At 39.5% G+C, this 72,089-nt stretch overlaps 1 protein-coding gene across 1 annotated transcript; it reads right to left on the bottom strand.

The window, feature by feature from the left end:
• Window positions 1-16,330: 16,330 nt before the first annotated feature.
• Window positions 16,331-67,454, bottom strand: EIF4E (eukaryotic translation initiation factor 4E). Its single transcript, XM_047798645.1, has 7 exons — window positions 66,093-67,454; window positions 35,878-35,984; window positions 26,828-26,923; window positions 22,618-22,681; window positions 21,837-21,950; window positions 20,039-20,178; window positions 16,331-17,425 (listed from the first exon to the last, which is right to left on the bottom strand). Exons 1-7 carry the CDS (start codon window positions 66,108-66,110, stop codon window positions 17,311-17,313), a joined length of 654 nt encoding a protein of 217 aa, XP_047654601.1. The 5' UTR covers window positions 66,111-67,454; the 3' UTR covers window positions 16,331-17,310.
• Between the last annotated feature and the right edge of the window lie 4,635 nt (window positions 67,455-72,089).

Here is a 72,089-nt window from a genome sequence, read left to right as displayed (position 1 = left end):
TTGCAGAGGAAGAAAACTAGAAACAAGAATGAATGCTCATCAATATGGATATGATGGATAAAACACAGTACACACACAGCATGGATTACATAGGCTTTAAAATAATTGGAGTTCCTGTCGTGGCTCAGTGGTTAACGAATCCAACTAGGAACCATGAGGTTGCGGGTTCAGTTCCTGCCCTTGCTCAGTGGGTTAAGGATCCAGCGTTGCCGTGAGCTGTGGTGTGGGTCGCAGATGCGGCTCGGATCCCATGTTGCTGTGGCTCTGGCATAGGCCGGTGGCTACAGCTCCGATTCGACCCCTAGCCTGGAACCTCCATATGCTGCAGGAAGCAGCCCTAGAAAAGGCAAAAAGACAAAAAATAAAAAATAAAAAAATAAAATAACTGAAATTAAATTGTGCCTACAGACTTAGGAGGATTTGAACTAAACATTAAGCAAGAAAGGCAAGATTTATTATTATTATTTTTTTTTTTGTCTTTTTAGGGTCACACACGCGGCATATGGAGGTTCCCAGGCTAGTGATCTAATCGGACATGTAGTCTCCAGCCTACACCACAGCCACAGTAAGGCCCAATACGAGGTGCATCTGTGACCTATACCACAGCTCAGGGCAACACCGGATCCTCAACCCACTGAGTGAGGCCAGGATCCAACCTGTAACCTCATGGTTCCTAGTTGGATTCATTTCCACTGCGCCAAGATGGGAACTCCGAGAAAAGCAAGATTTAGATGAATGTATATAATGTGAGTCCATTTTATAAAACAATGACTAAACCTCCACTCTAAATGTGTGTAAGGAGTTCCCATGGTGGCGCAGTGGAAACGAATCCGACTAGGAACCATGAGGTTGCGGGGTCGATCCCTGGCCTCACTTCATGGGTTAAGGATTTGGTGTTGCCGTGAGCTATGGTGTAGGTCACAGACGTGGCTTGGATTCCACGTTGCTACGGCTCTGGCATAGGCCAGCGGCCACAGCTCCAATTAGACCCCTAGCCTGGGACCCTCCATATGCCTCGGGTGTGGCCCTAGAAAAGACAAATAAATAAATAAGTGCGTGTGAATAGATAAGCATGGTGAAGGGTGAAGTAACAGATCTTTAATAATGATTATGTGGGGTTTGGCTATGGTAAGGAAAACAAGAATTCTCTTTTGAAAAATGCCCATACCAAAATAAACAAGACATGGCCACCTTATGTGCAATTAGAAATGTGACGGATACTGTTGACTGTCTATCCAACAGCTATTCCCTATCGTTCTTTCTTGCTATCAGTCTCTCAATATGGAAGCAGAAAATGCCAGAAGCACTTTTCCAGCTTCATTTGTAGTTGAGACTTGACCATATAATCTGACCAGTGGAAAGTAAAAATCTGCTAGGGTCTCCTAGGAAAGATTTTTGTTGTTGTTGAAAAAAGAGACATAGAAGCAGCAGCTTATTTCCTTATTTCCTGCTTTTGAATATAGTTATCTGAGGAAGTTATGGTCGAAGCTGTGAGAGCCATCTTGTGACTATGAGAGGAAAGCCAAGAAAATCAAAGGAAGCCAAACCAAAGTCTTAACTTTGTGAAACTGCTAAAAATCCTATAACTGTCAATATCTAGCCTTCATTTTACTTATGTTACATATTTAATTAATAAACCTCTATTGTTGATATTACTTTTAGTCAAATATTCGGGTCAATTACAGCCCCAAATCTTAATTAGCCCTATGTTTATGTGGGTATCATGAATGCATGAAAATTTGACCATCAAAACATTAACAGTAGTTCTCATACTTTTATAAATTGTTTGTTTGGTTTTTGTTTGTTTGTTTGGCTTTTTAGGGCTGCATCTGCGGGTATATGGAAGTTCCCAGGTGAGGGGTGAACTGGAGCTCCAGCTGCCAGCCTACACCACAGCTACAGCAATGCCAGATCCAAGCCACATCTGCAACCTACACCAGAGCTCACAGCAATGCCAGATGCTCAACACACTGAGTGAGGCCAGGGATCAAACCCCAGTCCTCATGAATACTCGCTGGGTTCATGACTGCTGAGGCACAAAAGGAACTTCCTTAAGCATTTTCTTAAATAAGAAGGGCTAAAAATATTACGTGTCATAGAATGGTTAACACTGACACTGACAAAGAACACAAGTTTAAAAATGCTTTAGGAGGAGTTCCCGTTGTGGCGCAGTGGTTAACGAATCCGACAAGGAACCATGAGGTTGCGGGTTCAATCCCTGCCCTTGCTCAGTGGGTTAAGGATCCGGTGTTGCCAGGAGCTGTGATGTAGGTTGCAGACACGGCTTGGATCCCACGTTGCTATGGCTCTGGCGTAGGCCAGCAGCTACAGCTCCAATTCGACCCCAAGCCTGGGAACCTCCATATGCCGCAAGAGCGGCCCAAGAAATGGCAAAAAGACCAAAAAAATAAAAAATAAAAATAAAAATGCTTTAAAAACTTAAAATATTCACTACAAGAATAAAATAAAGTAAAATAAAATACACATTTTAGAAAGAGAAAAGTAAAGAAAGTGGTTTAAAGCAAAACACTGAAAAATGTAGCAGCAATCAAGCATTTAAAAAACTAAAAGAATGACCACCACCGAAGATATAAATTATAATGTTAATTAATCTTCTGTATCAAAGACAGATTATTTTAGGATTAAAAATGACCAAAATCTGGTTTCAAATTGAAAATAACAGATTGAAGATAAACTTACCTCCCTTCCTTTCCAAAATCATAATGAAATAACAATGAAGAGGAATAATGACTTTAGATGGGAAATAGAGAAGCAAATCAACATTTTTCCCTTTCTTCTCTTGGAAACTGGACAAAAACAATAAGAATTCAGGGAGGAGGGGAACTTTGTGACCTTCCTCAGTGAAACATGGGAAAAATATAATCCACAGACACCAAAACATAGAGGAGTACTGCCAAAAGCACCTAAGATTGTACTGAAGTGAACAGAGATGGCACAGTAGAGGCAGATCTCAGAGAGCCCAGGAAATACACAATTTCACCCTAAAATGCATGCCCTTCTCTAGAACCAATGTCATCACAGGCAAAGGGAATGGAAAGCTTAGATGGTATCAAGAAGGCCTAGCAATAGAAAATGTGAGAAATGCCGGAAGAGTACAGTGAAATTGAAATTCATTCATTTTCTTAAAAGGGCACATCAAAAGTGCTACCAGAAATAAGGTGGAAAAAAAAAAAATAACTGACCAGCAGATGAAGAGTACCCCTCCAGAGAATATGAAAAATTATAATAAAAAAGAATAAAATGGTTAGTTTCTTTAGGCTATGCTGGTAGCAAGTGAAATCCAACTAAAGTTAAAAGGGTATGGGTGTGCATACTTATTCTGCCACAGAATGCAGAAAATTTCAAATAAGAAGTAGAAACTTGAATAGAGAAAAATAGGTGCGCCTCAGTAACGACTGGAACCATGACCACCAAAACGCTGGTTCTCACCATTCTCCTTACAGACTCTGGGGCACGCACACAGACACACCCACAAATCTTGGGAAAGGACTACAAATGTGGCCTAATGGGAGAAGTTTTATAAGAACAGAGTAATAATTTTCCGTCCTGGCTGCTCAGGTACTTAATTACCTGAGGAGTTGCCCAAAATACCAGAATGGAAAAACTTGGTAATAAATGGGTACAAGATATGTAGTTTTTAAACACACACACACAGCCTGTAAAATATATTCAACATCACTCAAAATAAAAGAACATTAAAACTATACCAAAATACTGGAGTTCCTGTTGTGGCTCAGCGAGTCAAGGACTTGATGTTGTCTCTGTGAGGATGAGGGTTCAATCCTTTGCCTGACTCAGTGGATTAAGGATCCAGCATTGCCACAAGCTGCATCATAGGTCAGAGGAGTGGCTTGTATCTGGTGCTGTGGTTGCTGTGGCTGTGGCATAGGTTGCAGTTTCAGCTCTGCTTCAACCCCTAGCCTGGGAACTTCCATATGCTGCAAGTGAGGCCATAAAAAACAAACAAACAAAACAAAACAACCCCCCCCCCCAAAAAAACACACACACAAGAAAACCTATACTATTTCTCATGTTTCTACCAGCAGATCTTAAAGTATTAACAACATAGTCTGTTGGTGGGGCCGTGGGGAAATAGGCACTCATACACTGCAGGTGGAAATGCACACCAGCGCAAACCTTAAGGAACTAACAAAACTACACATACACCAGGGCACAGTCTTTAAGGCTGTGGCCCCCTTTGCCTGGCAAAGCAATACAGCTATCTTTTTCTCCTTTAAAACAAACAAACAAAAACTACATATACACTTACCTATTAACCAAACAACCCCATTTCCAGAAGTTTAATCTGAAGAAACATGAAAATTTAACTACAAGATTATTCACTGCAGCATTGTTTGTTAATTGCATATATTGAAACGCATAGAGTCATACCTAGTAGAGTGGTTGAATAAACTATAGGACAGATGGAGTTCCTGCTGTGGCGTAGCTGAAATGAATCTGACTAGCATCCATGAGGAGGCAGGTTTGATCCCTTGCCTCACTCAGTGGGTCAGGGATCTGTCACTGCTGTGGCTGTGGTGTAGGCTGGCAGCTGCAGCTCTGATCTGACTCTTAGCCTGGGAACCTCCATATGCCGCAGTTGCGGCCCTAAAAAAACAAAACAAACAAAAAACTATGGGACAGACAATGGAGTACACTGTTGGTATAAATAAGATCTATGTGGATTGACATGGAACAATTTCCAGCATACATTCTCAGGTGAAACAAGTAAAGTGCAAAAGATATCTGCAATGTGTTACTTTTTACATAAGAAAAAGGAAATTTTTTTAAAAAATTACATGTATCTACGCCCTTGTGCAAAAGAAATAAAGGAAAGATAAACCAGAGATGCATGAATTTGGTTACCTACAGGAGGAAGGCTGGAATGGGGAAGAAAGGACAGAATGAGTTGGGGGGGGTGAGGAGAGGATATAATTTTTCTGAGTATAATTTTATAAACCATTCTGACTTTTGGAATCACGTTAATGTTTTATACATGCAAGGAAGAAGGATAAGGGGAGGGGGGAGAAAAGGGAGGAGGAGTAAAGGAACGGAGGAGACAAGAAGGGTAAGGAAAAAGGAAAGGAGGGAAGGGAAAAGAAAAAAGAGGAAAGGAAAGGAAAAAGAAAGAGGAGAGAAGAAAGAAGTAAGAAATGACAGAGGCAGGCTGTCCTAAAATGGAATCCAAACAGAAATCAGTGAACAAAATGATATTTCAAATGGTAACATAGCAACATCAAATGAAGGGATAGGTGGGAGGGAGAAGTGAAGTTTTGAAAGGAGGTTTTGAACTGAATGCTCTAAATCTAAAGATAAAAATGAACTCTAAACATATCTTGAAATGCTAGGCTTCCTTTTGGCAAAGGCATAGGCTAACTATGAAAGCATTTTCTGTTTATTCTAGGATTGCACAAATAAGTCATTATATTGAGGCTGACACCCTGCTTCCTCATTGTACAGAGAAAAGAATTAAATAGAGAATCAGACTCCTGTGATGTTGGACTGGAATAAGAGCTATCAGTGTGAACTCATGGATTTGAGGTATATGTGCATGTGCGTGTGTGTGTGTCTTTGTGTGTGTGTACATTTATATATGCAGCCATAAAAAGAAAGAAAAAAATGATACTAAAAGATTATCAACTAAATAAAACAAAAACCTTGAGTCTGCACTGAAATTAATTGGGAGTTCCCTGGTGGCCTAGAGGGTTAAGGATCTGGTGTTGTCACTGCTGTGGCTTGAGTCACTGCTGTGGTGCAGTTTGATCCCTGGTCCAGGAAATTCTGCATGCAACAGGTGTGGCCAAAAAAGAAAAGAGAGAGAGAGAGAGAGAGATTCATTAGACTCTTTCTTATAATAGGAATCCAACTAATAAATAGAGAAAGATGATGGAAGTAGAAAATTCACAATTTGCTAATCATAACTGAAGGCAAGACCATCAATGGGTATTAAAACTTTGTGGGTTATATCTGTCTTCCAAATAGGAAGTTCTGCTGCTGCTACAAGATACTTGACTGCTACAAAAGAAAAATTAGTAAGATCATAATGGAGACACCACAGACATCACCTTAATCAAATGATCAAAGTTAACATTACCAGCAATGGAACGGATTGGTATCATGTGCTCCCTAGTATGATGCCATGAGAAAGACACATGATTTGTTGTATACTTGCCAAACTTCATAACCTGACTGTAATCATAAGGAAAGCTATACAAACTCAGGTTGACAAATATTCTCCAAAATAACTGGCACATACTCTTCAAAAATGTTAATATCCTTAAATACAAAGGGCTGAGGAATTGTTCCAAATTAGAGACTAAAGGGATATGACAACTGAATGCAATGTATAAATGGAGGCTTTCATGTGCTATCAAGGAAAACATCAGGTAAAATAATGGTAAAATCTGAAAAAAATCTATACATTGTATTATTGTATTAATGCCAGTTTCCTGATTTGATCATTGTATTATGGTTATACAAGAGAATGTCCTTGCTTTTAGAAAATACACACTTGGAGTTTCCGTTGTGGCTCAGCAGTAAGAAATCCAACTAGTATCCATGACGATGTGGGTTCAATCCCTGGCCTTGTTCAGTGGGTTAAGGATCCAGGGTTGCTGTGAGCCATGGTGTAGGCTGGCAGCTGCAGCTCCGATTTGACCCCTAGCCTGGGAACTTCCATCTGCTGCAGGTGCAGCCCTAAAAGGCAAAAAACCCCAAAAAACAAAATAGAAAATATACACTAAAGTTTTTAGGAAACATACTGAAGCATTTAGAGCAAAGGAGGAGGTAGTAGTTTAGAATACAACTTTAAAGTAAATGGGATAGCAGTCCCATCGTGGCTCCGCAGAAACAAATCTGACTAGTATTCACAAGGACGTGGGTTCAATCCCTGGCCTCATTCAGTGGGTTAAGAATCTGGTGTTGCCATGAGCTGTGGTGTAGGTGAGTTGTGGCTTGGATCTGGTGTTGCTGTGGCTGTGGTGTGAGCTTTCAGCTACAGCTCCAATTCAACACCTAGTCTGGGAACCTCCTTATGCCTTGGGTGTGGCCCTAAAAAGACACACACACACACAAACAGTAAATGTGATAAAATGCTAACATTTGGTGAATCTGTATGAAAGGTATATGGAAATTCTTTGTATTATTCTTACAGTTTTTCTGTAACTTTAATTTGTCACAATTAAAAGTTTAAAAATGCTTATCTGGAGTTCACACACAGGTAAATCTTACTGGTCTTAAGTGAAACCTATCCATTTCAGTCAGGACTAAAGCCATATGGACCTCAGGGGATAGGGAGAAGCAACAGTTCCTAAAAAGAAGGGGTTCAGAGCAGGTTAATATCAGTGATGTCTATAGCAGTGGAAAATTAGCCATTTCTCAGTATGATAAAGCATACAATTGACAATGAAAACTGTTATCTTCTAGCATCAAATAATAGTGTTGAAGTGTATAAAGCAAAAGCTGTTACAAATACATGGGAGAAAATGAACATATCTGCAAACCTATTACAGAAAAAGCTTTTATTAGGTGAGAGAATTTTGTTCTGCTTTATTAATATAAAACTAGCCTGGCCTATAGTAGCCATTAAGAAATGTATTCTTACACATTTATTTACATTATATAAACTAACAGATTATAATTATCATCAGGGTGGAACCATGTCTATTACATTTTCCTCTGCCTACTCAACACTTAGCAATGGCTAGCACATAATAGGTGCTCAAATGAACAGCTTGTTGCAATGGCTATCACATAATAGCTCAATGAACAGCTTGTAACAATGGCTAGCACATAATAGGTGCTTGTTGAACAGCTAAATACTGAGTCTACACTTTAATACTTGTGGGATATTAAGTAATAAGAAACATCTTTAATAGACTAGAATTCCAGTAAGGTAATATTCCCTCCACCTTCTTTCTAATTTGCAACTTAGGAAGTGACACCACACTTGGGTAAGATGAATACAGGCTCTTTAGCTATACAAAGATATTCATATTATTGCAGACGATTGGCTTATTTTCATGAATTGTGTGAACTTAAATAGGTAATTAGTTTTGCAGTGTAATTATTGCTCCCCTACTGCCTGCTCCCCTCCCCCGACCAAAAAAGTCCTGTATTTCATAGAGTACCTATCAAAAACAAAACCAGCATTACCACTTTGGGCAATGTCTTAATTATTTAACTGATTAAGAATTAAGAATGTGGAGTTCCTGTCGTGGCGCAGTGGTTAACGAATCCGACTAGGAACCATGAGGTTGCGGGTTCGGTCCCTGCCCTTGCTCAGTGGGTTAACGATCTGGCGTTGCCGTGAGCTGTGGTGTAGGTTGCAGACGCGGCTCGGATCCCGCGTTGCTGTGGCTCTGGCGTAGGCCGGTGGCTGCAGCTCCGATTAGACCCCTAGCCTGGGAACCTCCATATGCCTCGGGAGCGGCCCAAGAAATAGCAGCAGCAGCAACAACAACAACAAAGACAAAAAAAAAAAAGAATTAAGAATGCCATGTGGCAAGATAACTCATTCATTAACTAAGGATATACTCTGTATTTATGTTGAGTCTAAATTTAAAGGGCTTTTATTACTAGGGATACTTTTTTTTTTTGGCCTTTTTTTTAGGGCCACACCCACGGCATATGGAGGTTCCCAGGCTAGGGGTCAAATCGGAGCTACAGCTGCCGGCTTACACCACAGCCACAGCAACGCAGGATCTGAGCTGCATCTGCGATCTACACCAGACCTCACCGCAACGCTGGATCCTTAACTCATTGAATGAAAACAGTATGGAGGTACCTTAGAAAACTATATATACAACTACCATATGACCCAGCAATCCCACTCTTGGGCATATGTTATGTGAAATATCTTGGGCAAAAATTATGTGAAACTCTGCTTCTAAAGCATATGATTGAGCACATAAGGTTTTGCAGATACCTGTCCAAAAGGAAAACTCACTGCCATTGGAAGCTTATTAAAAGCTCACTTGAGAGACTATTTATACAGCACAGCTGTCTACTAGAATTCTCTGCAATGACAGAATGTCCAATATTTGAGCTACCATTTGGACAATGCAGATATGGATCATTATGCCTTAAAGTGTGGTCCCTAGGTCACAATAATCATCCTAAGATGACAAGAATCACATAGGAGTTTCTTGCAAATACAGAATCACAGGCCTGACTCCAAACACAATCAATCTGACTAACCGCTGATTCATGCGCACAATGAAATTTGGTAATTTTTTTTTTCTTTTTTGGCCACCCCAAGGCATATGGAGTTTCCAGATCAGAGATCAGATGTGAGCCACAGTTACAACCTACTGCACAACTGTGGCGATGCCAGATCCTTAACCCACAGTGCTGGGCCAATGCTGCCAATCCTGTCGTGTCAGAGCAGGAGCTCTGCACAATGAAATTTAAAAAGGACTGGTTCTCCAGGGACACAGTACCACTACTACTATAACCAGTAGAAATGTATGGGACACTTGGATTATAATAATTACAGGTGACGCTGCATCCACCCATATTAGGAATGAGTAATACACATCTAAGAGCTAGTACCCCAAGTGACAAATATTCTGCCAGACATTCATGTAAATTCTTTAAAAATCTACTTCTAATATTGACATTTTTTAATCTGTATTACTTAACATCATCCAACACCAAATTAAAATTTTTGCACAATTTTCAAATACTTTGCATTTCCCAGAAATACCTTACCTAAGTTGAAACAAGATATAATTATTGTCCAGAACCCACTATTAAGTATTATGCACCGCCTAACTATGGCACTAAAAAAAATCTTTATTTGCTTACTAGAATGGGCTTTATAAAATGCATTTTGCATTCTAACCTCACTTTTTTCTTTTCCTTTTTAGGGCCACGCTTGTAGTATATGGAAGTTCCCAGGCTAGGGGTCAAATCGAAAGCTGTAGCTGCCAGCCTTCGTCACAGCCACAGCCACAGCAATGAGGGATCTGAGCTGAGACGGTAACCTATACCACAGCTTGCAGCAACACCAGATCCTTAACCCACTGAGCAAGGGCAGGGATCAAAACCACAGCCTCATTGGTACTAGCTGGGTTCTTAACCCTCTGAGCCACAAATGGGAACTCCCAACCTCACTTCTGACTTAACCTTCTCTCATATTTTTCCTCTATCTTCATTTTTTTACTTCTTGTAATAATGCAAGAAACGAATAGAAGCATATCACATACTACTTTAGGTAACAGAGAAAATATATTAAGACAGTCCTCCAGTGGCGTATAAGCTTTGCAATCATTTTCATAGTTAAAAACACCAATTATTACTTTGAGACTAAGTACATAACCTCCAGCATTTTCTAGTTTGAGAACTCTGGTTAGCTTGGCTGCTTTATAAATAATAGAAGTCTTAACACGCAGATGAAAAATGAGCATTTGAGGACATGGACGAAAAGCAGGGAAGTCAGGACGTCTCTTAGCCTAAGAACCCAGACAGTACCAGGGATGACCAGAAGAAACTGAAATGGACTCAAGGACATTGTCTAAGTAGAGGGGAGAGGAAGTAATTAGTGATGTAAATCACAGCTGATTAATGATAAAGCCATTAGGTAGGAATGAGGTTAAGGGCTTGCTGGCAGTGAAAAGGAAATGAAAACAGGTATTTGGTTTTTGCTGACACTATTACTACAGAACATTTAGAGTAAGGGTCTACAAACTTCCTCTACTAAGGTACAGAGAATAATAAATATCTTTGCTTTGCAGGCCAGTCTCAGTCACAAGTCAACTTGGCCATTGTAGCCCCAAAACAATTTTGGACATATGAACGAATGGGTAAGTCTATGCTTTAATAAAACTTTATTTATATAAGAGAATGCAGGTCAAATATGACCTATGAGCTGTACTTTGCTGACGCCCATCAGAGAGGTCCAATAGGCAGGGAGAAACATGGATCTGAAGCACAAGAGGAAGCTCATGGCTAAGGAAAGAGATTTGGAAGTCACTGCACAAACTGACTACAGGGATAACCTAAGAATCGAAGGACTCTTATAAATTGTTAACACTTAAAAAGCATGGAGAGGAGATAAATAATGAATGGTTTCCTGAAAGAATAACTGTGAAATAAGAACTCATGATTCTCTTAAATATCATCCTGGCTCAATACAAATCCCATATGCTTGGAGAAGTGCAACACTACAATATTTAGCTGCAGTTATTATCTAGAATGCACTGCTCAAACAGAAAAAGCCCAAATGTGTATGTAATACACCAAATTGACACTTTGACATAATAAGATAATGCAAAGCAGGGTCAAGATGGAAAAATTCTTATGCCTCACATACCTTATAAATTACCCTACACCAAAAACAAAATGTCAGACATCATGTATAAACCATTTACCCAAAATTGAATCAAAGGTTGAAGACAGAAATAAAGCCAAAAACAAAAATAAACCAACAAAAAAAAACCCTTAATAACAAATGCCAAGGGAAACTTGTTATAACATAAAGATATGTTTGGGAAATGCTCTCAGTTCAAAAAATTGTGAAGTTAAATTCATTGCAAGGCTGGGAAACAAAACTAGGTCCTGTATCAGTGTTATGTGTTTCAAGCTTTAATATTTACAGGGTCTAAAATAAGATTACTAGCTTAATGATTTTATTTTGGAACAAGCACAATCTAACAAACTACTTGTATTTAAAACAATGTTGGCTCATTCAAAGAAAACAAAACAATTAAAAAATCAATCAGATATTTTATTCTGAGGATCAAAATTGCAAAACTTGCAAAGTAGCGTTCTGTAGAATACAATTACAAAACTGATGATGACCTTTGTATGTGGGTTAGAAAGGGCTGGGTGTGGAAAGGATAGAGAATAAGGGTCGTCTGGTACTGCTAAAGAAAAGCAAATGGGGAGTTCCTGTTGTGGCTCCGCTGGTTAAGGACTTGACATTGGTTAGTGTCAAAACTAACCATCATAGTTAGAGAACCACCATAGTTAGAGAATAAAAAGATAAAAATAACCATCATAAACACACATACTGTAATGGAAACAATTTAACAAATATAGTTGCCCTAAACTGTACAAAAGAGTATTTTAACTTCTGAATATTTCCCAATTTTCCAGTTACATACTAGATTACACGTAATCAAGACATCTTAGAATTTCCCTTGTGGCTGAGCAGGTTAAGAACCCAATGTAGTCTCTATAAGGCTGTGAGTTCAATCCCTGGTCTTCCTCAGTGGGTTAAAGATCAAGCACTGCTGAGAGCTGCAGCAAAGGTCACAGATGTGGACTGGATCCAGTGTTGCCATGGCTGTGGTGTAGGCCAGCAGATAGTTATGACTCGACCCCTGGCCAGAGAATTTCCATATGCTGCAGGTGCAGCCGTAAAAAGAAAAAAAAATTTTAAAAAGAACAAATTGTTTTCTTTACATATACCGAAAAACCACACCATACAAAGATAAGACTACAACTTACACTGGGAGACTGGAAAGGCAAAAAATATAAGAAGGAAGACAGGCAGTCAGTCCTCCAAAAAGACATACATGCATATAATGGATCACAAAACAATTACAAAAACAAACATGTTTTCATGTATTATGACGTAAAACCATCCAAGATTACTAAATAAGAAAACAGTGCTAAATTAGCAAAATGATTTGTGTCCAAAGAAAAGATTACACCACACAAGCACGCACACACATATATCTGGTATAACACAGAAAATTTTATGGACATTCATAAGAAATTTGAGTGGTACCTTGAAAAAGAGTGGGATTGAAGGAGGCAGGAAATTGTTACCTTCTACCTTTCTGTATGTAAAACAGGCATGCGTTGGTCAAATATTAAAGAAAAAAAGCATGATGAGTATTTTGAGAAGGTAAACAGAGAAAACTGCTATCTATAAAACCACAACAATGTAGACACAATCACATTTTAAATGCTTCAACAAATTAAAAAAAAAGTTAAATGGTGAAATTTTTAAAAATTGCAAATTTCATAACCAAAAAAGGGCCATAGCCCAAAACTTCTTGGAAAATCAAGATTTTAGTAATATAAACTAGAAATTAAGTCTTGCAAAAAAGCTATAATTTCCATGTAAGGGTTTGGTAGAGTCTCCTATAGTGTGATCTATTTAGACTCAATGTTAGAGTTGGAAGGGTCTTCAGAGCAAAACCTCACTTTATATTTACCTCTAGACTACTAATCCCCAGTAACAGAAACCTAGGAATTTTATCTCAGTAACACAAACTATTTGTCGAAACTTGCGGAAAGATTTATTCTGAATAGATAGCTGGTTTTTCTTTTTAAGATGTCTGTTTTTAAGTTTAGAGTAGGGACCAGTCTGTTTTGTTTTCTGCTGTACAGTCAGCACCTAGAGCACAGTAAATAGAGGTACTTGAGACATACTGTTTGGAGGAAAGGTAGGGGCATAATTTCTCTGCGTAACTATGAGGTATTTACAAATTCTAAAGTTAAAAAAAAATGTGCAAGATTAAAATGTGAAAATTGGTTCTTCTGAATTAGAAAAGACATACATATAGCACATGTGATCTCATGCCCACAATTTCATTTTTTTGCTCCGAGCAATGAATAATCCCAACAATATTAAAGTCTAAAACTATCCAAAGTACTAGGAAGGCTACCTAATGTCTACTTTGAAATGCACAGTAAGCGAGATACCAAAAGGTATTATTGAAAGGTGCTACAGATAAGGGCTGAAACTCTGACACCAAGTCCATCAGTTGTGAGGAGATGAGTGGAAAGTGTTGTTTTAGGCACTGATGGGCAAATGACTGGCCTTGGGTACTGAGGAAAACAATCTAAGAGTTCTCTCAAACTATATCCAATGAAGGACCAGTTTCAAACACCAAATTATACTTTTGACACAAATATATTTTTAAAAATTAAGTTACTAGAGAAATGATCACATACTTTAATGTCGCAGCAACATGAAATTCCTGTAGAAGTTTCTAGATGGTCTCTATTTCTATACTGGTCCACAGAAACACTGGATAGCACTGACCTAGGGTTTTGTTATTTAATGTCAATCTGACCTGAAATCTTGCCATTTGCCCAGAGGGTCTGAGAAAATTCAGCTGTTTTTTCCATCTATTCAATAATGAAAACAATCCGTAACAGTTACAGATAAAAAGTAGCACAGAGACTTGTCATTAATGTGTTTTAATTTTAAAATGTAAAACATCACATTATCACACTGCCTTAGTAAATTAAAATTATCCTTTTGAATGCAAATGTCAGCATTTAAGAATCTCAATTCCTATCAGCTTGAAAACTTTGATTTCACTTTATCTTAGAAGATAACAGGATATAGACACTTAAAACTGTATATGAAAATATTCACTTAATCTATGCACCTCTAAACTCCTGTACCTTTGTCTCCATGTCCTCGAAAACCCCAAATAATTGTGAAGAGTAGCCTGGGGGACTCTCAATCTATTATATGTTTCATTACCAAAGGAAGCAAAATAAAAAATGTCCTGACCTATAAATTGACTATAATCTGGTACAATTTACTATATAGCCCATCAGGTAGGCTCTATACTATTGAGATTGTATAATGTGCTTTGTAGGATCTCTGGAACCACATTTCCAGGACTCAAATCCACACTAAATGACTTAAATTTTCACTGCTTCTGTTTCTTCATCTGTTAAGGGGGGATAACAGCACCTAGATTAAAGTATCATTGTGCAGGTTAAAGTGCATGTGAAGTGCTTAGAATACTGCCTGGCATATAATAAGTACTATGTAAGGATTTTAATTATTTGGTTCTTACATAGTATGCCTCAAGTCCTTCTGTAGAACTGGAATTATTAACAATTACATTGGTTAAATGAAATATGGCACATCCCTACAGTGAACTACTATTCATCCATTAAAGATTATTTTAATTCTCTATTATGAAAATATATTTATTTACAATATCCTATTGGACAGAGGAAAAAGTAACTTAGAAAATCATGTAGAATCTAATCTTATATTTAGAAAAGATACTAATCAAGTTAGAAAATTGGCAGGTCATTGTGATACTTAATTGGCATTTGCCAAAACTGACTCAGAATCATTCTTCCCACCCATATGAGGGGAAAAAAACTTAAAACTGATTGTGATTCTAAGATGGTAGTGATAAGGATAATAAAATGCTATAAATCTGGGTTTCTAAAAATTTAGAACTGTGTACATTTAATGGTTTATTCCTCCTCTACCCCCCAACGCTGGCACTTTTTAATTCTAGAGTTAAGGAAATAAAGCAGTAATTTCTAATAGATATATTCCTCCAATGCCACCCTTTGCCCACACCCCACCACCACTTTTAAGGAAGCTCCTGAAGTGCTCACGTCTACATATATCAACAAAGACAATAAATCACATTAACCAATCACCCAAGCTTAAACAACAGCTATTATTAGGTACAGTATATTGAGCTTATCAACACAAAAGATTCAGTATTTCTAGAATACTGAACAAGGGGTGTTTGTCGTATTGATAGTACTCAGATGGTAGCTTGTGGTACCCTTTAAACTGTTGAATTCTTCAATAAAATCAATACTATTAATTTCATGTTTATTTAATACAGGGTTTTTGTCAAGCTTATCAGTTTTAAAATGATTAATTCATAATCACCATCTAAAGACAAAATTTCCTCTCAACTAATGGTTTTTATTCTACCTATAGTTCAGCTTATCCTTTTGTCTACTATATAGCTATATTTCATTTTATAGGATCTAGAATATACAATTATGTATTATGGACAACTGTTTTCAAATGATGCCTACAAAGAGATCAAGTTTTCAAGTTTACATAAAACCATACTACACCAATTAATCATTATAAGTACAAGTCTTTATAACCTGTTTATTCCAATTCTATTTAGACAGCAATACTAACAAAATTCTTAATGCATACGCCCCCACCACCTATAATTCTTTCCCTATGCTATCATTTTGACACAAAAAAAATCTTAATTCAGCAACCAAGTTTTACAACTACTATTTTTACCAATCAAATGGTGATACACCAAGGTTGCAATTCTCATGAGTTTTAACATATTGAGTACATTATTTACCTAAGACTGAAGGATTGCGCCTTACTTTATAAAAAACAAAGATAGCCACATCCATTTAATTCCATATATATGATGCTACCTATTCAATTTATTAAAAATTGAAATAACATAATCAAACTAATGCTCCAAACTTATGCTGTTCACGTGGAAGACACTACAAGAGAAGATATAATAGAGACTGCCTTGCAATAAGGAGTACAAATTCCTTCTAGAGATGGAGAAATAAAAGGACAAATCTAGTTGTCTAAAAGACAATTCACTGTACACATTTTATTTACAGTTTTGTACACTGTCTTAATGTGAATGGGACCGCTTCTCTACTTGAGCCATTTTTTAACCAAAGCAAAATAACCTAAGTAATACAAAGTGTTAAAATACAGCATAAAGATACAAAAACAGACATACTAATTCTAATTAGGAATGTAATTATGATGTTACATTTTTTTATAATCCACAATTATGTTTAGGAAATCACACAAACATAGATCACTGATTTGAATGAAATGCATAAATTTGTAGCAAAGCTTTGTAGTTACGAAAAACCAAAAATATTACCAAAGAATGCATAAAATTAATGTTTATTCCACCTTTGTGTCATATTCCTGGATCCTTCACCAATGTTACATTAGGCAAAAAAAAACAAAAGCAAAACAAATGAAAAACTGAAATCAGAATCACTAATGTTATCAAGTAGGGAAACAAATAAATTAAAATCTAGCAGCCATCAGCAAGAGTACAGCACAGACAATGCTGTAAAAAGAAACAAAGAAAATTGCTAGAAAACTGTATGCATCATACTCTTTCAAACCAGCAAAATATGCTCCTGCATACAATGGAACATGAAAAGAATCTATCTCCTAGAAGGTATAGAAATGCAAATTCTTTTTTTAAATACTGTGAATGGGTCAAATGTGTCTGTAATGGTTAATTCTACTAAGCTAATACAGAGTGGGCCAGGAATACACTTACGGATTCTGGGGGCGATGTGTACTGTAATTCTTTGATTGGGACAGTGGACACTCTAGCCAAAATTAAAAAAAAAAAAAAAAAAAAAACACAGAAGTACAAGACAAAGGCGAATGAGACTTCTCTTATATCTTAGCAACATTTAGATGGAAATCAAATTTAAATGCAGTCCACTCTGCTTTTGAAGAGGCTTTGGTTCAGCTCCCAAATCTCGATTGCTTTACGCAGTCTCCTATGAGAATACTCAGAAGGTGTCTTCTTAAACAACAAACCTATTTTTAGTGGTGGAGCCGCTCTTAGTAGCTGTGTCTGCATGGGACTGATAACCAATCACTATCTTTGGAGGAAGTCCTAACCTTTCTTTGTATACCCTCCTAGAAGAAAAAGAAAAGAAAGCAGCCATTAATTTTTATTCACACACCCCAAATTCAGTATTATTACTCTTTCTATATGTTGAAAAAAATACCCAGACTAGACAGTGAAACATGAAACTGCACTCTTTTCCTTTTAGCAAGATTTACTCTCCATTTTCACAACAATCTTGGTTAATCACCAATACTTGAGAGTCTACTATGTATCAGGTACTGTGATTAGTAAATTAATAATAAGCAAAGCAAGGATAGCCCTGGGCTTATGGTGATTATAGTTTAGAGTACCTGATTATTATTATTATTATTTTTGTCTTTTTGCCATTTCTTGGGCTGCTCCCGAAGCATATGGAGGTTCCCAGGCTAGGTGTAGAATTGGAGCTGTAGCCCGCCGGCCTACGCCAGAGCCACAGCAACGAGGGATCCAAGCCTCAGCTGCAACCTACACCACAGCTCACAGCAACACCGGATCCTTAACCCACTGAGCAAGGCCAGGGATCGAACCTGCAACCTCATGGTTCTTAGTCGAATTCATTAACCACTGCATCACAAAGGGAACTCCTAGAGTACCTGATTATTTACAAACAACTGATCACAAACACATATGGTGAAGCCATATTACATGCATAATTAACTAGGATGCTAATTAATTAGTATGATTCCAAGACATTTTATTCATACTCTACCCTCCAGAAGATTTCACTACATTCCCTTGAATAAAGTATCTAAAAATAATTTTACGATAACTAAAACCACAACTATTACCAAATTTATATTAGGATATAACATATTACCTTCAATTACATTTAATCATTAGAAATGTCAAAAAGCAAGAACACTGAGCCATGCAACTTAGAAGGGTGAAAAAAATGTTTCCTTGAAATAAACTGAAGTCAAATGTTTTATAAAGATTTCAAAAACTTTTAGGAGTTCCCATCGTGGCACAGTGGTTAACGAATCCGACTAGGAACGATGAGGCTGCGGATTCGATCCCTGGCCGTGCTCAGTGGGTTAAGGATCGGCATTGCCGTGAGCTGTGGTGTATAGATCGCAGACGTGGCTCGGATCCCACGTTGCTGTGGCTCTGGCGTAGGCCGTCAGCTACAGCTCAGATTAGACCCCTAGCCTGGGAACCTCCATGTGCCGCGGGAACGGCCTAAGAAATGGCAAAAAGACAAAAAAAAAAAAAAGATTTCAAAAACTTTTAATATTGACACAAATGCAAAACTTTCAGAGTAAAGAAATTCATACTTAATTACTTTAACCCCTTTTTCTTTTTCTTTTCTTTTTTTTTGTCTTTGCTATTCCTTGGGCCGCTCCCGCGGCATATGGAGGTTCCCAGGCTAGGGGTTGAATCGGAGCTGTAGCCACCGGCCTACGCCAGAGCCACAGCAACCGCGGGATCCGAGCCGCATCTGCGACCCACACCACAGCTCACGGCAACGCCGGATCGTTAACCCACTGAGCAAGGCCAGGGACCGAACCCGCAACCTCATGGTTCCTAGTCGGATTCGTTAACCACTGCGCCACGACGGGAACTCCCACTTTAACACATTTTCAAAAAAACAGGATACCACCACAATTAACAAGTTTTGATGCTGACAGGAAGATTAGGAACATAATGACAACAATAATCACCTTCCTCTTATATACAGAAACCCTCTGGAGATTGAAACCTGGAAAATCCCTACACCTTTTAATTCAGAAAGGAATTACGTTCATAGGACAATTCGTAATGTTTGAAAAATTAATATACACAGGGGCAAATTAAACATAGTGTGACCTATGGCTGGTACTTAATTTTAACACAAAATTTAAAGTCCAATTTTACTAATTTAAATGTCGTAAAAAGAAAATCCTAGTTAACAATGACTGACATTTTGGGGGGGGAAATGCAATTTTTACAAACAGTAATATTTGCCAAAAAAGTTTAAAAATTACACGTGGGTTTTACATATGGACAAAATCAAGAGACCATGAGTTAAATTTCAATTAAAATTTTATGTACAGTGTACACAAAAGCATAAAATACACATACAGTATGTGCCAATACTCACCAAATTATTGTGTATTATACAGTTAACACTATGATTTTAAAGTAGGAAAAAAAGAAATATTCTCATTTGATAAATAAATAAAATGCCACACCCAAAACAGATTGTTCTGGTGATTATACACTTCATTGGTAGGAAAAAAATTTTTAGGGAGTTCCCGTCATGATTCAGTGGAAACGAAATCTGACTAGCATCCATGAGGATACAGTTTGAGCCCTAGCCTCACTGAGTGGGTTAAGGATCCGGCACTGCGGTGAGCTGTGGTGTAGGCTCGGATTTGGCGTGGCTGTGGCGTAGGTCAGCGGCTACAGCTCCAATTGGACCCCTACCCCTGGAAATTTCCATACACTGAGGGTGTGGCCCTAAAAAAACAAAAAAAAAGAAAGAAATTTAGAGAAGTGAAAAAATTATGAACAAGACACTGAATTCCAATAGAGGACTCAAGATTATAAAAGTGTTCATAAAAACAAGGAAAGTAATGATCTAATAAGTTACACACTATTTAAAAAGTACTTGTTTTAAGTTATCTATTTTAAAAGAAGCACACAAAAACAGCAAAACTTACCCTATATGTGTAACAGCATCTCTGTTTTCACATTCAGTAGTCCATATTGCTATTTTATCACCCTTAGCTCTAACATTAACAACAGCTCCACATACATCATCACTGTAGTCATCAAAAGATTCTCCAATAAGGCACAGCAGCTTAAAAGAAAAGGCCCAATCCCAAATTAGGTTCAACAGATTTTAAACAGTTTACTAAGCTGCAACTGTCTCATATATTTGTATATATACGAAACTGAAAAAGTTTTTAAATCAACAGCTGTCCTTTTGAATATCAAAATTATATTTATGTACATAGTTCTTAGTCCTGGCTCTTGAAAAATTCGTCAATTTGTCTAATACCAAGAACATTAATAGTTATGTTAATTTTTTCAAAGCAAACCAGGCAACTGATGTCAGGGCACATAAAAGGTGAATTATTTTATTAATATTTATTTGCTCTACTGTTGCTTATACTTGCCAGCAAAAAAATATTAATGGAGTAACTGAAATAGCTGGCCATGGATTAAGTGAATTTTATTCTTGTTGTTTTTCTTGAACATTTCCTAATTTTGTAAAAAACCATGGTAAGTATATAACATAAAATTTACTATTTTAACCATGTTTTTTTGGCCCCACTGGTGGCATATGGAAGTTCCTGGGCCAGGGATCAAACCCACACTACAGCAGTAACCAGAGCCACAGCAGTGACAATGCCACATCGTTAATCTGCTGCGCCTCCAGGGAATTCCTTAACCATGTTAAGTGGCCGGTTCTGTGGCATTAAGTATATTCATACTATACCACCATCCATCTCCAGAAATTTTGTCATCTTGCAAACCGAAATGACTTTTAACATAGAATTCTAACATGATATGTTTATTGATAATCTCTCCCCAAAGCAAAATTAAGTTTCTTCTCTTAAAAAAAAAAAAAAGAAAGAAAGACGGAAAAAAGAATGCCATTCATTCAAATACTTCTTATTACTTGACTTAGTAAATGCTAACTACAGGGGTTCCCATGTGGTTCAGCGGGTTAAGAACCCAACTAGTATCCATGAAGATGCACGTTCTATCCTTTGCCTCCCTCATTGGGTTAAGGATCCAGTGTTGCTGCAAGATGTAGCATAAGTAGCAGACATGGTTTGCATCTGGCATTACTATGGCCATGGCGTAGGCCAGCAGTTGCAGCTCTGATATGACCCCTAGCCTGTGAACTTTCATATGCCACAGGTGCGGCCATTAAAAAAAAAGAAAGTGCTAACTATAAGCCAGACACTTTCAAGTGCTAGGGATATAAGAGAGTATAATCCATACTCCTAAAAGCTTGGGGTTTGAAATTTCTCACTAGAGAAAATGCCTGTAAGTTCCTATTTAATAAATGTAGTATGAAGCCAAAAGTTCCAAGTTACATCACAACATATAAGCTCAATGATATCAAGCTATAATTTAACTATTTCCTTCATTGATCTAAAAAGTTTAGTATACAAAGCAATACTCTAAGGATTGTAAAAACTGACATCATATAAAATGTGAGAGGTTCTCTAATTTTGAAGTTAATAAAATGATGAGGATGAGCTTTTATTGTGGAAGTTAAGTCAACTCCCAATCACTTTCTGGATTTGTAAATGTGGCAGGGGGTTTCACTGTACTAGTATGTAAAAAGTATACAAGATTCACATGACAAAACTAAACTAAGTGTGTGCCTATTAGATTTTAAGAGTGGGCATCCTTATACTCTTGATTTAAGTAACCAACATAAAATGCAACATAAATTAAGTCTCAGCATTCCAAAACAGCTTTACAATTTTAAAACCTTACTGTCTCTAGCCAAAAGCGATCGAGGTCACTTCGTCTCTGCTGTTTGTTCAACGTAATTAGCCATCGTCCTCCTCGTTTGTTTTTCTCATCTTCCCACATAGGCTCAATACCATCCTACAAAGTTAGGGAGACAACGATATAAGAGACTATTGTTAATTTAATTTAAGAGATCATCACTAGAAACAGCAAGCAACGATCCTGCTAACTTTTTACTTTACTTCCATGTAACTATTACTGATATAACGGGGAAAAAATACACAAGACTTAAAGCCAGAGGCCTGGATTGCAGAATAATAGAGTCCTGACTTACAAGCTATCAAACTTTGAGTTTCACTTAATTTGGAGGTTCTAAAACATTCTGAGGAACAAACACCTTCGAGAAGCTATACTCAGAAAATACACACAAAAAACTGCAATTTCAGAGTGCTAATGAATGCACCTGCTACATCATCTGACAAAACTCAAATATCTCAAGGACCCACACACAGGTTAAGAATTCCTGACAAACTCCAGAGCTGATCTATTCAAATAAATAAAGAAGAGACTGGATTGGATGATTAAAGTTCTCTTCAAAATCACTCACAGTATGTGCCCATACAGTAAGATTCTCATCTAATTGCAAATATTTATATTAAAATAGGGCAAAATATATTTTTGCTAAAACCTGGTAAAGATAATTTATTCTGGAGCGTTAACTATTCTTAAGTTTACAGCAAGTTTTTTAATGAATAACTGAATGAGCCAGTCTTACAATAAACATGAAATCACCAATCAAGCATACCTTAAAAAGTGAGTAGTCACAGCCAGGCATTAAATTACTAGACAACTGGATATGGTTGTAGAGACTAGGTAAAAGAAAAGGACAATTATAAACATGGAATATGTAATGCACAGTTTAGGTACTTACACATACATTCAGAGAGTATGACTAAAATAACAAGACAGAAGCTCATATTTACTTTTCTTTCTGAGTCAGCTTCTGAAATGGACCAAACAGATCTTAATAATGGTCACCTTTAAGAATCAGCAATTGATAATTTTCAAGAAAGTACTGCTAAAGATTTTATTCTGACAAAAAGTATATTTTGATGTATTAGTTAACTTAATATACACATATGTATATACAAGAAACTGAGAATAGAGGTATGGGGTGGCTTTAAGTAGATGAAAGAATTCACGAGGCTAATGAGAATTTTAAACACACAAAAAGACAAAACAAGAGAAAGAAAGACAAACTTCCTGACCATTGGAATTACATGACTAAAATAAGTCAACATTATTATTCTTGAAAGTATCCAAGAGTAGAGCAGATCAATGGTTCCCGAACACCACAGACCATTACTAGTAAATCAGCGTAATAATCTTTTAGGGAGCTTTTTAAAAAATGCAATGGTTCCAGGCCCTGCTTCTTAGGATTCTAAATACAGGGTGGAACCAAATAATGTGTATTTCTAAATGATTTCCCAAAAAGCAATGTAACAGATTAACATTTGGGATGACTTCGGTATTTCACTAGCCTTAAAGGAGGAGGCTAGATAGATCATTTGATCTCATGAAGTCTATTACAGTAAAACTGTTGCAAAATTGACAATACAGTAAGAATACTTTGCCTATCTCCAACATCATAGAGAAGTAATGATCTTAGCTATATGGACTACTGGCCATGGATGGTGCTATTATTCTTAGGTAAAACTGTCTTAGTGTTTTTTTAACCCAGTCTACAAATATTTCAAGCATTTTTAAGAGTCTGGCATCCTTTGGATCACATCCACAATATAACAACAAATTCAATTTGGGTGAGATTGCATAAGACAGCATAAGGTTTCCTGGATTGTTCTACTTAATGGTAATTCTTCTCAAACTACATTATCACTAACAGCTTCCACTAGGCAGTATTACGGATCTAAATACCACAGAATCAGCACCACCACCTTTATAAAATTATTAGATAGTGTGGAAGTGACCTTGCTCAATGGCAATCAAGGTAGAAAAGACAATGCTTCTTTCTGCTGTCTCCTTTCTTCTTCATCATATGCCAAGGTCTCTTGGAAAGTTCACAATGAGAATTTGTAATGGCACATTTAAACAGAATCCTAACAATGCAGACAGATTGGCTAAATCAAAAAACCCTCAATGGCTGTTGACACTAAATATAACCCAAAAAAGTAAGAAATTAGAAGTGACTTAGGGAGTCCCCATCGAGGCTCAGTGGAAATGAATCTGACCAGCATCTATGAGGACACAGATTCGATCCCTGGCCTTACTTACTCAGTGGGTTAAGAATCCCTTGTTGCCATGAGCTATGGTATAAGAGCAGACTCAGCTTGGATCCTGAGTGGTGTAGGCCAGCGGATACAGCTCCAATTTGACCCCTGGCCTGGGAACCTACATATCTTGCAAGTGCAGCCATAAAAACACCACCAAAAAAAAAAAAAGTGACTTACACAGAAAGCTTAAGAATTTATCTCTAGGAGTTACTGTTGTGGTGCAGTGGTTAATGAATCTGACTAGGAACCATGAGGTTGCAGGTTCGATCCCTGGCCTCGATCAGTGGGTTAAGGATCCAGTATTGCCATGAGCTGTGGTGTAGGTCGCAGACACGGCTCGGATCCCGTGTTGCTGTGGCTCTGGCATAGGCCGGTGGCTACAGCTCCAATTAGACCCCTAGCCTGGGAACCTCCATATGCTGCGGAGCGGACCAAGAAATGGCAAAAAAGACAAAAGACCCACAAAAAAGTGACTTACATAGAAAGCTTAAGAATTCATCTCTAGGAGTTCCTATTGTGGTGCAGTGGTTAACGAATCTGACTAGGAACCACAAGGTTGCAGGTTCAATCCCTGGCCTCGATCAGTGGGTTAGGATCCAGTGTTGCTATGAGCTATGGTGTAAGTCGCAGACGAGGCTGGGATCCTGCATTACTGTCGCCCTGGCATGGGCTGGCGGCTACAACTCTGATTCGACCCCTAGCCTGGGAACCTCCATTTGCCGCAGGAGCTGCCCTAGAAAAGGCAAAAAGACAAAAAAATAAATAAAACCCAAAAAATGAATTTCTCTCTAAATTATGGCACAAAAATCCACTAAGCAATGACACTGCTTACACTTAACTGAAGTAGGGGGTCAGACTGTAATTAGATGCCCATTTAGAAACATTAATTATGTAAACTGGCGAAAGCCAAACAAACTAGGTATATGCAAATCTTCATCAAAGTAGAATGGTTCAGGATCCTTGCTCTTCCTCCTCCACAGGAGACTGGAGACTTATTTCTTAGAGAACTCTTGAATAAATAAAATTAGAGGAGTTCCCATTGTGCCTCAATAGTAATGAAACCAACTAGTATCCATGAAGATGTAGGTTTGATCCTTGGCCTTGCTCAGTGGGTTAAGGATCCGGTGTTGCTGTGATCTGTGGTGTAGGTTGCAGACACCCAGGCTCAGGATCTGGCATTGCTGTGGTTGTGGCACAGGCCGGAGGCAGTGGCATAGGCTGGCAGCTACAGCTCCAATTTGACCCCAAGCCTGGGAACTTCCATATGCTACAGATGCGGCCCTAAAAAAAAGTAGTTCCCATTGTGGCTCAGTGGTAACGAATCCAAATGGTGTCCATGAGGAGGTGGCTTTGATCTCTGCCCTTACGCAGTGGTTAAAGGATCTGGCATTGCCACGAGCTGTGGTGTAGGCTGCAGGTGTGGCTCGGATCCCAAGGTGCTGTGGCTGTGGTGTAGGCCAGCAGCAGCAGCTCTGATTTGACCTGGCAATTTCCATGTGCCGTTCATGCGGCCCTAAAGAGACAAAAATAAAATAAAATAAAATTTTAAAAAGACACACTCGGAGTTCCTGTTGTGGCTCAGTGGAAATGAATCCGACTGGAAACCATGAGCTGTGGTCTAGGTTGCAGACGTGGCTCAGATCTGGCGATGCTGGGGCTGTGGTGTAGGCCAGCAGCTATAGCTCTGATCAGACCCCTAGCCTGGGAACCTCCATATGCCACAAGTACGGCCCTAAAAAGCAAAACAAAAAAAAAAACAAAAAAAAGCAAAAACATAAGAGACATACTCAATCAACTTTGTTTTTAGAGAATCAATATTCCAAAGCCTCTTGAAAAAAGATTTCACTATTTTAAATTATATTTTGGAGCCATGCAAAGATTTAAGACCCCCCCAAATCTTAACTTTTTGCTAAATGTGAAATGAAATCTCAAAAATGTATCAATTATTCTTCTTAAAGTTGATCATAAAGTATAAAACAAATAAACTCTAATCACAGACACTGTCATGCTTTGACAAACGTCGAATTTTGACCAATTCAGTCTTCAAAACCTCAGAATCTCTGTCACGAGATATCCAGATGTTACACTTAAAAGAATTTGCAGAAATGAGAACCTAACAAAGTTCTGGAATGCCCAAGAATAGAGCAAATGTGTCTAGGCGACCAGTAAAGGGGACAAGCTCCAAAAAGCTGTCAAAAGTTCTAGGGACAGGGAGTTCCCGTCGTGGCGCAGTGGTTAACAAATCCGACTAGGAACCATGAGATTGCGGGTTCGGCCCCTGCCCTTGCTCAGTGGGTTAACGATCCGGCATTGCCGTGAGCTGTGGTGTGTGTCGCAGATGTGGCTCGGATCCAGCGTTGCTGTGGCCCTGGTGTAGGCCGGGGGCTACAGCTCCGATTAGACCCCTAGCCTGGGAACCTCCATATGCCGCGGGAACAGTCCAAAGAAATAGCAAAAAGGAAAAAAAAAAAAAAAAAAAGTTCTAGGGACAATGGAAGATTCTCAGGGAAAGATATCTCTAAACAAAGAAAAAAAAGAATAGGCAGAGATAAAAGATGACAAAATGGAAGCTTTCTAAAACTGATGAGGAATAATCACCAATTTAAAGTTTTGAGAAGATGGACAAACAGGTGAATATTAAGTGTTCACCTTATCCTTTATTTTGTGAGTGCAACTTAAAAAGAATAATTATAATAAAACAAACATCCTAAAATGGTTACTTACGCCCAAAAGTCTTCAACAGTATCAAACTTAGAGATCAGCCGAAGGTTTGCTTGCCAAGTTTTGCTTTTATCATTTTTAAAAAACCAGAGTGCCCATCTAAAAACAGAAAAGTCAGTGTCAAAAAAAAAAAAAATTAAGTTCTACATTCATGTTCAAAGCAGTGTTAATTCATAATAGCCAAAAGGGGGAAGCAATCCAAGTGTCCACCACTGTCAGATAAATGGATGAATAAAACATGGCATGGAATATACCATGGAATATTAAACAAACTTTAAAAGGAAGGAAAGTGTAAATGAAATAAGACAATAAAAAAAAAAAATACTGTGTAATACTACTTATATGAGGCACCTACAGCAGTCAAATTCATAGAGAAAGTAGACCGGTGGTTGCCAGGGGCTAAATGGTAAAGGAATGGAGAGATGTTGTTTAATGGGTATAGAATTTAAGTTTTTCTGCAAGATAAAAAGAGTTCTGGATATTGGCTGCACAACAATGGGGATGTACTTAACACTACTGAACTGTACATTTAAAAATGGCCAAGATGGGGAGCTCCCATCGCGGCACAGCGGAAACGAATCCGACTAGGAACCATGAGGTTGCAGGTTCGATCCCTGGCCTTGCTCAGTGGGTTAAGGATCCGGCATTGCCGTGAGCTGTGGTATAGGTTGCAGATGCAGCTCAGATCTGGCATAGGCCGGCAGCAACAGCTCCAATTGGACCCCTAGCCTGGGAACCTCCATATGCCTCCGGTGTGGCCCTAAAAGGACAAAAGACAAAAAACAAACAAACAAACAAACAAAAACACTAAGATGGTAAATTTCATATATGTTTTATCAGAAAAATAATTTACTTATAATAGCAAATAATGAGTAGTTTTCCCTATTTCTTTCATTTAAAAAGTATGTAGTTTGTACTTACTACATAAGTCTCTGCTATACTTAGATACCCACTGAGGATCATCCCACAGGGAATTCACAATAAAGCTGTAGAGCGACAAATATTAACTGCTATGATAGAGATAATTCAGCACAGTTACTTAAGAAAAACAGAGCAGGACACTTAATTGGAAAGTAGGGAACAGGAGCTGAATTTACAGAGAAACAAGAGAGAAATGAGAGCACTATGAATATGGGACTCACACAAATGGAAAAATAATAAAGGGATTAACTGAGTAATGCTATCATGGAGATATTCTGAAATAATGCATACCAGTTTCTATATATCTGTATACACTTTTTGTAACTTTTGTTAATTAAGAAGTAACTTTTGTTTAAAAAAAAGTCTTATTCTAATACTTTCAAGATAAACTGATGTCACATCAAAGTTATACTTAAATGTAATCATCCCAATGATTCATCTTCAGTAAAATTCTATTTTCTGAATTACCATACCAACTCAAAGGGAATTTCAATTATCCAATGATAAAAATGTTATATGAAGACAGATTTCCATATAGACATTTTATATTAAAGCTTAATAATCTCAAAGAGGAGATACATTTCAATACCTACTTGATAATTTGTATTTGTCAACCCACTATCAAGGAAAAGTTTTTTTAAAAAAGCAAAAGCAGGGAGTTCCCGTCGTGCTGCAGTGCAGTGGTTAACGAATCCAACTAGGAACCATGTGGTTGTGGGTTCGATCCCTGACCTTGCTCAGTGGGTTAAGGATCCGGCATTGCCGTGAGTTGTGTAGTAGGTTATAGACACAGCTCGGATCCCATGTTGCTGTGGCTCTGGCGTAGGCTGGCGGCTATAGTTCCGATTAGACCCCTAGCCTGGGAATCTCCACATGCCGTGTGTGGGAGCAGCTCCAGAAAAAAGGCAGCAAAACAAAAAAAGACAAAAAAGCAAAGGTAGAAGAGTTCCTGTTGTGGCAGAGCAGAAACAATCTCACTAGTATACCCGAATATGAGGCGTTGCTGCAGTTACAGTTCCCATTCCACCCCTAGCCTCGGTCCCACCCTAAAAGGACAAAAAAAAAAAAAAAAAAAAAAGCACAGGCAGAAAAACTTTTAAACACCCCCCCACACACAAACTGTCAGGTACTGTACTCTAGATTTCTAAAGTTAATTCAGTCTTTCCTCAAAATATGAAAAATAAAACTATCATTTGAGGGAGTTTCCATCATGGCTCAGCAGAAACAAATCTGACTAGCATCCATGAGACACAGATTTGCTCCCTGGCCTTGCTCAATGGGTTAAGGATCCGGTGTTGCTGTGAGCTGTGGTGTAGGTTGCAGATGCGGCTTGGATCCAGAGTTGCTGTGGCCATGGTGAAGGCCAGTGGCTACAGCTCCAATTTGACCTCTAGCCTGGGAAACTCCATATGCTGCAGGTGCAGCCCTATACAAAAGACAAAAACACTACTATTTGATCCAGCAATTCTACTTCTGGGCCTTTATCTGAAGAAAATGAAACACTAAATTTAAAATTTAAAAGATATATGCACCTCCATGTTTATTGCAGTTTTCAACATCTAAGACATGAAAGCAACCTAAATGTCCATCAAGGGATGAATAAGAAAATATGGTATATACATTTAATGCATTGTTCATATCATAAAAAAATAAAGAAATCTTGCTGTTTGCAACATGAACAGACCCTGAGGACTTTATGCCTAATTAGACACTAGACAGGAAAAATAAGTACTGTATGCTCTCACTTATATGTGGGATCTAAACAAACAAACCACCCCAAGTTCACTTATAGAGAAAAAAATGGTGGTTCCCAGAGGCACAGGGGTGGGGGAATGCATGAAGGGGGTCAAATGGTACAAACTTTCAGCTGTAAAATAAGTCCTGGGGAAGTAATGTACAACATGGTGACTATAGTTCATAATTCTGCACTGCAAATTTGAAAGTTGCTAGGAACTAAATCTCATTTTACCTGAGGCTTAATAGTGTTTTGAGGATTTTAATGTCTCGTCATCGGTGAACTTCCACAGGAATCAACATTTAGGTGATTAATAACAAACACTGTATGATTAACAATATGATGAGGAGAGCTGAAGCAGCTCAGATCCTGTGTTACTGTGTCTGCGACCTACACCACAGCTCATTGCAATGCTGGATCCTTAACCAATGAGAGAGGCCAGGGTTAAAACCCAAATCCTCATGGATACTAGGATTTGTTTCTGCTGAGCCACAATGAGAACTCCTGAAAGTTATTGTTTTGAAACCCTATAAAGAAAAGTGCCAGTATTTGGAAGATCTGTAAACTCACAAAACCAGTATTTTCCAAATGATCAGTACTGTACAAAATCATTATGGGAAAGATCTGTTCCAAATGCAAAATAGATCAATTGATTTTAATATAACAGAGTAGAAAAACTTCTTGGATATAGTTTCAGATTCTACATTGCAACTAACCTATAAGAAACACAGTATGGGGAGTTTCCTTTGTGGCTCAGTGGTTAATGAACCTAACTAGGATCCATGAGGATGTGGGTTCGACCCCTGGACTCATTCAGTGGGTTAAGGATCTGGCGTTGCTGTGAGCTGTGGTGTACGTCACAGACTCAACTTGGATCCCATGTTGCTGCGCCTGTAGTGTAGGCTGGCAGCTGTAGCTCTGATTCAACCCCTGGCCTGGGAACCTCAATATGACACAAGTGCAGCTCTAAAAAGTGAGGAAAAAAAAAGAAACAAACAAACACAGTATCAAGGGAAGGAGATATCCACAATTATTTTATTTTATTTTTTTATTTTTTGTCTTTTGTTGTTATTGTTGTTGTTGTTGTTGTTGCTATTTCTTGGGCCGCTCCCGCGGCATATGGAGGTTCCCAGGCTAGGGGTCGAATTGGAGCTGTAGCCACCGGCCTACGCCAGAGCCATAGCAATGCGGGATCCGAGCCACGTCTGCAACCTACACCACAGCTCACGGCAACGCCGGATCGTTAACCCACTGAGCAAGGGCAGGGGCCGAACCCGCAACCTCATGGTTCCTAGTCGGATTCGTTAACCACTGCGCTACAACGGGAACTCCATCCACAATTATTTTAAAAGGCTATCAAAATTTCTCCTTCCTTTTTCAACTATGTACCTGTGTGAGGTTGTATTTTATTTTTATACTTTCTGTGAAAAACTTATACCCAAAACTAATGCAGAAGCAGCTATAAAATCCAGCTGACTTCTATTAAGTCAAGCACTTAAAAAGATTTACGAAAATGCCAATCTTCCCACTATGTATTTCTTATTTTGAATATATACTTTTAATGGCCACACCCATAGCACATGGACGCTCTTGGGGTCAGGGACTGAATCCAAGCTGCAGCTCCCACTGTGCCAGGCCAGGGATCAAACCCTTGCCTTCACAGCAACCTGAGACCCCACAGATGGATTCTTAACCCACTGTGCCACAGTGGCAACTGTATAAGTACATTTTTTGATTCATTAAAAACATTTAGGAGTTCCCACTGTGGTGCAGAGGAAATGAATCCAACTAGGAACCATGAGGTTGCAGGTTCAATCCCTGGTCTTGCTCAGTGGGTTAAGGATCTGGCATTGATTGCCATGAGCTATGGAGTAGGTTGCAGACGAGGCTCAGATCTGGTGTTGCTGTGGCTCTGGCATAGGATGGCAGCAACAGCTCCAATTCTAGCCTGGGAACCTACATGTGCCGTGGGTACAGCCCTGAGAAGACAAAAAGACAAAAAAAAAATTATGTTAACAAGCAATGACTTATTTTAAGTACATATGTAACTTTACTATTTTTCAGGTTTATTTTCTAATTCAGCAAATGGAAAAAGATAAAAATCTACATAATCAAAGCACTGGAGAATCCTCAAAAATGAGGATGAGACCCAGAAAATTTGATTAAAATAAAATATAGTGAATTATTAAAATAAAATAGAGTAAATGTAATATAGCCATATAAGAAACTACCACTCGGCTATTAAATAGGATAACTGTGTGGGTAAAATTCTCCTAAGATCGACATGAAACTCAGAAACCATGGAGGAAAAGTTGGTATTTGATTACATGAAAGTCAAAAAACTCTAAAATAACACAATTCCACTGACAATATTAAAAGACAAATGATTTGGAAACCCATTTTCAACCTAACCCCTTGGATGAGTTAGCATCCCCAATATACAAAGCTTGAAAATAAACCTGAAAAGATAACCCAAAAGAAAGTAAAATAAAAGGACTGAAGAGACTGCTCACAGGTAAAAGCACAAACAAGACTGTTCCGAAATTATTTTGAAACGTGAATAAGAGAAATACAAATTTGGGAGTACTCATTGTGGCTCAGAGGTAATGAACCCGACTAGTACCCATGACGTTGCAGGTTTGATCCCTGGCCTCGCTCAGTGGGTTAAGGATCTGGCGTTGCCATGAGCTGTAGTGTAGGTCAAAGATTCAGCTTGGATCCCTTCATTGCCGTGGCTCTGCAATAGCTACTACACGGCTATTAAATAGGATAACTGCGTGGGTAAAATTCTCCTGTAGCTCCAATTCCACCCCTAGCCTGGGAACCTCCATATGCCACGAGTGCGGCCCTAAAAAGCCAAAAAAAAAAAAACCCCTAGCCTGGGAACTTTCATATGCTGCAGGAGCAGCCCTTAAAATTGAAAGAAAGAAAGGAAGATTGATTTAAAACATTAAGACATTGTTTTCACAAATCAGACTAGAACCAATCTGACTGGCAATTAGATTTAAAAGATTGATGGTACCAGTTGACAAGGATATAGAAACCAATAACTCTCAAACTGTGGTCTAAACTGCTAAAGGAGGATTATTTGGCAGCATCTACAAAGGCAGTTAAAAGGTAGTCTTTAACCTAAGAAATATGAAATTTTACCTTATAGATATAGCCACACAAACTGTAAAAATATGTAAGGACATAAACATCATAGCACTGTTTGTACGTAGAAAAAAATCCCATATACCCATTAATGTAAAAACTGATAAAATACATGACTGGAGTTTCCATCGTGGTGCAGTGGTTAACGAATCCAACTAGGAACCATGAGGTTTTGGGTTCAATCCCTTGCCTTGCTCAGTGGGTTGAGGATCTGGCATTGCCATGAGCTGTGGTGTGGGTCAAAGACTCGGCTTGGATCCCGCATTGCTGTGGCTCTGGCGTAGGCCGGTGGCTACCACTCCAATTAGACCCCTAGCCTGGGAACCTCCACATGCCGCGGGAACGGCTCAAGGAAAGGCAAAACGCCAAAAAAAAAACCAAAAAACAAAAAACATGACTATATATTTATCTAATATAGGATACTAGTTTATGAGCTGAAATCTACACATACAAACAAAAAATTCTACAGTATGGCCACCTGTATAAAAAAGATAAACATGCATTGGAGTTTCCGTTGTGGCTCAGAAGAAGCAAAACCGATTAGGATCCATGAGGATGTGGGTTTTATACCTGGCTCCACTCAAAGGGTTAAGGATCTGGTGTTGCTGTGAGCTGTGGTGTATGCCAGCAGCTGCAGCTCTGGTTCAACCCCTAGCCTGGGAACTTCCTAATGCCACAGGTGCAGCCCCCAAAAAAAGTGAAAGGAAAAAAAAAGAGAAAGAGACATGCATACTGAGGTTTTAGGAAAATACAAACCAACTTTTAACACTATTCTGGGGTGTAGATAAAAACAAAATGGGGAAGAAGAGATAAGAGGAAAGCAGAACTTTTACTTTATATACCTTGTACCCCAATGATTTAATCCTTCCTGTAATAATTACAGGGTTTTTAAAAAGAAAACATAATATATTCTGCAGTATTTACAAAAAATAATGATGACAAAACTACCAAAATCTGAACCAAAAATATCTTTGAATAGTTTTCCAAATGATATTAAAGAAATAAAATTTATAGAGAAAACTGAAATCCTCATAGACTTCATTTCAGGATTTAATCAGTTTGTTCACTGAAGAAGACACCTTTCAGGAATCTCTTGTCAAAGTTCATTTAATTTATGAGGAGTATACATGCCTTGATTACTTCTCCCCACAATAACAACAACAGTAAGAACTGTGTTCACAATCAGAAGACACAGTTAGCTTTTTATATGATAATGAAAAAACGAAAAAAAAAAAAAAACTTTAAAGGGTTTGGTACTGCTATTAGGTTGAACTGTATGAAACTGCCACTAATCAACTGTCCAACTTACTACTTCTGGCACAATGCTTTCCCGAAGCAGTATTTTTTTTTTATCCTTTATGGACTATTGGACCTTTGATAACTTACTCACTAGCTTACAATTCCTATTGTCTAGAAAATAGATCTGCAGAACCATGGGTCTTCTACGAAAAAACTACTTACACATTTTTGGACTATTAGTTCAGTAAGTCTACCATGATAGTGAAGAAATGATTTAAAAAAATATATATATATATATGGGCCATAAAGGGACAACACATTTTTCAGATAAATTAAACCAAGTATATACAGACTTGTGGGTGTTTTTTGTTTTGTTTTGTTTTGTTTTTTGTTTTTTGGACTGTACTTGCGGCGTACGGAAGTTCCCAGGCTAAGGGTCAAATTGGACTTACAGTTGCCGGCCTACACCACAGCCATAGCAATGAGGGATTCGAGTGGCATCTGTGACCTTCACCACAGCTCACGGCAACACCAGATCCCCGACCCACTGAGCAAGGCCGGGGACTGAACCCACATCCTCATAGATACTAGTTGGGTTTGTTTCCACTGCACCACAAACGGAACTCCAGACTTGTGGGATCTTAAGTAAAGAGAGTAAAAGGCCTGGTGGTGGGGAGGAAATGAAAGGAGCTGTAGTACTTAAGAAGCCTCAGAAGTTAATTCCAATTTACTTTCCTCCAGATTCTTACAATGTTTCTGAGTTGCCATTTTCTTTCCACCATCAGCTCTCAGTGACTTCAGTTAATTTTCATTACATAAACCAGAAAGAAAATTAAATAAAAACACATACTGGGAAGTGGCAGGGTGGAGACAGAGAAAAGCATATACTGAACCATATTACAATGTAACTATGAAAACTTACCTCACCTTAAACTCTCTTTTCTTCTCTTAACTTCTCTTAAATAAAAACTGACCCACCTCCAGACTCCATAGCTCTTTCCTCCTTCACAGGCTAACCTGAAACCATCTATTCCTGCTCTATACATTAGTACACTTTCTATTCACTCTTCAAATTACTCCAATCTTCTTCCACCTACTAAACTTTCTCCAACATTAGCAAGGATTTGGCATTCAATCCAATGAATATTTGACTCTTTTGTGGCACTGAAGTTATTGACCATCTTTTTCTAAAAAAAAAATAATTTTCCTGACCAGCACACTCTGTCCTACTTTATACAGTTTATATGTCTATACCCTTTATAGGCATTTTTGCTCAAAAAAAACCCCTATGTGAGAGTTCCCGTCATGGCATAGCGGTTAACGAATCCGACTAGGAACCATGAGGTTTTGGGTTCAATCCCTGGCCTTGCTCAGTGGGTTAAGGATCTGGCATTGCCACGAGCTGTGGTGTAGGTTGCAGACATGGCTCGGATCTGGCGTTGCTGTGGCTGTGGTGTAGGCCGGTGGCTACAGCTCCTATTAGACCCCTAGCCTGGGAACCTCCACATGCCTCGGGTTAAAAGAAAAGACAGAAAGACAGAAGAAAAAAAAAAAAAAAACAAAACTCTATGTGGAGTTCCCCTTGTGGCTCAGTGTGTTAAGGATCCAGCCTTGTCATCAATGTGGCTCTGGTCACAATGTGGCTAAGGTTTGATCCCTGGCCTGAGAACTTCCACGTGCTGTGGGTGCAGCCAAACCGCCCCCCCCACCCGCTGATGTGCTAATATTCTAAGCCTCCGTTGTGAGTCAAGTTCACTTAAGAGAACTTATTTACTACTGTGGTTTCAATTACCAATAACCAGTGAATTTCAAACCAATACTTCAAAGTCCTACTTTCTGAGCTCAAGATTCACAAATAAAACTACTTGGTAAACATGGGTCATCCAAATGAAAATGGAATCGACCTATCTAAAACTATTCTCATCTAACCTTTCCCTCCAAACCTGTCCCATTCACCATTTACTTTGTTGCCTAAGTCAGAAAACCTACTTGTCAAAAAACTTACCTGTTTTGTAAAGGATGTTTAATATAGTGTTCTGGGTTAGCAACCTCCTGATTAGATTCTGTTTTCTCTTCTTCTGTAGGCGGGGGATTAGGAGTAGGGGTGGTTTCCTGTTGGAAAATAATTAAACATTATAAATTTTTTAATGTGAATAAATTTCTTAATTTATATGACAGCAATAACTCTAAATAAATTTGAACCAATATTGTCCATATCGTTTTTTTAAGGAGAAGGAATTACAGCAAAAGCTTTTGATTAAACAGACAATCTCTGAAGAAAGCACTACTAAAAAGACAAAAAAAAAAAAAAAAGGCACCAGACCATTCTGGCATCTCTCCACTGAGATGCAAAGAGTTTAGTTTCTCTAATTCAAAAATATAATGATAATATTTTTCATATACTGTTATCTTCTTACACATTTTAATATCAGAAAAATTGTGAGAGGAGTTCCTGTCGTGGCTCAGTGGTTAATGAATCCCACTAGGAACCAGGAGGTTGTGGGTTCGATCCCTGGCCTTTCTCAGTGGGTTAGCGATCCGGTGTTGCCGTTGAGCTGTGGCGTGGGTCAAAGACTCGGCTCGGATCCCGCGTTGCTGTGGCTCTGGCGTAGGCCGGTGGCTACAGCTCTGATTAGACTCCTAGCCTGGGAACCTCCATAGGCCGCGGGAGCAGCCCAAGAAAATGGCAAAAAGACAAAAAATAAATAAATAAATAAAAAGATTGTGAGAGACAATGCAAAAAAGTTGGGAAAATCAGGTATCTTTCTTAACATACAATTAAAGGGCTATGCATGCTTTCTGGGGAGGGGGTTAAAGTTTGGAAGTGCAACTAATTATAGTACAATGACTTAAAAAAAAAAAAAAAACTTTATCAAGCCAGTACTACACAGGTCCTTGCCTTCATGTTATACCGTTATGACACATGGTAACTTAAAAGTTCAGCAACTTCTTTCTCAATTTGCCCTAAGGAAAAAAGCTAGACATTGGCTTGAACTTAAATCTTCTTCTAGGTTACACATAATACTGTCATCTAAAAATGTCAAGGAAAAAAAGAAACGTGGGAATAAGACGTGTTCTCCACATTACTACTCCACGTAGTTCTTTACCCTATTTTAAGCTGGTATCAACAAAAAGGTGGTTAAGAAAAGGGCTGAAACAAAAGCTGATACAAAAAACGGGGGCACTGCAACAAGGGTGTGGATATCAGATTCAAATCAAGCCAGCAAAACAACAGATACATTGTCACATTAACAACACTAAGCAAATCAGAGATGAATAATCTAAAAACAGCCCTCAGGGAGTTCCCATCAGGGCTCGATGGTTAACGTATCCCATTAGGAACCATGAGCTTCGGGTTCAATTCCTGGCCTCAATCAGTGGATTAAGGATTTGGGGTTGCCATGAGCTGTGGTGTAGATCGCAGACGGGGCTCGGATCCCGAGTTGCTGTGGCTCTGGTGTAGTCTGGCGGCTATAGCTCCAATTGGACGCCTAGCCTGGGAACCTCCATATACCACAGGTGTGGCCCTAGAAAAAGACAAAAAAATAAATAAATAAATAAATAAATAAAAAGAAGAAAATAAAAAAAGACCTCAAACAAAAACAAAAGACCTCAGAGAAGACACATTTTATAAAATACATTTTTCTTATCAACAAGACACTTCTAGGAACTACTTTTTCACTACCCTATGAAGTCAGTCATAGCAGGGGCTTTATCTTGATTTTGCTCACAATTGTAATGTCAATGATCACAATGCTACACCCAACAGAAACTTAACTGAATAAACTTAAATGTTTACAAAGACTAGTTAAGGCCCTAAAATTTATATATAGTAGTAGCCAATGCCTTAAAATTAGCAACCATTTGTACAAGCATTTTCTCATCACAATTTAAGTCTTCAAGTAGATGGTCATTACCAAATAGCATTCCTTACTCTACTAGCTTAAAATTAATGATGGTCTCCACACAGAGGCAGTCTGAATGAATAGAGACAATAAGGGACAGTAAGGTACTGACAAGGCAAGTGGATTTGGGGAACAGGGTCCCAGAGAAAAGTAAACTGTAGAGGGAACTTCAAAAACACATGGGGGAAAAAAAAACCCTCACAAATCCTTGGCTGTGACTTAGTCCTAAACTTAGATGTTCAGAGTGCAATTCTGGGTGGTCTACCAGAGAACAGCTGAGCCAAGATTTCAGAGGATGAACAGCATTAGGAAGACCAAGTTCAGACCTAGCCAGAGTGGATGGTTGAAAATCCTCAGGTTTCAGATGAAATCCTAGAAAGGTCATGTCCTAGGAATTAGGTGAAATACACATACCTAACAAATTCTAAAACTAATCCTTGGCAGGATCAAGGCAATCTATTGCTAACTATCTTCAAGAACAAAACTCTACACTCTTCAGAGGAAAAACATAATCCTGAGGCTCTATGAATATTATCTGTAAGACCTAACAAACAATCAAATTACTAGACATGCCAATAATGTTTTGTTTTGTTTTTTTTTTTACCAGCAACTAATGATGAAGAGATTAGGAGTTCCTTGATGGCCTAGCAGTTAATAATCTGGCATTGTCACTACTATGGTGTAGGTTTGATCCCTGGCCAGGAACTTCCCACAACATGGGTTCAGCCAAGAAAAAAATATATATATCACTTCCAAAGGAACAATAAGAATAACTGGTAGCGTCTCAACAGAAATTTTGGAAGCCACAAGACAACAGAATAACATCTCAATGCTGAAAGAAAAAACTGTCAACTTAGAATTAAGTGCCTAGGAAAAGTTATTCTCCAGAAATAGAGAAATAAGGAAACATTTGCACAACACCAGAAAGTCCAAAAAGAGGAACACTAAAGAAAGTCTCAGGTTAGAGGGAAAAGCTCCCGGATGAAAGCATGGAAGTACAAAAAGAATGAAAAGCACAGGAAAAGTTAAGAAATACTGCCAATTCTCTTAACTAAAAGACATACTCACAAGCTCAAAATTCTCATGGCAAACTACTCCTTCACAGCATTTGTTTACATCTTTACCTCAGCAGCACAAAAAAAAACAGCTCCTGCATACTGCTCCCCTAGTACAAATTTTCTCAGGTCATATATTGCTATGGCCATCTACTTATTGCAACAATCCATTCTTAATCAGTAGAAATTGTACACCAAAAAGTTTACCATCAATCATTCACTCTGTATGCATCTTAATTCTGCAATTATGTTGTAAATATACAAAATATATTTGTAAAAATTCACAAAGGAAATTTTTTGAGACTATTGACAAAGGCCTCATTACAAAATCATTTCGGTAATTTCTCTCAACTTATTATTAAAATCTCTTGACTCTGATACAAATAATCAAGATGCTTTCTTCATTATTTTCAACTTAGATAAAGCAAAAGTAATAGCCATGTAGGATGTTCTTTTAAACTCTCAGGTTAATCCATGGCAGTTGGCTATTCTATAGGTAAATTCCAATCCCTGTATCTTTGGAATTTATGGTAACATACAATGAGAAGTACTTTCCCGAAAGATGGCCATGATGCATTAAATTTTTCGATCAAAAATGACCTTTTAGGGAGTTCCTGTCGTGGCTCATTGGCAACAAGCCCAACTAGTATCTACGAGGACTCAAGTTCTATCCCTGGCCTCGCTCAGTGGGTTAAGGATCCAGCACTGCCATGAGCTGTGGTATAGGTCGCAGACGCAACTCGGATCTGGTGTTGCTACGGCTAGAGTGTAGGCAGGCAGTAGGCTGGCAACTGCAGCTCTAATTACACCCCTAGCCTGGGAACTTCCACATGCCTCAAGTGCAGCCCTTAAAAAAAGAAAAGATGTTAATTATGGACATATGCCAACTAAGAATGAAGAAGTATATTTTTATTTTTACTTATTTATTTTTTGTCCTTTTGCCATTTTCTGGGCCGCTCTCACGGCCTATGGAAGTTCCCAGGCTAGGGGTCGAATTGGAGCTGTAGCCACCTGCAGAATCCGAGCAGCATCTGCGACCAACACCACAGCTCACGGCAACGCCGGATCCTTAACCTACTGAGCAAGGCCAAGGATCACACCCACAACCTCATGGTTCCTAGTTGGATTCATTAACCACTGCACCACGACGGGAACTCCAGAAGCATATTTTTAAAAGAACTGTAACAAAAATATTTTTAGGTCATTCCTCAGTTAATCAGTTAAGCATATACCTCAACTAACTATAACAAATCCCCTAAATTATTCATTAGTTGTCCTAATTGGCTAAGCACTTTTTTTTTTTTTTTGGCTGCACCTACAGCATGTGAAAGTTCCCAGGCGAGGAGCTGCACCTGCACATGGCACCAACCCAAGCCACTGCAGTGACAACGCCAGATCCTTAATCCACTGTACCACAGAGGAACTCCAGCTAAGTACTTCTAATGTAAGCTGGATGTCTCCTCTTAAAATTCTTTCTAAGGCTATTGACTACTGAGGTATCTAAGACAGGATCACCAGAAAATAGGTTGAGGGGGATTATGTGGTAATTGCAGCACCAACTTAATGAAATTTTCCCTGAAAACCCCTAACAGATGTTTTCACGGGATGTTTAAAATGGATTCAGTCAGGGAGTTCCCGTGGTGGCTCAGCACTAACAAACCCAACTAGTATCCATGAGGATGTGGGTTTGATTCCTGGCCTTGCTCAGTGGGTTAAGTATCCAACATTGCCATGAGCTATTGCGTATATTACACACATGGCTCAGATCCTGTGTTGCTGTAGTTGTGGTAGAGGCTGTCAGATGCAGCTTCAATTCAACCCCTAACCTGGGAACTTCTATATGCTGCAAATGCAGCCCTGAAAAAAGCAAAACAAAATAAAAAATAAAAATAAATAAATAGGAGGTCCCGTCATGGATCAGCACAAACTAATCTGACTAGTATCCATAAAGATGCAGATTTGGTCCCTGGCCTCACTGAGGGGGTTAAGGATCCAGTATTGCTATGAGCTGTGGTGTAGTGTGCAGACACAGCTTGGATCCCAAGTTGCTATGGCGAAGGTCATCAGCTATAGCTCTGGGAACCCTCCGTATGCCTCGGATGCAGCCATAAAAAGACAAAATAAATAAATAAATAAATAAATAAATAAAATAGATTTCGTCAGGTTTTTAAAATTATACTATCAAAGAAGTAAGTAAGATTATCACATGATCTGTATGGTGCAACGTTTATCTAGAGATGGTAAGGAACCAGGGAGACTAAAAATCTCTCATGAAACCAAAGATAAAGCCAGAATGGTAGCCTAGAGCTGGACTGTAAAAAGCCTCAAAGGTCAGGCTAAAAGTGTATCTTTCAGCATGTAAGCAGCAAAAGCCATTGATAGGTCAAAGTGATTAAAAACAGACGACAAAGCAATAAAGGAGACAACCGGTTTAAGTTGCTAAATCTGGTTTTATTTTTGTATTTTTTGTCTTTTGAGTTGGTTCCCAGGCTAGGGGTCGAATCGGAGTTGTAGCTGCTGGCCTACACCAGAGCCACAGCAACGCCAGATCCGAGCTATGTCTGAGACCTACACCACAGCTCTCAGCAACACCGGATGCTTAACCCACCGAGCGAGGCCAGGGACCGAACCCACAACCTCATGATTCCTAGTCGGATTCGTTAACCACTGCGCCACGACTCGAACTCCCAAACCTGGTTTTAGATTTGCTGAGTTTATGAGATTCAAATTAAAAATGTATGGAGGGTATAAATTAGGAACTTTGGATTAGCAGATAGAAACTAGTATATATAAAATAAACAACAAGGTCCTACTTCATAGCACAGCAAATTATACTCAATATCTTAGAATAAACTATAATGGAAAAGAATATGAAAAAGAATACAGCTGAAATCACTCTTCCTATATACCACAAATACAACATTGTAAACTAACTATACTTCAATTAAAAAAATTTAATGTACAGTATTTTAATTTAGTGGCCGCAGGCTTAGTAGCTATCATAGCAATTAAAAAGGAAAGTTGAAGGGGAAGAAATAAAGTGGAGCAAGGGTAGGACAAGTCTTAATAATTAGCTGTAAAAGGGAGCTCCCGTCATGACGCAGCAGAAATGAATTCGACTAGGAACCATGAGGTTGTGGGTTGGATCCCTGGCCTTGATCAGTAGGTTAAGGATCCAGCATTGCCGTGAGCTGTGGTCTAAGTCACAGATGACGCTCAAATCTGGCGTTACTATGGCAGTGGTGTAGGCCAGCCGGTAGCTCTGATTTGACCCCTAGCCTGGGAACCTCCATGTGCCTCGGGTGCAGCCCTAAAAAGCAAAAAAAAAAAAAAAAAAAAAGCTGTAAAAAATTTCAAGCAGCTTCTTACTACATTCTGTAAAAATCAGCCCATGTATCAGGCACAATTATTAACCTTATGGGACAATCCTAATATAAAGCTAATATTTACCAATCCAGCATCATTTCTGTGGGGTTTTCTCTAAGTACAAAATTTAGATTCTTCCTTCCACACGTTTCAAATCAACAACGCTTAAATTCTAAAACCAAGGTGTGCTTTTTTCCTATGGCTATGAACATTGAAGATTTCTCAGCAATCCTTTCGAGAGACTATCTTTTCTCGAAATAGAAGAGGCCTTTCCCTAATGACAACCAATTTGTATCCATCATTACTTCACTGAACACATTTTTTTCCTTAAGAACTTGCAGGATATTTTTCCCCAGTTCAGGATATCACCTAAAGCTTCATTTGAAGTACGCAAAAATCAATAATTCCCTGGCAGGAAAAATGGTTTAAAGCAGTAACTCAAAATGTGGTCCACAGACTTCTGTTAGTCTACAAAAAGGTTAAGTATAGAAATGGAAAGTAAACATTTGGAAAATTTTATGGTAATCTGATAGTATTTTTCTGTCTGTTCAAACCAGTTCAGGCTTACATTTTGTATGCATTTTTCATCTTTATCTTATTGTTATCATTTCACGAAAACATTACATTGGAAGTTGTTTAAAAACAAAAAACACAAACTAGTTTTCTAACAGAGTCTGAGAAGCACTGGTTTAGATTACACATTCTGGAGCCATGTCACCCAAGTTGGAATCCCAGTTCTGCCATTCACAGGTATATGACTCTGGGCAAACACGACAGTACTAAATAGATAACAATATTATTGGCAACCCAACTCCAGCAGCATTTCCTTATATTCTGCCTTCCTTGCTTCACTGTTTTTTAAGCTAATAAGCTGCAAAGACCATTTGTGCCTTTAACGAAAATGTAAATGACCAAGACAGCGGCAATTTCTCTACAAGTCACTAACCCAACATCTCAGTAAACTGAAGGCACTACATATATTAAATAAACATATGAAATAATTAACAGAAGGGTAATAAGCAAAGTAAGAACAGAAAAGAACAGTGGTGCTTTAAGATTTTTAAAGTGGTAACACTGATTCGGCTCACACTTAACCAGCCTAAATGTTACTTGATAGGTAACATTTACTAAGCAATTACTTACAAGCAATGGACTACATTTTTATATAAATTACCTCAATATATTCAATCTTCACAATAATGTGAAACTACTATTCTCTCTACTCTTCAAATTTATTTATTTATTTGCTTTTTTAGGGCCACATCCACAGCATATGGAAGTTTCCAAGCTAGAGGTCATATCGGAGCAACAGCTGCCAGCCTATGCCATAGCCACAGCAACGTGGGAACCCTACCACATTTGATCTACACCACAGCTCACAGCAACGCTGGATCCTTATCCCACTGAGCAAGGCCAGGGATTGAACCCGAGTACTCATGGGTACTAGTCAGATTCATTTCCACTGAGCCAACTCTCTCAAATTTAAACCCTTGGAAGTTAACATGTCCTACCTGTATTCTCTATTTTATTGCACAACCGTCAAGATACAGAGCTAGCAGACTATCTGTCCTAGTTTTACCTGTTTGTTGTTTTAGCATAATTATTATTACTTGAACTCCTGTTCACTTTCAGAAGTGACCAGAATTGGATAATAAATTATACAGTCACCAAAGTACTCTTCCCAGGCAGCATAACCCTAGAGTATGCATTGTGCTTTGTACCAGTCTCCGGCTCCACACCTTCACTATAGTCCAAGTGCATGCCATTGCCAATAAATTAGAAAAAAAGGCATGGATGGGTTTACTTCACTCTTCCAACATACACACAAAATCCCACTACTAGGAACAAAAGTACATGCCAGTGATTAATTATAGTATTTATATTATGCAAGACAGCACACTAAATGCCTATGTGATCAAGTATCTCAGAAATACAAGCAAGCATAAATAGAGCTCTCTTGATACAAATAACTAACTCTAAGAAGATGATTATTTAATAAAGTAACACACCGGAGTTCCCATCATGGCTCAGGGGTTAAGGAATTTGACTAGGAACCATGAGGTTGCACGTTCGACCTCTGGCCTCACTCACTGGGTTAAGGATCTGGGTTGCCCTGAGTTGTGGTGTAGGTTGCAGACGCAGCTCAGATCCCGCTGTGACTCAGGCATAGGCAGGTAGTTACAGCTCCGATTAGCCCCCTAGCCTGGGAACCTCCATATGCTGAGGGTGCAGCCCTAGAAAAGACAAAAATAAATAAATAAATAAATAAATAAAGTAACACATGTAAATAAACTTCATGATATTTACTCTTCCTTATTTAGTTCCCAGGTCTCTCTTTAGAAAAGATGCATTCCCCTAGCACCCTCCCATAAGTAAATCTGTATAATCAACTAACTAGTACACAAAAACGTCTGCCTTGTAAGGAATGACAAATTTGGTGTAAACAGTGAAAATTACCACAAATAATTAAATCCATTATTTTGGGTGTTAGTTTTCAAATACATATGAAATACCAGCTAATCTGGCAACACTCATCAGGAAAAGTAAGCCTCTGGATTTGCAGGTCTTCTTCCTTGTTTATAATAAAAGATCAAAATGGTGATAGCTTTGTGCCATAAACTAAAAAGTTGAAATAGATAAATAACATATTTAGATTTAGCAAAATACAAACCTTTAGGTTAAAGTACTGTTCAAATGGAGAAAATTTTTTTCATGTAAAGGACTGTGAGATCTCAATTTCTGATTAAAAAAACAGTACTTTTTAATATTCTTTTCAGCTAATGTAGGATGACATCTAAACAAAAAATATGGAAAGCATAGGTTTAGAGGGAAAGAGCTGTGATCATTTGTAAAAATTGTGTTGTGTCTAAAAATACTGCAACAAGTTCCTGTTGTGGTTCAGCAGTTAGCATCTCAGTGGGTTGGGGATCCTGCGTTGCCATGAGCTATAGCATAGGTCACAGATGCAGCTTAGATCCCACATTGCTCTGGCTGTGGTGTAGGCTGGCAGCTGCAGCTCCGATGAGACCCCTAGCCTGGCAACTTCCACATGCCACAGGTGCAGCCCTAAGGAAAAAAAAAATCCTCTAAGTCACACTTGAATTTGATCTTGTAGAATTTTAAAACTTGGATGCACATATCTTAACTTTTAATTACTAGAAAAACTTGTAAGCATGTTGTCACATTTAAAGTAAACTAATTCTTGGAGCTCTTGCTATGGCTCCGCAGATTAAGGACTCGATGTTGTCTCTGTGAGGATGAGAGCCCTATCCCTGGCCTTGCTCGGTGGGTTAAGGACCCCTTGTTGCCATAAGCTGCAGCATAGATCATAGATGCAGCTTGGGTTGCCATGGCTGTGCCATAGGCCGGCAGCTGCAGCTCAGATTCAACCCCTAGCCTGGGAACCTCCATATGCCGCAGAAGCGGCCCAAGAAATAGCAAAAAAAAGACAAAAACAAAACAAACAAACAAAAAAACCAGCATTAGTATCTGTCAACCAAATTTCTCTGCACATCTTATGCAGCTTAGGACAAGTCCATAAATTCAGAAAGGAAGGTGGGATAGAGACATAATAAAGAACAAACATGTATGATCTAGAGTGATGAGGCTACCAATAAAATTTAAATGTCAATCCCACTTAAATCAAAGGCAACCAGAAGACTTATATTTTTTAAATAACCATGATGAGAGTTAATGTAAGTTGAACATTATCCAAAAGTAAAAAGTGGGAGTTCCTGGTGTGGTGCAGGGGAAATGAATCTGACTAATATCCATGAGGACAAGGGTCAGATCCCTGACCTCGATCAGTGGATAGGGGTTCCAGTGTTGTGAGCTGTGGTATAGGTGCTTGGATCCTGTGTTGCTGCTGTGCCTGTGGCACAGGACCAACAGCTGTAGCCCTGATTTGACCCTTAGCCTGGGAACGTCCATATGCTATGGAATCAGCTCTAAAAAGAAAAGAAAAAAAAAAAAAAGGTTTCAAAATAAATCAAGAAAACTAAAATGATGGTAGGACAAGCATTCATATGGCACATAATTATACTGGTTCCAGTAACATAACTTTTATTTCATTTATTATTTAAAGTTTTATAGAATTACAATTTGAAAAGCAAACATCTTGGAGTTCCCATCATAGCACAGTGGAAATGAATCAGACTAGGAACCATGAAAGGCAAACATCTTAAAGAATTTAACTGTTGCTTCTTCTTAAGTTTTTACCTTTTAAGACTTGAAAAAGGATAATTAAAATTTAATGATACTGATTAAATGTTTTAAAAAATCAATTTTTACATTACTGTTAAACAAGCAGTTAAATTCTCTTTAAATACTTTTTTTAAGTTCTATACCATTAAAAGTTAAAAAAATTAATTTTTGGGGGTCATTTTAGGGCCACAGTTGCAGCACGTGGGAGGTTCCCAGGCTAGGGATCAAATTAGAGCTATAGCCGCTGGCCTAAACCATAGCCACAGCAACAGCAGACCTGAGCTGCGTCTTCCACCTACACCACAGCTCAGAGCCAACAGGACCGAACCTGAGTCCTCATGGATACTAGTCAGATTCGCTGCTGCTGAGTCATGACAGGGGAACTCCTAAAATTTAACATTTCAATGTAAACTATATTGTGAATAAGAAAATTGGATTTGTCCTTTTATTCTCCAATTTTTTTTTCCCTCTTTTCTTTTTAGGGCTGCACCTGTGGCATGTGGAAACTCCCTGGCTAGGCGCTGAACTGGAGCTGCAGTTGTTGGTCTACACCACAGCCATGTGGAATCTGAGCTGCATCTGCAACCGCAGCTCACAGCAATACTGGATCCTTAACTCACTGAGGATCGAAGCCACATTCCCATGGATACAAGTCAGGTTTATTTGCACTGAACCACAACAGGAACGCCCATTCTCCGAGTATTTAAATCATCTTTCAAAAGAAATCAACATTTATTTCTTTAAAATTTAGAAAACGAGGTACTACAGTTACTGTTTCAAGTGTCCCCAGGTTTACGGAGTAGGTTATATCTTTTTACTTAATAAACCATCAAGCTTCCAAACATAAAAAGATCCAAGAGTTCCCTTCCGGAGCAGGGAGTTAAGAATACAGCACTGCTACAGCTGCTGAATAAGTCACAACTGCGGCTTGGATCTGATCCCTGGCCTGGGAACTCCACAGGCCATGGGGTGGCCAAAAAAAAGCAAAAGGTAAAAATAAATAAAATAAAATGCTAACACAAATGTGGAAAAAAGATTTCAGGATTCAATAAACAATGAGAACATTACTTTTAGGGGGAGGGGAGGCAGTTTATTTTTAATTTAACAAGTCCTAACTAAACTGTAGTAAAGCCAGACAATGGAATATCATTCTGTACTAAGAAATAAGCTATGAAGCAATGACATGGAGGAAGCTTACATGTATATTACTGAGTGAAAGAAACTTTAAGAGGCTATACACTGTATGATCACAGCTGTAAGACCTTCTGCAAAAGGCAAAACTATGGAGACAGTTAAAAAAATTAGTGGCTGCTAGGAAGGAGGAAGGGATAAACAGGCGAGAAGAGAGAATTTTTAGGCAGTGACACTACTCTATATTTATACCCCTTATATGTTTATTATGATGGTAAATGTCAGAGTTCCCATTGTGGCTCAGCAGAAACAAATCCAACTACAACCCATGAGGATATGGGTTCAATCCCTGACCTCGTTCAGTGGGTTAATGATCTGGCATTGCTGTGAGCTGTGATGTAGGTCACAGACAAGGCTGGGATCCTGTGTTGCTATGCGTGCGGTGTAGGCCAGCAGCTATAACTCCAACTCAACCACTAGCAGAGAACATCCATATGCCAGAAGGATGGCCTAAAAAGCAAAAAAGTAAAAATAAAAACAAATAAATAAAATTTTTAAAAAAGTAAACATGTCATTATACATGTTTCCAAACACATAGAACATACAACATCAAAAGTGAATCCTAATGTAAACTACATCCTTTGGATGATAATCATGTGTCAATGTAGGGTCATCAAGGGTAACAAATGCACCACTCTGGTATGGGATACTGATAGTAGGAGAGGTTATGCCTGTTGGGGTAGGAGGTATATTAGAACACGCTATACCTTTCAATTTTGAAGTGAACTTAAAACTGCTCTTAAAAAAATAGTCGAAGGAAAACAAGAAAAAGGCACAAAGGAGGATGTAAGAAAAAAGAATCCACAAACAAGCAAACTCAAATATTAACAAGAACATGTTGTGATTACAGATGATTTCTAGGTTCTTCATACAGATCTAAACGTTTCAAACTCACTATAAAAAAATTAAACTGGGAGTTCCCATAGTGGCTCAGTAGTTCAACCCCTGGCCTTGCTCAGTGGGTTAAGGATCCAGCATTGCCATGAGCTGTGGTGTAGGTTGCAGACTCAGCTCGGATCTGGCATTGCTGTGGCTCTGACATAGGCTGGCGGCTACAGCTCCGATTCGACCCCTAGCCTGGGAACCTCCATATGCAGAGGGAGCAGCCCTAGAAAAGGCAAAAAGACCAAAAAAAAAAAAAAAAGTTAAACTGAAGCCCAGGTATATACTCTACTTATGCAATGCAGTCTGTTCCAGAGATGTCAGTCCCCACTGGTACCAAAATCACATTTTTTGTTTCTTTGTTTTTTAGGGTCGAACCCACGGCACATGGAGGTTCCCAGGCTCAGGGTCTAATCGGAGCTACAGCTGCCAGCCTACACCACAGCCACATCCATGCCAGATCCGAGCCACATCTGCGACCTACACCACAGCTCACGGCAATGCCAGATCCTTAACCCACTGAGCAAGGCCAGGGATTGAATCCACAACCTCTTGGTTCCTAGTTGGATTCATTAACCACTGAGCCATGACCGGAACACTCCAAAGTCACATTTTTTTTTTTTTAATTTAGCTATTTCTTGGGCCGCTTCTGCGGCATATGGAGGTTCCCAGGCTAGGGGTTGAATCAGAGCTGGAGCCACCCGCCTACGCCAGAGCCACAGCAACGTGGGATCCGAGCTGCGTCTGCAACCTACACCACAGCTCACGGCAACACCGGATCATTAACCCACTGAGCAAGGGCAGGGACCAAACCCACAACCTCATGGTTCCTAGTCGGATTCGTTAACCACTGCGCCACGACGGGAACTCCTCAAAGTCACATTTTTAAAAGTTACTTTTGTTCTGCAACTTTTTTTTCCTCCTTGGAGGGCAAGTTCTCCATTCCTTTTTCTCTTCCTTTTCAAAAATTTACTTCCAATTCTCATTTGTTTAGTCTTTCCATTAAACTTCACAAGTCATTATACGGGGCTTGCTAACTTTTTCTCTAAAGGGCTAGAGAGTAAATTTTAGGCTGGTAATCTTCCTATCACTTACTCTTTGTTTTGTTTTACAACCTTCTGAATGGAAAGAAAGATGATTCTCAGCTAGCAGGCCACACAAAAGCAGCCCTAAGGCCAGCTTGTGAACTCCAGCATGTAGTTTTCCATCCCAGTGGCAAGGATTTTGGCATTTTGACTCAGTTTAGAGTGAATTTACATATTAAATTCAGGAAAAACAGACATCTTTCCAATATTAAATCTCTTTCAAAAGCAAATTATGATTCTTCACCTATTGAAGTCCTCTACTCTATTTCTCAGTAGAGTTGTGCTTTTATTTATGAATCTTGGAAACTGTTAGGGTTTATAATTCTTGGGCACTTTAAGGCTCTGACATTTGGGTATATGAATGCTGCACATAACTTGCTAGGTTTATTATTCCTGGTATTTTTTGCTTAGTTATAGAAAAAGTGTAACACCATATTCTATAATCAGAATACAAGTTACTTTTAAAATGTCCTCGTAAGTGTTATTTCTTCTCTATTCAGTAATCAGTAACTTCAAGGTTAAGGGAGAGATGAGTTAAGCACTCATGGACACTTGACAGGTGCACAAATGTCTGAATAAATTAATAATTCTGTTTCCTCTCAAAATCCCACTAAAAAGTACAGTAATTTTGGGGGCGTTCTCATTTTGACACAGTGGGAACACATCTGACTAGTATCCATGAGGATGTGGGTTCCATCCCTGGCCTCGCTCAGGAGGTGGGGGATCCAGCATTGCCATGACCTCTGGTGTAGGTCACAGACGTGGCTCAGATCCCAAGTTGCTGTGGCTATGTCTGTGGCTGGGAGATGTAGCTCCAATTCGCCCCCTAGCCTGGGAACTCCCATATACCAGGAGTGCAGCCCTAAAAAGCAAAGAAAAAAAAAAAGTTATGGTAATTTTTAAAAATAAGCCCAAAACTATGGAGAGAGGAGGAAAAAAAAATTTTTTTAAAGAAAGAACTGGAATGTAGATGGATGAACAAGTGGTAACTGATCAATACACACCTTAAAGTCTCCTGGCAGCACCTTTAGAACTGAGTTTAGAAGTAAATTAAAAAAGAATCCAGTGAGGAGTTCCCATCATGGCACAGCGGAAATGAATCCGACCAGGAACCATGAGGTTTCGGGTTCGATCCCTGGCTTCACTCAGTGGGTTAAGGATCCAGCGTTGCCATGAGCTATGGTGTAGGTTGCAGGCAGGGCTCAGATCTGGCATTACTGTGGCTGTGGTATAGGCCAGTAGCAACAGCTCTGATCAGACCCCCAGCCTGGGAACCTCCATATGCCACAGGTGCGGCCCTAAAAACACAAGACCCTCCCCCCCCAAAAAAAGAATCTGGTGAAAGCTGTTTGAGAAATAACTAGATCCCTCCATTCCCCCCTCCCCCAACTCTTAAGTCACTAGGATTGCTGCCATGAGTTCAAAAATAAAAAGAAAATAAGCAACTTGGAGGAAACAGACAGGCAGGGAATAGAAAATGCCTTTAAAAATATGTACCTATATATATCCTCAAAAGGCTAAGATTTTGCATGCACATAACAATTATAGGAAACTATAAAAAAATGAACATTCAGAAGACCAGAGAGAAAACATCTGGAAATTAAAATTATGAGACAAAAAGAGGTTGAAAATAAATGAAATTTCCCAGAAAACAGAAACGGAATATGAGAGCAAAAGTTAATATGCAAACACAAATGACCTACAGTACAATAGGTCCAATATCTGAGTAACTGTTTCAGGGAGTAAAAAAGGGAAGAGGTAAATCACCAATAAATCTCTTAGAAGTGATGGATAAGAGTTGCTGTATTTAATAAGTCCAATGAGTACCCAAGATAACGGATGACAACATTCATACTAAAGCATGTCACTGTGAAATGGGGAGAAGGAATGAGTATACAAATTTCTGGGAAGCGGGAAGCAAACTGGTAACACTTAAGGGGAAAAAAAAAAAAAGTTCCTTAGTGGCCTAGCGGTTAAGAATCCAGTGTTGTAAATGCTGTGGCTTGGTCACTGCTGAGGTGCAGGTTCAATCCCTGGCCCTTGAACTTCAGCATGCCACAGGCACAGCCAAAAAGTGAAAGAAAACAGTCTTCAGAAGAATTCCTAACTTACCAACAGCTACAACAGAAGATTATCATGGCACCTCAAAATTCCAAAGAATTCTACACCCAGCCAAACTACTGACATGATATTGTTTAATACGTATGGTCTCAAAAATCTTTAAACCACATGTACCTTTGCTCAAAAAACTGGAAAATGTGATCTGCCAAAGTGAAACAAGTAACTAAATAAGACGACAAGGGACACAGGCAAAAGTAGGGGTTCAACACAGAAGTCATATGAGATCAAATCATGAACATAGTCAAACGAGATCCAAGAAAGACAGGTGTGCACCAGATACAGAGAACAACAGTCCAGACTGGAGCAATGTGATTCAGGCTACATTCATTTGTTGTCTCTTATGACCAAGATGCCTATTTTTACCTTTTATTAAAAAATACTGAAGAGTTCCTATTGTGTTGCAGCGGAAAAGAATCTGACTAGGAACCATGAGGTTGCGGGTTCGATCCCTGGCCTCGCTCAGTGGGTTAAGGGTCCGGTGCTGCAGTGATCTGTGGTGTAGGCTGCAGAGCGGCTTGGATCCCACGTGGCTGTGGCTCTGGCGTAGGCCAGTGGCTATAGCTCCCATTAGACCCCTAGCCTGGGAACCTCCATATCCTGCAGGCCCTAGAAAAGACAAAAATAAAATAAAATATAATAAATAAAAAAATAGAAATTAAACCTGCATCTTCACAGATCCTAGTCGGGTTCATTACCTCTGATCCACGAAGGCAACTCCCACACCACATATTCTCAAAGAGCAAAAAAAAGTCAGAGGACAACTTTAATTTTAGGACAACTTAAAATGTCCACATAACATCAAATAATTATCTTTGAAAATTACATGTAATATATAACTATATTTACATATACTATAAATATATATATAAACAAAGATAAATATAGAAAGAAGTTTTCCTAGAATAAAATTAAACAATAACTTGTCCAACCAAATTGGGCTTGGTCATATCCAGTTGTACCTTACAAAGTTATAATACAACATACATATATGTATTTGTGTACACCAAGGTATGTTTAAATTTTAGAGCTACACTGTCTAATCTGCTATCCAATTAATTACTTAGAATTAAATTTCAAGTAATTAAAAATTACATGGAGTTCCCTGGGGGCTCGGCAGGTTAAGGATCCAGTATTGTCAGTGTTAGGGCTCAGGTCACTGCTGTGGTGCAAGTCTGATCCCTGGCCTGGGAACTTCCATATGCCACAAGCACAGTCAAAAAAAAAAAAAAAAAAATTTTACAGGAGTCCCCACATCCCCACTGTGACTCAGTGGGTTAAGAACCCGACTAGCATCCATGAGGATGCGAGTTCGATCCCTAGTCTTGCAGCTGGTTAGTGTTGCTGTGGCATAGGCCAGTGGCTAAGGCTCCGATTCATACCCCTAGCCTGGGAACTTCCATATGCTGCAGGTGCAAAAATTTAAAATTCATCTTCTTGGTTGGGTTAGTCTTATTCCAAGTGCTCAATAGCCATGTGCGGCTAGTGGCTACTGTATTGGACAGCACAAATACAGAACATTTCCATCGTCACAGAAAGTGCTCTTGGACAGGCTTTTTTAAGAAGAATCCTTGGAGCTCCCATCACGGCTCAGCGGAAACTAACCTGACTAGCATCCATGAGGATTTGGGTTCAACCCCTGGCCTGGGATCTGGCATTGCTGTGAGCTGTGGTATAGGTCAAACACTTGGCTTGGATCTAGTGTTGCTGTGCCCACAGCTACAGCTCCGATTGGACCGCTGGCCTGGGAACCCCCATATCACAAGTGCAGCCCTAAAAAGAAACAAACAAATAAATAAACAACTGGTTAACAATGGAGTTCCCATCGTGGCTCAGTGGTTAACAAATCTGACTAGGAACCATGAGGTTGCAGGTTCAACCCCTGGCCTTGCTCAGTGGGTTAAGGATCCAGCGTTGCCGTGAGCTGTGGTGTAGGTTGCAGACGAGGCTCGGATCCTGCGTTGCTGTGGCTGTGGTATAGGTCGGCAGCTACAGCTTCGATCAGACCCCTAGCCTGAGAACCTCCATATGCCACAGGTGCGGCCCTAGAAACGGCAAAAAGACAAAAAAAAAAGAAAAGAAAGGAGACCTGGTTGGCTAGAAAAAATAGACAAGAGATAGGGGTCTTTTTAGAACAATAAGACAGGATTTTGCCTGTGCCAGGCAGCATCCTTAATGTTTCACGTTAACTCACTTAACCCTTATTGTATTTCAATATAATTAGTTTTCTTTGTAATCCTATGTATTTATTTAATGCATTTAAAAACATTCTGAAAATGAGGTCATAGGTTCCACCAGATTGCTAAAAGGATCTATTTGAATTCTGGACCTCGAACATATTTATTCATCTTGATAAAAAAGTTATTAAAAATAAAAAGCTGGAGTTGCCGTCGTGGCTCAGTGGCTAACTAATCCGACTAGGAACCATGAGGCTGCAGGTTCGATCCCTGGCCTTGCTCAGTGGGTTAAGGATCTGACGTTGCCGTGAGCTGTGGTGTAGGTTGCAGATGTGGCTCGGATCCCGCATTGCTATGGCTCTGGTGTAGGCCGGCAGCTATAGCTCTGATTGGACCCCTAGCCTGGGAACCTCCATATGCTTCGGGAGCAGCCCAAGAAATGGCAAAAAGATGAAAAATATAAAAAAATATAAATAAATAAAAAGCTAAATACCATCATTACCTATAAACCAAAATCCAAGAGATTTTACAATTCTAAATATTTAAAAATACACTGTACAAAAAAATTTCAAAAAAAATTAAAAAGTTTATCATTCCTAATCCCCTCACGCCACCACCTGTAAATCATCTGATAAAACCTTTCACAGATATGATTTTTATTTATTTGTGTATAATGATGACCTATGCATCAATATTTTTTTTTTCTTTTTTTTGGCTGGCCCAAGGCATATGGAGTTTCCAGCCCAGGACTCAGATCTGAGCTGCAGATTCGACCTACACCACAGCAGCCATGGCAATGCTAGATCCTTTAACCCACTATGCCAGACCAAGGATTAAACCTGCATTCTGGGGAGTTCCCGTCGAGTTAACGAATCCGACTAGGAACCATGAGGTTGTGGATTCGATCCCTGGCCTTGCTCAGTGGGTTAAGGATCCGGCGTTGCCGTGAGCTGTGGTGTAGGTTGCAGACGCGGCTCGGATCCCATGTTGCTGTGGCTCTGGCGTAGGCGGGTGGCTACAGCTCCGATTCGACCCCTAGCCTGGGAAATCTCCATATGCCGCGGGAGCGGCCCAAAGAAATAGCAAAAAGCCAAAAACAAACAAACAAACAAACAAAAAAATAAAATAAACCTGCATTCTGGCACTGCAGAGACACCACCAATGCCGCTGCACCACAGCATGAACTCCCTATGCATCAATTTTATCCTTAAGGTAAGAGTTTTGCTGAAGGTAAAGAGTTGGACTTTTTATTTCTGATTGAATTTTAGTTTGTTTTGACCAGTATAGAAATAAGGCTTGAAGAGAGAACTTGGGTTTGAGTTCTAGCTGTCTCACTTAGGAATTATGTAATATTAGAAAATTTTTTAAATTGCCTGAAATATGAATTTCTTCTATAAAAAGTATTTATCCCACAATATAAGATTAAAAAAAAAACCTACAAAAGGAGTTACCTGGCAGCCAAGAAGTTAAAGGATCTGGCATTGGAGTTTCCATTGTTGGCTTAGCAGTAATGAACCCAACTAGCATCCATGAGGATGCAGTTTGATCCCTGGCCTCACTCAGTGGGTTAAGGATCTGGTGTTGCCATGAGCTGCGGTGTAGGTTAACAGATACAGCTTGGATCTGGCGCTGTGGTGGTGTAGGCCAGAGGCTACAGCTCCAATTCGACCCCTGGCCTGGGAACATCCATATGCCGTGGGTGCAGCCCTAAAAAGACAAAAAAGACTAGCAACATAACTGAAATTTTCAAAACAACTACTTAATTCTTTGCTTGACTTTTCATCAAAATTACTAAAAGTATCAAGGTAGTAAGAGAGTAAATTCCATGTTGGCAAATTTTTAAAATTTTACTACACTGTTTTCATTAACAAAATATTTTAACTGGCAAATCATCTGAATTGATACAGTCCAGAAATCCAATGAGAAGAGGGAGAAGGGAATGACTATTTACTTTCTTTAGAAATCAACTCCCAAATGAACCAGTCACTGAAGTATGATCAGTACTAACTACTTGTTTAGTCCTCAGATTTAGATACCAAAGTGCTATTTTCTTTTCTGTCTTTTTTTTCCTTAGGCCCACACATGCAGCATATGGAGGTTCTCAGGGTAGGGATCAAATTGGAGCTGCAGCCAACTGGCCTATGCCACAGCCACAGCAATGCCAGATCTAAGCCACGTCCTCGACCTACATCACAGCTCACAGCAACGCCGGATCCTCAACCCACTGAACGAGGACAGATATCAAACCTGCATCCTCGTGGATACTAGTCAGATTCATTTCTGTTGGGCCATGATGGGAACTCCACAAGGTGCTATTTTCTTAAGATCCTACTTTTTTTTTTTTTTTTTTTGCTTTTTAGGGCCGCACCTATAGCATATGGAGTCTCCCAGACTAGGGGCTGAATCGGAGCTACAGCTGCCAGCCTACACCACAGCCACAGTCACGCCAGATCTAAGCCACATCTGTGACCTACACCACAGCTCATGGCAACCCCGGATCCTTAACCCAATGAGGGAGGCCAGGGATCAAATCCGAAACTCATGGTTCCTAGTCGGATTCACTTCCGCTGCACCATGACCGGAACTCCTTAAGATCCTACTGTGGTTACCAGTTATCAATACTGTAAGACGAAAGAAACTAAAAACAGATGTCTATGCATTTTCTTCTGCAGAGGTAGTAAACTGTCAAGTTTATCAAATTAATCTTTCCAAGTCACACAAGGAATCACATCTACATGCCCATTTGAAAGATAGTGTCAGGCTTAAGAACACACACTGTGGAACTTGGCTGCTTTAGTTTGAACTCCACCCCAACACTTATTAGCTATGTGATCTTGGGCAGGTTAGTCATACAAAGTTACTTAATCTCTCTGCAACTTGGTTTCCTCATTTGTGAAACAAGAGTAATACCTACCTCACAGGGCTACTGTAAAAATTAAATGAATTAACATATGCAAAGCATTCAGTATGGTGCCAGACATACAATAAATGCTATGTGTTAGCTATTATTAAGATATAGGAAGTTCCCTGGTGGTCTAGTGGTTAGGATTCTAGTAGTTAGGTTTTCACTGCTGCAGCTCAGGTTCAATCCCTGGTCTGGGAACTGAGATCCCTTATCAAGCTACTGCATGCTGTGGCCAAGGAAAAGAAAATTAAAAAAAAAGAAAATGGGACATAAAGATTTGCCTACATTAAAATTCACTGTTACAAACAAATTGTGTTTAAAAGATCATTTTTCTTAAGTCAGTTGCTTAAAACTCTAAATCTGTATCCCTGGAAATTCAACACTGGTTAGATATGTCGTAATTCAGCAGAAATTTACTTAACACAAGGAGCCTAAACTACAGTTTCCCATTGTTTCTATGAAAAATATATCAAAAGTTCCAACTGGGAAAAAAAATCCTATTTTTATGACCACATTCTCAAGTTCTAGAAATGATTAGAAATGACTTAGTACTTAAGTACTTAGTACTTAAGCTATCCCTTTTTCTCCACATACAACAGGGACTTTATTTATTTATTGTTTGCTTTTTAGGGCCACACCCACGGTATATGGAGGTTCCCAGGCTAGGGGGCCAAGTGGAGCTACAGCTGCCAGCCTATACCACAGCCACAGCAATGCAGGATCCAAGCCACATATGCAACCCACACCACAGCTCATGGCAACGCTGGAATCAGGCTCCCTGACTTCAGATTATACTACAAAGCTAGTGTCATCAAAACCATATAGTACTGGCACAAAGACAGAAATCAGATGACTGGAACAGGATAGAAAGCCCAGAATTAAACCCATGCACCTACAGTAGCCAATCTACGACAAAGGAGGCAAGAATATACAATGGAGAAAAGACAGCCCCTTCAATAAGTGGTGCTGGGAAAACTGGACAGCCACTTGTAAAAGAATGAAATTAGAACACCTTGTAACACCATACACAAAAATAAACTCAAAATGGATTAAGGACCTAAATATAAGAGCAGATACTATAAAGCTCTTAGAGGAAAACATAGGCCAAACATTCTCCAACATAAACTGCAGCAAAATCTTCTCAGATCCACCTCCTAGAGTAATGACAATAAAAACAAAAATAAACAAATGGGACTTTAAAAAGTTTCTGCACAACAAAGGAAACCCTAAACAAAATGAAAAGACAACCCACAGAATGGGAGAAAATCTTTGCAAATGAATCAACTGACAAGGGATTAATCTCCGAAATTTATAAACACCTTCTGCAGCTCAATACCAAAAAACAAACAACCCCATCAAAAAATGGACAGAAGATCTAAACAGACAATTCTCCAAAGAAGACATACAGATGGCCAAAAAACACATGAAAAGATGTTTAACACTGGAGTTCCCATCATGGCTCTGTGGTTAATGAATCCATGAGGTTGCAGGTTCAATCCCCGGCCTTGCTCAGTGGGTTAAGGATCTGGCGTTGCCGTGAGCTGTGGTGTAGATTGAAGATGTGGCTCAGATCCAGCATTGCTGTGGCTGTGGCGTAGGCCAGTGGCTACAGCTCCGATACAACCCCTAGCCTGGGAACCTCCATATGCCACGGGAGCGGCCCTAGAAAAGGCAAAAAGACCAAAAAAAAAAAAAAAAAGATGTTTAACATCACTCATTATTAGAGAAGTGCAAATCAAAACTACTATGATGTACCACCTTACACTGGCCAGAAGGGTCATCATTAAAAAGTCTACAAACAATAAATGCTGGAAAGGGTGTGGAGAAAAGGGAACCCTATTACAATGTTGCTGGGATTGTAAACTGATGCAATCACTGTGGAAAACAGTACAGAGATTCCTCAGAAAACTAAAAACTAAAAATAGAATTACCATTTGATCCAGCAATCCCAATCCTGGGCATCGATCCAGAAAAAACCATGACTTGAAAAGATGCATGTACTCCAATGTTCACTACAGCACTATATACAATAGCCAAGACATGGAAACCACCTAAATGTCCATTGACAGAGGAGTGAATAAAGAAGATGTGCACAATAGAATATTACTCAGCCATTAAAAAGAAAGAAGTAACGGCGTTTTTAGCAACATGGATGGACCTAGAAATTATCATGAGAAGTGAAGTCAGTGAGACAGTGAGACACCAACATCATATGATATTACTTACATGTGGAATCTAAAAAAAGGACACAATGAACTTCTTTGCATAACATATACTGACTCACAAACTTTGAAAAATTTATGGTTTCCAAAGGAGACAGGTAGGGGGGTGGTGTGATGGGCTGGGGTTTGGGGATGGAAATGCTGTAAAATTGGGTCATGATGATCATTATAAAACTATAAATGTAATAAAATTTATTGAGTAAAAAAAGAAACACTACAGATTTTTACAGTAAGAGGAGGAGTGGAAAGAATATCTACAAGTTATGGGTCATAAGCTTTGCATTTCTTACTAGTGGCAAAGAAATGATCTAAAGTCAGCTATGTGAAATCTCCCTGCAAAAAGAGAAAAAGAAAAAGTGAGTAAACCTATGTATAGATACACCTGCATGCAATATTAACTTTACCTAGTTCTTCATAGCTTACAAACTGTCACCTCTTTTTTTTTTTGTCTTTTTGCCATTTCTTGGGCTGCTCCCACGGCATATGGAGGTTCCCAGGCTAGGGGTCTAATTGGAGCTGTAGCCACCAGCCTACGCCAGGGCCACAGCCACGTGGGATCCGAGCCGAGTCTTTGACCCATGCCACAGCTCACGGCAACACAGGATCGCTAACCCACTGAGCAAGGCCAGGGATTGAACCCAAAACCTCATGGTTCCTAGTCAGATTCGTTAACCACTAAGCCACGACGGGAACTCCACAAACTGTCATCTCTGAATGCTGCATTTGAAAATCAAAGTCAGAGTTCCTGTCATGGCTCAGCGGTTAATGAACCCGACCAGTATCCATGAGGACTCGAGTCTGATTCCTGGGCTCACTCAATGGATTAAGGATCCTGCACTGCCGTGAGCCATGGTGTAGGTCGCAGACACGGCTCAGATCCTGCGATGCTGTGGCTCTGGTGTAGGCTGGCAGCTACAGCTGATTCCACTCCTAGCCTGAGAACCTCCATATGCATCAGGTGCAGCCCTAAAAGAGACTAAAAAAAAAAAAGAAAGAAAATCAAAGTTACTATGAGATAACTTCTTATTCCCATTTTTCAGCTACACTTAGAAACTTTGGTCTAGAAGGTCACAAAGACATTAAAATTAAGATTAGGACTCATATTCATTTCCTTCTCAAAAAATTCTCACAAAGTGAGGAGTTCCCACTTGTGGTGCACTGGGTTAAGAATCTAACTGCAAAACCTCAGGTCACTTTGGAGGTGCGGGTTCAATTCCTGGACCAGCACAGTGAGTTCAAGGATCCAGCATTGCCACAGCTGCAGCACAGGTTGCAACTGCGGCTTGGAGTCAATCCCTGGCCTGGGGAACTTCCATATGCATTGGGAGTAGCATTAAAAAACAAAACAAAAAAAAACCAGACTCAATAGAGCAATGCACAGGAGCAAGAAGAGCAAGGAAATTCCTATTAGTAGTAGAGAAGGAAAAGAAAAAACTATTGCTAGTACAACTATTTCACAGGTTCCTTGTTCCAATAAAGACTGCTAGTACTTCTACTATATTCTTAAACTTATACAAATTATTCTATTTCATTTTTAGAATAATTTTTTTAAAACTTTGCATAGAATTTTCTGCCCAAATTGGCCAGTTAACATTTTATTCTCTCCAACTTTGGTGTGTAAATTACATCTGTTTCTAATTTAGACCTAAGCCTAATAATTAGGCATATTAATTCAAAGCATAAAGTGAAGTGAAATTTAAAATATAAACATCAGAACCTAACTAATTTGTTTGACTTATATATGAACTTTGATATACTGGGTTCTTTCATAATGCAAAAATATGCATATTAATTTGCAAGGTCTGCTTGTTGGCCAAAACACTGCATTATATAACATTTGTCAATATGTATTTAAGACTTGTTTACTTTCTTTTCTTTTTTTGTCTTTTTGCCTTTTCTAGGGCCGCTTCCGTGACATATGGAGGTTCCCAGGCTGGGGGTCAAATCGGAGCTGTAGCCGCCGGCCTACGCCAGAGCCACAGCCACATGGGATCCGAGCTGAGTCTGCAACCTACACCACAGCTCACGGCAACGCCGGATCCTTAACCCACTGAGCAAGGCCAGGGATCGAACCCAAAACCTCATGGTTCCTAGTCGGATTCGTGAACCAGTGTGCCATGACGGGAACTACAAGACTTATTTAATAAACTCTTTGCAATACAAAATATGTTCCTAAAGGATAAAAAGGGAAACATTAGATCAGCTGACTGTACAATTCCACTTATGAAACTAATGCACAGTTTAAAAAATTCGAGACATGCAATATAAAAACAAGTAGAAACTTCAGGGTTTTTTTGTTTTGTTTTGCTTTTTAGGGCCACACTCGCAGCGTATTGAAGTTCCCAGGCTAGGGGTCAAATGGGAGCTACAGCTGCCAGCCTACTCCACAGCCACAGTAATGAGGGCTCTGAGCCACGTGTGACCTATACCATAGCTCCCAGCAACGGTGGATCCCCAACGCACTAAAGCCAGGAATTGAACTTGCATCCTCAGGGATACTATGTGGATTTGTTTCAGTTGTGCCACAGCATGAACACCTACTCCCTAAGTTTAACTAAAGAAACCATACATAATCTTTTACCTTTAAAAGAACTACAAGTCAAAAAAAAAAAAAAAAAAGCCCAATAATGAAGAATGCAACATAAAGATAAAAGCTATTAAAAACCATGACCCAAAGGAGGCAAGTTGGCCTGCCATCTTCACCAACTAATATTAAGTCTAACTATGATCTACCCACAAAATCTAATTTTAACCTAACCACATTCAAATGCCAAAAGAATAACAGGAGAATATTGTTTATCCCAATGTTCAAAATTTTGACATATTATGGGAGTCCCCTTCGTGGCTCAGCAGTTAACGAGTCCCACCCACTAGGATCCATGAGAATGCAGGTTTTACCCCTGGCCCGGCTCAGAGGGTTAAGGATTTGGCATTGCCATGAGCTGTGGTGTAGGCTGCAGATGTGGCTCAGATCCCAAATTGCTATGGCTGTGGTGGAGGCCATCAGCTATAGCTCTGATTCAACCTCTAGCCTGGGAACTTCCATATGCTGCAGGTGAGGTCCTAAAAGGAAAACAAAACAAAACAAAAAAAAACTTGCCATATTACCTGTTTAGAAGTACAGCGCTTCCTTTAAATTGCCGATCAAACCTCTCAACACATTTACTATCTGCAAACCACTTCTTGTGTGTGTGTGTTGCTTTTTTAAAAATTAACGTAGGTGATTTACAGAGTTCCCATTGTGGCTCAGTGGTTAACAAACCCAACTAGGATCCATGAGGATTCGGGTTCAATCCCTAACTTCACTCAGTGGTTAAGGATCTGGCGCTGCCATGAGCTGTGGTGTAGGTTGCAGACGTGGCTCGGGTCTGGTGCTGCTGTGGCTGTGGAGTAGGCCGGTGGCTACAGCTCTGTCCGATTCCATCCATAGCCTGGCAACCTTTATATGCTGCAAGTGAGGCCCTTGAAAAAAAAAAAAAGATTTTTTTTTGAAAGTAGTCGAGGAGTTCCCATCATGGCGCTGTGGAAACAAATTCAACTAGGAGGCATGAGGTTGTGGATTCAACCCCTGGCCTTGCTCAGTGGGTTAAGGATACCAGTGTTGCCGTGAGCTTGGACAGACAAGCTTGGATCTGGCATTGCTGTGGCTGTAACGCAGGCCAGCAGCTGTAACTCTGATTAGACCCCTAGCCTGGGAACCTTCATATGCTGTAAGTGCAGCCCTAAAAAGCAAAAAAAAAAAAAAGAAAAGAAAAGAAAAGAAAAGGAGTTGATTTACAATGCTGTATTAGTTTCAGGTGTATAACAAAGCAATTCAGTTTTATATATGTGTGTACTTATTACTTTCCAGATTCTTTCTTGTTATAGGCTATTACAAGATATTGAGTATAGATAGTTCTCTGTGCTACAGAGCAGTTCCTCGTTGTTTATCTATTTTATATATAGTAGTGTTACCATTTAATCCCAAACTCCTAATTTACCCCTCCTCCCTTCCTTCCCCCTTTGGTAATCCAAATTTGTTTTCTATGTCTATGAGTTGATTACTATTTCATAAATAAATTCATTTGTATCATTTTTTTACATTTCATGTAAGCCATTTAACTGATCTCACAGACACTTGAGAATCACACAATATAAGTTGAAAATGATATTTAACATAATTTCCATCGATAAAAATTCCCTGAATGCTTACAAAGGTGGGACAAGCAGGAAAAAACCTGACTCTTAGGTGCTTATGATTATGTCCAGCAAAAAGTAAGGAAAGTCACAAGCTAACTCCATTAGCAATGAACAAATATGTTTTCTGTAGACTTCTACAGGGATACCGATTGCAACAAACACTAATCAGCCGCTTGAAAAAAAAAATCTCAGTTGTTTTGTGGTGCAGGGGGTTAAGGATCCAGTGCTGTGGCCTGGTTTGCTGCCATGGCTCAGATGTGATCCCTGGCCCAGGAGATTCCACATGCTGCAGGCGCAGTCAAAATAAGTAAATAAATTAAATTAAACAAAACTCACTATATAAAACTGTCCAAAAATAGAATTCTAAAGGACTAACCTGTGGACAAGGATGCATTAAAAAGTACTAAAATTTTGCGTTTTCACTAAAAATGAACACGAAATTATTTTACACGAATCCTAAAAATACTATAGTTTCAAACTGGCTTTCTATTTTATTCAAACACTAGGTTTTTAAGTTCCTCACTCCCCACATTTGAATTCAGTATTCAAATCTCCCAGGGGTCATTACTAGAAGGACTACTATACTGTATCATTCATGAGAGATCACTGGAAATTAAGCTCCTAGAGGTTTACATTGAACAAGGTATATAATCACATTTTGTATAACTTTGTATCCTAAAGAACACTTGGTACAAGGTTCTAAACATACAGGGAGCCATAAATATTTACTGACTCAAAACAGTTCTTCAACACTTTGTAGTTCTGTTCTCTGCTGTTGAACCAAAACAGCATAGCTTTGCAAAACCCAAATTACCTAAATGTTACTGAAACTGCACAGAATACATTATTGTTTTATTGTGTAGAGGTTTTAGCCTTGCCCCTATTACCAGCTGCAATGCTTTTTATTGAAGCTGGTACAATAGGTAGGAGAGTTCATCCAGTTAGAAATAGATGTCACAACTCATTAAAAGGGACTTAACTAAAATTTTACAAATACATCTTTTATCTATTTAACATTAATGTTCTAAAAATCAATTAATTGTACCAGCAACTTAAGAGTTTTGTAGTCCATCTAATTTTCAGGAATATAAATAAAAATCGGTACCAATAAAAATACAAGGGAGTTCCCACTTGTGACAATGTAGGTTAAGAATCCCAATGCAGTGGCTGGGATTGCTGCGGAGATGCAGGTTCAATGCCCAGCCCGACACAGTGGGTTAAAGGCTCCCGGGTTAAAGGATCCAGCGTAGGCGTAGCCGCAACTGCATCTTAGGTCCAGCTGTGGCTCGGATTCAGCCCCTGGCCTGGGAACTTCCATATGCCTCGCGTGCGGCCATATATACAATTTTCAAAAATAAATAAATAAACAAATGAATAAATAATAAATATAAGTACAAATAACCAAGCAGAAAAACTACCTTAAATTCGGGCAACAAGGAAAGGATAATTAACATCAATGTAACTGAAAAATAAGCATTTTTGTATCCTATAGATCTTTTTATAACTAGTTGTTTTTTTTAATTATAAAAGTCTTCAAAGAAAAGTCAAAGCAAGTTGGGACGCCATCATCAAAATCACGAACTACCATTAAAGATTCACAAAATTATCGGGCAACCAAGGTCTAGTACAGTTCCAGAGTATCAAACGTTTTCTGGCTACACACCTCTAAAACAGAATCACTTGTATGTGACATTCCTAAAACGGCAACACAGGCCTAGAAGTTTCCGTGAGTCAGTGCCGGCAAACCCAAACTATGACAAACATACTCTCTCCTTTGGGCGGTAACTATCAACTTTGTGCTCTGGGATCAGCCTGCTTAAAATAAGTTTAAGATGGTGCCTGAACTGGGAAGAAAGCCAGGAGAACGGATAAAGAAAAAAAATCAAACAGAAACCTAACTTTAAAAGTTAAGTTAAACTGTGTCTGAGAACTCTTCCAGAGGATAAAGCCGCGGAAGAACAGATGGATCTACACCCATTCGCACTCTCTGAGGCGTGCGCACAGCGCGGAAAGGATGAATGAATGGAAGACAGGCGCGTGTGAAATGCCGCAGGTCCGGCCGGCAAGCCGACCAGCCCCAGCAGCTATCAGCAGGCCTCGCTCCTCCCCCTTCCCTCCTCCATGACAGCCCAGGCTCAAGCATGGAGGGGCGAGGACAATGTGATCCCCCTTCCAACCACCAGCACCCTTCATCCTACTCTCAGAGCTTTACCGCGCCACCAAGGGTTCTCCTCCCCACCCCGAAACCTTTCTCGCCTACCGGGTCGCCAACCCCGACAACTCTCGGACATGCTGGAGTAACATGCGCTCGCCCCTCTCGGCACCCCTCGGCGAGGAAGAACCTTCTCCGCGCGTGCCGCGGCACCACTCCCGCCCAACCCACCCCGTGGCACCGCGCGCTCACCGGCTCCCTGGCCCACCGGTCTAAGACATCCCGGCGCGCGCCCGGAACCCAAGCCCCTGAGCTAGAGCTCAGGAGGGAGAGAGGGAAAGGCTGCTCCGAGGCTCCCTCCTCCATCTCATTCCAGGCCGGCTCGCCGCCCACCGTCCCTGCGAATCCTGGCGCTCGTTCGGAGCCGGGCCCGCGCCTTCCCATAGCAAAGGCACGATTCCCACACACCTCGCCCAGGGGCCGGATCACCCACCACCCTTATAGACACCTTGCGGCTCCACAGGAGGAGCCGCGCCGCCCCTCCCCCACATCTCTCTCCCCTAGCTCGCGGGCCCCCACCAGAACGTGTGCTCTACACGCCGTGGCGGCCAGCCTCCGGGGCGCCCCCAATTGTCCGCAGGGAGGTCAGGCCAAAGAAGAGGGGGAGGGGGCGGCAAGGGGTAGCGTGCGCGCTGGGAACGCCGTCCCGCGGGATCCTTCAGTCCGAAAGGAGACGGAGCGCGGGGACCGGTGGGGGTGGGGGCCAAAGGCAATACTCACCGGTTCCACAGTCGCCATCTTAGATCGATCTGATCGCACAACCGCTCCTGAAGGGAGGGGGTGAGAGGAAAAAAATGAGATTCAAACCGGATTGGTCGGCTACTGTTCACGTGACGGACGTGTCCGTTTGGCCCTGGCGGCGCCTGCGCAAGACTGCGGCTGCGTGTTTAACAAGAGGCTTCTGGGAAGTGGAGTCGCTCTCTCGGTGGCTCGCTCTCCCTGTCTCTTTTTTTTTAGGCTAGGAAGTTTAAAAAAAAAAAAAAAAGACTGGTCACGTGGCCGGTGGGTACCGTGCGCGGTTCTCGGCGCAGCGGACACTCGCGTGCTGGCGGGTGGCTTTCAGTCCTCTGCTCTTCCGCCTGGATAGTTGCTGTCGCACTCACTGCCAGGCATGCCTCCTGTGCCCTTTGTCGCCCTGTCCTCCCATCTTCCTCGGAAGGTTGGGAACTGTAGGCTCAACACGCACAATAAGGCTTCATTTGCTTAGTTGAGGTCCTAGGACAAGTTGCCTGTGTGTTTATTTAATTTTCTTTTGACTTCCCACCATTTTCTCTTAGTTCCAAAAAGAGGCGGCGAGGGAAAATCGTTAAGCAATCGACCCTCCCCCGTCCCCCGGCTCCGCTAACGCTGGTGGTCACTCATTGCCATCACTGCGAAAGGGAGTGGCGGAACCGCCCACAGTAACCACTTGCCACAGTTCGGGGGAGGGGGAGTGCACCCGACAGCTTTTCGTGTTCCAACTCCTGAGATTAAAATCTCAGGGCTAAATCTTGCGTGGAAGTAAAAATTATTTGAAGTTCTGTCCTCTCGATTGCACTGTTCTGCTTCGACGTGAAGGGAAATAGCCCAAGTCCAGGTGCCAGCCAGGGAAGCCACTCCGGCCCCCGCTGACTAAGCCCTGGACTGACCGTCAGGAGTCGTTAGGCTGGGTCAACTATGACTCTTGACGTTGACTCATTCTCCTTAGGCAAGTGACTTAATCATTCAGTGCCTCAGCTTTTTCATTTATGAACCACAGATGGTAATACACTTACCTCACAAGGGTATGCTGTGGTAATGATTGCAACCAGCTTTGAAAATGCATCAGACTCTATAAATGCTTCATAATAAGCAACCTCGTGCCTTCGTAAGGATCAGCTGCTTCCCTTACTGTTTCTTTAAACAATGTTTTAAATTTTTCTTTTGCTTATGTTGTTACATTATCATGTACACCAATGCAATTTTTAAAGTTTCGAGACAATGTTTTTATAACTAGCTACCCTCCATAGAGGCTTTAATGTTTAGGAAAATATTGTTATAATCACTGGCAATTAGAAATTTATCCCCAGAGTGACATCCGACGTTTTCTTCCCCACTAAGATACTGTGCTGTCATTTCTTTCTTTCTTTCTTTTTTTTTTTTTTGCTTGTGCTGTCATTTCTGAAGACAGCGTTACTCTGCACAGTCTGGTTATCCATGTAAAAAACAGAACAAATCTAGCAGAGTGCTACTGCAAGATTTTAATGAGGAAGATATTATATCATTACTATTTCCCATGCTTCTTAAGAATGTTAACACCAGAAAAATCAGTATAATCAGGCTACCTGTGCCTGCCTGCTTTAGTGCTGCTGATGTCCAGAGCTGTGTCATACCTATTATTGAGTACATAATGGTTGCTTGAGTTGACTAACACATAATTGAGACTGTAATAAGAGCTCAAAACCATTTCCTGCTCATATGCTTTGGTTTACCTGGATGTCGGAGATGATTAATGAAAGCTTTGGTCCAGTCAGCTTAGCTCTAGTAGGTTTAAAGTAATAGAGTTCTAAAAAATAAAATAAAACAAATTGGATAAAGAGGTTTCTATTTACAGAGACTATGTACTCTTAATTAAACTATCCAAAGTTATTATAGGCAATCTCAGTGATATCTTCTGTTAGTTAAAAGTAGTATCTGATGGGAGTTCCTGTTGTGGCACAGTGGAAGTGAAACCGACTAGGAACCATGAGGTTGCCAGTTCCATCCCTGGCCTCGCTCAGTGGGTTAAGGATCTGGCCGTGCTGTGAGCTGTGGTATAGGTTGCAGACTCGGCTTGGATCTGATGTTGCTATGGCTGTGGTGTAAGCCGGCAGCTGTAGCTCCGGCTAGACCCCTAGCCTGGGAATCTCCATATGCCGTGGGTGCCATCCTAAAAAAAAAAAAAAAAAAGTAGTATCTCAATATCTTTGAGGAGATAATATAGATGTATTATTTTCCCAATGCTGCTAGATAACAGATTTAAAATTCAAAAACACTTCAATCTCTATATGGGACTGAAAACCACTGATATTCTCAAAACTTTAATGATAGCTTCCATTTTATTAACTCTCTTGATCAAAACACTCTTCACTTTTGTTAATCATCCTAGTACTTCTATGGTGCATATATATGCACCTATTCTTCAGAGCTTAATTTCTCTCATTTTGTATGTATTTTGTTGCATGTGTTTTATGGCATATTCATCTGTCCTTGCTTAACATCGCTATTAGATTCCACCATGTCAAAGACTTGGTGATTAGGTTTTTAATCAATGTGTGTCTATGGTTTTGTTTTGGCCAATCTGAAGTGTACAGAGAAGAAAATTTATACTATATTAATCTACAAATGTACATTTGTTACATTACTACCATATTTGTGTTTGCATTTAAAGAAAAGAGAATAGAAAGATTTTTTTAAGTGGGAAATGGTATTGAGATACTATTCTACTTGATCTCATTATCTAGTTAATACATAACTAATAGCCCGGTGTAATATCATGGTAACAATTATTTATAAGCCTAAATTATTGGTCATCATTTAAGAATGTAAAAATAGTCATTATCTTTTCTCTACATATTTTCCTGAGGCTGCTTTATTACTAGTCTATAGATTTTAACTCACGGTAAAAAGACGTTAAATAATGTAGTAGAACGCATAATAAAAACATCATATCATTTTTATCATGTATTTTATTTAGGTTTTCTAGATAACCAAAGTCATTGTTTTGCTGGTTCAAACTAATTACATTTGCTATGATCAGTCGATCCCTCAAAAATATTACTGCTACCCTGTCTAGGATTTTTCTTTTCTTTCTTTCTTTGGCTGTGTCCCCTGCCTAAGATTTTTTTTTTAATTTTAGACATTCTATTAAATTAGATGCCTCTATCAGTCTCTGACTAGTAGTAAGCAATCCTTTTTCTTAAAATGAATAGGCTTTGAGAATGATGACATGAAATTGTATAATAAATGATCCTTAATATTTAATGCTTCATATTAACTTTAGATATAATCTAAACCTGCCTCTAGTTAACATTAACTTCTTTTTTTTTAAGTTTTTATTTATTTTTTATTATTATTTTTTTGTTGTCTTTTTGCTATTTCTTGGGCCGCTCCCGCGGCATATGGAGGTTCCCAGGCTAGGGGTCGAATTGGAGCTGGAGCCACCTGTCTACACCAGAGCCACAGCAACGTGGGATCCGAGCCACGTCTGCAACCTACACCACAGCTCACGGCAACACCAGATCCTTAACCCACTGAGCAAGGGCAGGGATCGAACCCGCAACCTCATGGTTCCTAGTAGGATTCGTTAACCACTGCGCCACGACGGGAACTCCAACATTAACTTCTTATAAACCTTTTTCATTCTCTTTTAAACCTGGTTATACTTTATACTCTATTTTTTTAATTGTTACTGTTATTTTCTACAGTGATGTTCCTTTAAGAAAGCCCTAAAAGAAAGCCTTTTCAATTACAATTATATAGGAGTTGCCTTGTGGCACAGTGGGTTAAGTATCCAGCATTGTCACTACAGCAGCCCAGGTTGTTCTTCGATCCTTGGCCCAGGAACATCTACATGCCACAGGCAAGCCCAAAACAAAACCAAAACCAAAACAAAACAATTAAATAGTTTACTATTTGAGAGCATGAGTTCTGATGTCAAGTTATCGTTCACAATCTCAATTCTACCGTTTGCTCTAAGACCATGCAGATTATTTAGTCTCTTTGTCTCTCATTTTTGTCATGAGCTGGATGGGCACAATAATAGTACTTATCTTGTATAGTTAGTGTGAGAAATGAGTTAATCCATGCTTAGAATAGTTCTTAGATCACAGTAAGTACTCAATGTTAACTATAATTACCATGATGTAATATTATATTAACATAAATTTCTTATTTCTACTTTTTGTAGCGTAATATGCTTAAGAAATCTTTTATGCAGAGAACCAACCCTGCCCGTTCTCTTTAAGGATATTCCAAGCTTTCAGAATCAACTAACGTTTATTGATTTCTTATAACATACTGAGTATTTTTTTTTTAACCTTTTCTTGGGCCACTCCCACGGCATATGGAGCTTCCCAGGCTAGGGGTCGAATTGGAGCTGTAGCCACCGGCCTACGTCAGAGCCACAGCAACACGGGATCCGAGCCGCGTCTGCAACCTACACCACAGCTCACAGCATCCTTAACCCACCGAGCAAGGGCAGGGATCGAACCCAAAAGCTCATGGTTCCTAGTTGGATGCGTTAACCACTGCGCCACGACGGGAACTCCTATACTGAGTATTTTTCACATCAATTAACTCATTTATCTTTATTACAAATACATGAATTAAACATTATCACTCCCATCTTATAAAGAAACAGACTCAGTAAAGTTAGGGAACACAAGCAAGTCCACACAGGCATTGGTGAGTCAGAATTCAAACCTGGTTTTCTTTTTTTTTTTTTTTTTTTGCTTTTAGGGCCACCCCTGCAGCATATGGAAGTTCCCAAGCTAGGGCTCAAATCGGAGCTGCCAGCCTACACCACAGCTCACAGCAACACCAGGTCCTTAACTCACTGAGTGAGGCCAGGGGTCGAACCTGCATTCTCATGGATGCTAGTCAGATGTGTTAACCACTGAGCCAGGATGGGAACTCCAAACAGTTTTCTTGGCTCCAACATTCTTTCCTCCAAACCACAGCTACTTTGCTCTGACAGAGTCTTCCAATACTTTTGTCTCTTTGAAAGACTTCTAAAACCAAGTTCATGTACATAACTGACAATTCAAAAAGTACTAAGTTAGCAATTAAAAGTGTAATTGTTGAAGTTTATTTAAAGGACATGGAGGGCTCAGGCACTTCCTTTTTGGACTGTAAAATCTGCTTAGCATCCTGAGTTACAGAAATATAAATAGTTCACTACCCATATAAAGAAGTGTGACTAAGAACCAAAAGGGTGCAGCTAACAAGCACCGTAACAAGCACTCATTCACCTAATGGCTGGGACAGTCACTTAGTTTCTTCCCTTGTTTCATTCGGATCTCTGCTCAATTCCATCTCCTGAGAGAAGGCTTCTGTGGCCACCCTGTCTAAATCAGCATGCTCATTACTGTTTACCTCTTTACCCTGGTTTATTTTTCTTCGGACCACTGCATAACCCTACCTCTAAATTATTAAAAATTAAAATTGTTTAATTGTTGGTTGTCTCCACTAATAAAATAGTAGCTTCTTGATGATTTATAAGTAGTTTGCTAACAAATATTTGGGAAAAAAACCAAATCTAATTTTAAAAACTTCATTAAAAGTCTAGCCTCGGAACTAATAATGTAATAGGAAAATTACTATATGCCAGGCATCATGTTAAACAGTTTACATGCATTGATAATACCTCATTTTATCTTCAACATTCTGAGCTAGATAAGGAAACTTGAGGTTAAATAACTCAGCTCTGTCCTCAGGGCTCTTAACACTATATAATATTGACAAGTCTGTCAATAGAGAATTATTATTGGACTGCCTAATAAGAAAGATAGTTGTCTAGCTTGGGGTTAATAGATCCAGATCCAGACTATTGCCTTTGGAATGGATTAGCATTGAGATCCTGCTGTGTAGCGCTGGGAACTATGTGTAGTCACTTACGATGGAGACTGATAATGTGAGAAAAAAGAATGTATACATGTATGTGTAACTGGGTCACCATGCTGTACAGTAGGAAAAAAAAGGTAAAAACTCAAAAAAAAA

The sequence above is a fragment of the Phacochoerus africanus genome, chromosome 10, assembly GCF_016906955.1.
Source record: "Phacochoerus africanus isolate WHEZ1 chromosome 10, ROS_Pafr_v1, whole genome shotgun sequence".
NCBI lineage: Eukaryota > Metazoa > Chordata > Mammalia > Artiodactyla > Suidae > Phacochoerus > Phacochoerus africanus.
The sequence above is the reverse complement of the archived record's forward strand: the minus strand, read 5'-3'. Positions and strand labels throughout refer to the sequence as shown.

Bases quoted from the DNA above. Each gene is read 5' to 3' on its own strand.
- EIF4E (XM_047798645.1), bottom strand. The intron at 22,682-26,827 runs GTAAGTAACCAT...TCTTTTACCTAG, and splicing joins ACTGTTGAAGACTTTTGGGC to TCTCTACAACCATATCCAGT. The intron at 20,179-21,836 runs GTAAGGTTTTAA...TTTTCTTTTAAG, and splicing joins ATCGCTTTTGGCTAGAGACA to CTGCTGTGCCTTATTGGAGA.